At 38.8% G+C, this 72,089-nt stretch overlaps 3 protein-coding genes and 1 long non-coding RNA gene across 5 annotated transcripts; 1 reads left to right on the forward strand and 3 right to left on the reverse strand.

Moving 5' to 3' along the window:
- Positions 1–7,644: 7,644 nt before the first annotated feature.
- LOC128234288 (uncharacterized) lies at positions 7,645–28,529 on the reverse strand. Its single transcript, XR_008260921.1, has 5 exons — positions 28,480–28,529; positions 13,892–13,941; positions 12,991–13,072; positions 8,466–8,712; positions 7,645–7,686 (listed from the first exon to the last, which is right to left on the reverse strand). It is a non-coding gene; the product is annotated as an uncharacterized LOC128234288 (long non-coding RNA).
- Positions 28,530–28,669: 140 nt separating this feature from the next.
- LOC128234287 (uncharacterized) lies at positions 28,670–36,134 on the reverse strand. The gene is made up of 5 exons (XM_052948446.1): positions 35,996–36,134; positions 32,511–32,757; positions 31,560–31,720; positions 31,170–31,385; positions 28,670–29,970 (listed from the first exon to the last, which is right to left on the reverse strand). The coding sequence occupies exons 1-5, from the start codon at positions 36,084–36,086 to the stop codon at positions 29,468–29,470; spliced, it is 1,218 nt and encodes a 405-aa protein (XP_052804406.1). The 5' UTR covers positions 36,087–36,134; the 3' UTR covers positions 28,670–29,467.
- LOC128234285 (uncharacterized) lies at positions 36,114–47,661 on the forward strand. Of its 2 annotated transcripts, XM_052948444.1 has the most exons (7): positions 36,114–36,364; positions 36,775–36,911; positions 37,535–39,047; positions 40,810–40,979; positions 42,203–42,450; positions 42,883–42,962; positions 44,195–47,661. In XM_052948444.1, the coding sequence occupies exons 2-7, from the start codon at positions 36,909–36,911 to the stop codon at positions 44,398–44,400; spliced, it is 2,220 nt and encodes a 739-aa protein (XP_052804404.1). In that variant the 5' UTR covers positions 36,114–36,364; positions 36,775–36,908; the 3' UTR covers positions 44,401–47,661. The 2 variants fall into 2 exon arrangements, with proteins under 2 accessions (XP_052804404.1, XP_052804405.1); XM_052948445.1 differs by lacking the exon at positions 36,775–36,911.
- Positions 47,662–60,526: 12,865 nt separating this feature from the next.
- Positions 60,527–62,297, reverse strand: LOC128235889 (vesicular inhibitory amino acid transporter-like). Its single transcript, XM_052950675.1, has 2 exons — positions 62,256–62,297; positions 60,527–61,765 (listed from the first exon to the last, which is right to left on the reverse strand). Exon 2 carries the CDS (start codon positions 61,760–61,762, stop codon positions 60,527–60,529), a length of 1,236 nt encoding a protein of 411 aa, XP_052806635.1. The 5' UTR covers positions 61,763–61,765; positions 62,256–62,297.
- Between the last annotated feature and the right edge of the window lie 9,792 nt (positions 62,298–72,089).

Below are 72,089 nucleotides of genomic sequence, written 5' to 3' on the forward strand. Positions count from 1 at the left end.
GAGAATAATCAGCAGGAACATGCTCGAATAAAACTGTTTACCTTACAACTATGTTCTACAAACCATGTTTCACGCATTTGGACCACAAACAAAGGGACATAATCTCAAAGTCATGGACAGTAAAAGCGCGAGTTAAATCATTTCAAAAGGTCAAGTTTACGAAATTGTGGGGTCCATATTGTGAGGATCTCGTACTATTCCAGGACAGCCTTTATAGTGGTTGTAAAATGTAACTTACTTTGGCTCCATGACAACTTTTTTGTTGCGAAACATTCATCATCAGTCCGAATTACATTTGATAATTGTCTACCTCTGAGGATCACTTATTATAATTAGAACATGGAGCAAGACGATTGGGTTACTGTTCAGCCAATTTAATTCCACATGACATCACGAGTGATAAGAACAACGTCGAGGCGTTCCGTTCGGTTCAAAAGCATTAAGAGTAAGGGGATAATCACATAAACATCAGATGAAAATATAATTTAGACAGGCGCCACATCAAGCGACATCGTACCGATGTTGTGTGTTTGCTGGGAATGTACTTTAATTATTTATAATCTCATGTGCAAAGAGAACTTACGGTGAGCATTAATAAATCAATGTTGTCCGCCGTCTGTCCATTTAAACGAATGTCTCACATGCAATTTAATTATTTCCTTTAAAATTAATGCCTGAATTGTCATCTGCCAAAATAGCTTAACATATTGCAGCTAGTTGAGCACTACGGAACATTCAAGACCCAATTGTTTTGCCTTTCAGAAACATGGTCCGTCATCAGCTGGAGCTGTCAGATCCAGAGGGAGTTGAAGCCAGAAGTAGACATAAACTCATTAGAAGAATATATCGCAACAAAGGTCCAAACATATTTGTTCACTTGGACGGGTATGACAAGATAAAACGCTATGGGCTGGCAATACATGGTGCCATAGATGGGTGGGTTCTTTGAAGTAATTCATTGTTTAGTAGATCTGTTGTATAAGAACACTTGTATTTTTATCAATAATGGACATTTAAATATCTAACTACGAACCTGAAAGTAGTTGAAATATTCAGCTGCCAACTACCACCAGAAAGTAGTTGGCATGTCCAACTACCGACAACCAACTACTACTTTCTAACTTGCGAACACCCGAGAATGACCCTTATTTCGAAAGAAGTTTGTTTAACCACGAGCATTCACGAAGCAATTTCTACGACTTGATCACAGCAGGCGGAGCTCTTAGCGCATCATCACGACGGACGCAGCTCTTAGCGCTTGATCACAGCAGGCGCAGCTCTTAGCGCATCATAATGACGGGCGCAGCTCTTAGCGCATCATCACGAAGAACGCAGCTCTTGGCGCTTACTCACAACAGGAGCAGCTCTTAGCGCATTATCACGACGGAAGCAGCTCTTAGCGCTTGATCATAACAGGCGCAGCTCTTAGCGCATCATCACGCCAGGCGCAGCTCTTAGAACATTATCACGACGGACGCAGCTCATAGCGCTTGCTCACGACGGGCGCAGCTCTTAGCGCTTGCTCACAGCAGGCGGAGCTCTAAGCGCATCATCACAACGGACGCAGCTCTTAGCGCTTGTCTACGACAGGCGCAGCTCTTAGCACATCATCACGACGGACGCAGCTCTTAGCGCTTGTACACGACAGGCGCATCTCTTAGCGCATCATCACAACGGACGCAGCTCTTAGCACTTGTACACGACAGGCGCAGCTCCAGCTTTTAGAGCTTGCTCATAACAGGTGCAGCCCTTAACGCTTGATCACGTAAGGCTCAGCGATTAGCACTAGCACAGAATGTGCAGCTATTAGCGATTGATCACAACATGTGCAACTCTTAGCGCTTGGTTACAGCATATGCAGCCCTTAGCGCTTGATCACAGCAGGCAACGCTCTTAGTGCTTTATCATGCCCGATGCAGCTGTTAGCGCTTGATCACGACAGGCGGAGCTCTTACTGGTTCACCATCTCATACGCTTCTCTTAGCGCTTGATCACGTCAGGCGGAGCTCTTAGCGCTTTCTCATGTCCGACGCAGCTTTTAGCGCTTGATCACGACATGTGCAGCTGTGAGCGCTTGATCACGACAGGCGGAGCTCTTACTGCTTCATCACCTCATACGCTTCATTTAGCGCTTGATCACGACAGGCTCAGCTATTAGCGTTTGAGCCCGATAGGAGCAGCCCCAAGCGCTTGATCACAGCAGATGCAGCTGTTAGGGATTTATCATTTCAGGCGTATCTCTTAGAGCTTGATCACAGCAGGCGCAGCTTTTAGCGCTTGATCTCTACAGGCGAATCTCTTAGCGCTTGATCACACCTGGCGCAGCTCTTGGCGCTTGATCACACCAGGCGCAACTCTTAGCAGTTGATCACAACATGTACAGCTGTTAGCGCTTGATTACGACAAAGCGCAGCTCTTAGCGCTTTATCTCTATAGGCGTATGTCTTAGCGCTGGATCACAGCAAGTACAGCTCTTAGCGCTTGGTAACAGCAGACGCAGCCCTTAGTGCTCGATCACAGCAGGCGCAGCTCTTAGCACTCAATCACGCTTGATCACGAGAAAGCATAATCGTTTACGTTTGCTCACAGCAGGCGCAGGTCTTAGCGCTTCATCACTACAGGCGCAGCCCTTAGCGCGTGATGACGACAAGACGCAGCTCTTAGCGCTTATTCACAGCAGATGCAGCTGTTAGGGCTTTATCATTTCAGGCGTATCTTTTATAACTTGATAACAGCAGGCGCAGCTTTTAGCACTTGATATCTACAGGCGAATCTCTTAGCGCTTGATCACACCAGGCGCACCTATTAGCGCTTGATCACAGCAGGCGCATCTCTTAGCGCTTGATCACAGCAGGCGCAGCTCTTAGCGCTTAAACACAGCAGGCGCAGCTCTTAGCGCTTGATCTCTACAGGCGCATCTCGTAGCGCTTGATCACAGCAGGCGCAGCTGTTAGCGCTTGATCACAGCAGGCGCAGCTCCTACCGCTTGATCTCTACAGGCGCATCGCTTAGCGCTTGATCACGACAGGCGGAGCTCTTAGCGCTTGATCTCTACAGGAGCATCCCTTAGCGCTTGATCACAGCAGGCGCAGCTCTTAGCGCTTGATCTCTACATGCGCAGCTCTTAGCGCTTGATCACAGCAGGCGCAGCTCTTTATCGCTTGAACAAAGCTGGCGCACTTCTTAATGATTGATCTCTACATGCGCATCTCTTAGCGCTTGATCACAGCAGGTGCAGCTCTTAGCGCTTGATCTCTACAGGCGCAGCTCTTAGCGCTTGATCACAGCAGGCGCAGCTCTTAGCGCTTGATCTCTTCAGGCGCATCTCTTAGCGCTTGATCAGAGCAGGCGCAGCTGTTAGCGCCGGATCACGACAGGCGAAGCTCTTAGCGCTTGATCACAGCAGGCGCAGCTCTTAGCGTTTGATCACAACTGGCGCAGCACTTAGCGCTTGATCACGACAGGCGCAGCACTTAGCGCTTAATCACAGCCGGCGCAGCTCTTAGCGTTTGATCTCTACAGTCGCATCTCTTAGTGCTTGATTACAGCAGGTGCAGCTCTAAGCGCTTGATCACTAGATGCGCAGCTCTTGGCGCTTGATCACATTAGGCGCAGCTCATAACGCTTGTTCACAAGCAGATGAAGCTCTTAGCAATAGATCACGAAAGCGGAGCTTTTAGCGATTGATCACGACAGACGAAGCTCTAAGCGCTTAATCATGACAGGTGCAGCTCTTTGCGCTTGATCACAGCAGATGCAGCTCTTAGCGCTTGCCCACAGTAGGCACAACTTTTAGCGCTTGCTCACAGCAGGTGCAGCTCTTAGCGCTTGATCACGACAAAGCGCAGCTCATAGCGCTAGATCATTACTGACACAGCTGTAAACGCTTGATCGCGACAGGCGCAGCACTTAGCGCTTGATCACAGCAGGCACAGCTTTTAGTGCTTGATCACAGCAGGTGCATCTCTTAGCGCTTGATCACAGCAGTCACAGCTCTTAGCGCTTGATCAGCAGTCACAGCTCTTAGCGCTTGATCACAAGCAGATGAAGCTCTTAGCGTTAGATCACGACAAAGTGGAGCTTTTAGCGCTTGATCACGACAGACGAAGCTCTTAGCGTTTGATCACGACAAAGCGTAGATCTTAGCGCTTAATCACGACAGGTGCAGCTCTTTGCGCATGATCACAGCAGATGCAGCTCTTAGCGCTTGCCCACAGTAGGCACAGCTTTTAGCACTTGCTGATAGCAGGTGCAGCTCTAAGCGCTGGTCACGACAAAGCGCAGCTCATATCATGATCATGATCATTATAGACGCAGCTGTAAGCGATGGATCACAGTAGATGCAAATGTTTATTATTAGTGAAAGTAGACGTACTTAAGAACAACGCTATTTTTGTTAACCTTTTTTTTCTTTTTATATAGTAGATAGTGAAAATGTTCACATACCTTATTTAACATATCCAATTGTTTACTTCCACATGCACTCCACTGTATAAGTATATTTACAGCCAGAGGGTCTTTAAAGTGAACCACTAAAATTCAGTTATAGACTGTACAGTTGGTTCCGCATTTAGCATGTTGGAAACCATTGAGACCCCATTTCGGGCAAGTATGCAAATAGGACAGAACTTATAAGTAAAACATCTCGGCATACATTTTATTTAAAAATTAATACGATAAATGACATTTATATACAACGCAAAGTAAAATTTAAATACAAATATCAAACCTATCTTTAGGACTTCATGGTATTAATGCTATTAAAGGAAAATATCACGAAAGAACATTCATACACAATAGTTTCATACAATTCAATCACACAAGACAGTTCTATACAATTAAGAAATCAATTATACAGACTGACAATTGCACAATTGTACCTGCGCCATAGGCATACGTATTACCTAATGATGATTTTGTACATTGTGGAACGAGTAAAATGAAAGAGTCTTACGGATACATTTTAAGCATATGAATATACACTACTCGATCTATCACAGTTCGTTATTATCATCATGGCATTTATTTGATCGACTACAAGGATAAAATCATTTGCAAACTCATAACATAAACCTTTTTTTAAGTACGGGGTTAAGGACCGGAGACAAAAACTAAAACAACCATTTGTTCCGATGATATCGAAGTTTAAGATAACCTGCTATTTAAAAAATGGTCACTATTTTGTTTCAAAATATCAAAGTTTAGTAACCAAGGCAGTTATGAAATAAAATAAGAACGTCGAAGCAATAGTGAAAAATAACAGAAAGACGACCTGTATATTTTGATAACTACCGGGACGCGATCACGTGACAAAACTAAAACGTTTTGGGTTTTTTTCCTGTAGAATTGGTTTGCTCACTGGTCGCACGATGTACAGTAATAACCCTATGAGGGCTTTGACACACTTTTGGAAATAAAAATTAAGTTTTATTGCGTTCCTGTAGAATTGATTTGCTCACCAGTCGCATGATGTACAATGGAACTTGTATTTGGGCTTTCACGCACTTGTGCAATGAGCCATAAGAAGGCTGCAACCAGAGTACAGATAACAAAAATGAGAACGTAAGTTCGACATGAACTAGTGGTAAAAAACGCATTTAGATTCAGTCGCCACGATTGAAGCAGAGTTATCCTTGGCAAAGGCACGCCTGTGTGCTCCACTGGTTTTGGACACTGGATTTGTCGAAGTAGCTTCAAGACGGAGTTTTGGACCTTTGGAGACGGCATACGGACTGTGTCGCAATAGCTTGCCCATGGAATGCAGTTGTCGCCGACATTGTTCTTTATCCCTAGAGCAGTAGCTAGCTTGTCTTCTGTCTTGGAAATCTTGAACCGTGATGGTGGCATCTTGGTAACTTCCGTATTGATCCCTTCCTGCCTCTTTAACCAGTCATGTTTGGTAATTACCGTAAATAGGCTTGCCTTGACTAAAAAAACAAAAAAAAACACGAAGTCAATATACATGTTTCGATGTAATGTATCCCGGACGACTTTGTTCGACTGCATAAGGGTTATTTTCATTTGTAATAACTAATACAGAGATAACAAAAAATGTTTGTGTGTATCATTCATCTTTGAAAGCCCCCCCCCCCCCCAAAAAAAAAAATAAATAAAAAATAAGATTCGTATCAATCGTCTGTTGTTTTCATTTTGCATCCAAAATAGCGGCTGTCACATGTAGTAATTTGGCCTCCTTTACAACCTGTTTTCGACCATGACCTTTTTCTATACTTCACAACTTCATTTTCAGGTTGTATAACTTGTTTTAAATATTTCAAGTAACATTAAGATAAAATATTTACAAAATTGCCAAGGAGTCACTATATAGTAATGATCACCGTCCACAAGAGTGGCAAAGGAATGCATCACCCCTTCTTATGGCTTTCACGTTATAAAAAAGGATAAATGCACCCATCCTGAACCCTGGTAAAGCCTCACTCTGTATGACCTGCCTAGACTGCAATAAGTATTAAGTAATGATAACTGAGCGTCCAATTATATTTCAGTTAAGTAACCTGTAGATAAATTTCATCAACATAAGTATAAGCAAAACATTTTGACGCGTTTTTGCACTATACTAGAATGTGTAGGGCATAGGGTTTTGATCCTAGTATATATTTAAAATATGACAGACGAAATAAGCAGTGGTATATACGTGAAATCATTCTAAATCAATGGTTCAATTTGGCATTAGTAAAACATGACTAATTGTTGTTAAGTAAAACTTAAATTTTTCAACATTTGAATTTGTATTTTTCACATGAAGTTTTCTGATAGTTCTGCTGTGTTGGTAAACAATCACAGCGGGTTTTACTGGAAGGCACGCGCAATAGAAGTATTTTACATAGTTTTTCTGGGTCGGTCGAAACTGCTTGTGGTCTAATATAGGCTGTTCGGGATTAAATATTCATGCCAAGTTAAAACATATCAATGCTTGTCAATAGCTAACAAAGAAAGGCATTATAAACACTTAAAATCACCTTGGTGCATTCTTGCTTTCAAGTGCAGATTTGTAAGCGGTTTAGGCATGATAATTTACGCTTATTATGAGCATTATTGATATTTCAAATGTTCTTTGTGGACGGAATTTCGCAATGCACAAATAAACTGAATAATTAATTGAAGCTGCACACTCACATTTCGTTTGCAAACGATCGTCGTGTTCTGACAGAACGTCATGCAACATATCGAGTAGTTGTTCTGGGATTGAGTCCGCTGCCGATTGTACAAATATGATCTTTGTGACCGCCCATTCAGGATTGCATGGAGGAAGCACCACATTTAAGCAACCAACTCCTTTTTTGTTTTGCAATTCCTCCAAAGCAGCTATGCTTGTCCCTGGTGGGATGCGACCTGAAGTTGTAAATGTTTTAATGTTAAGATATTAATTAAATGAGTCCGCAATAATTATAGAGTCTATTGATTATTGCAAACATTTACAATATAAGTCCATCCTTCAACCTTGTTATGAGTATTGCTATTAGATCAATAATAATGTACAACTGTATTGCAAAACAGTACAGCACCTGTGAGCGTATGCCTCAATATCTCTTTGGCTTGTTCGTCGTTAACGTTGCCCTTCCCAGCGCAGTCAATGATGTTTGGAAGATTGCCGATGATTGCACCAATTTTTGATTGAAGGTCAAATCGATTATATTTTCCTGGAGTATCCCACAATTGACATACCTATGAAATAGAGTATATTAAGGTAAATGAAGGACATCTTTGAAATATTCATGGAAAAAATAGACTGGAGGAAGCCCCCGGTGGTATTGACCATTCCAAGGCGGTACCCCAATTTATAACATACAAGATATTCCATGTTCATGTCATTGTTATTCCGTTTGTTATTTCATTTTTATTTTATTTCATTGTTATTACATTGTTTTGTTATTGTTATTTAATTGTCATTCCGTTGTTATTTTATTGTTATTCCATTGTTATTTCATTTTTATTCCGGTGCACAACAGCTCATGCTAGCCAACATATCGTTGACGTTGCATGTGTGTATGTCATATAATAGATAAAAAATTTGTAGCTACATGCGAATAAAGTTGAGAGACGCAACTCCCATAAAGTCCCGAAATTTATATCAAGAGGTGGGGGGGGGGGTAAAGGGTATACTAAGAAGCAGATTATACGTTTTAAATAAAGGAAACAATCTCTCTATAGGTATGTTTAAACATATTTCAACATGTTTATTATGCGTTAAGTGTTCAATGGATGTAAGGGTTTATACAAATTGTAAACATGTTAAATGAACCAAAATTTTACAAGCTATACATTAGACGTAGCCATATAGCGCAAATCGGCGAGCGAGGACATTCGATTGATATAAGAATATATGTTTTAACACTGTTTTATCATATCTAGTGAGAACACGATATTTATGTTTCATTAACATCTTAACCATTTAAATCATAGTATTCAAAACCTACACAAAAGGAAGAATAAATCTTACGCACCACTTGAAGTCAAGTGTTTTAGACTGGGTGCTACCAGAGCCAGCCTGTAAAGCTGATTCAGGTATACCAGTCAATTCATTGAAGATCGTGTTAACAATAGAGGTCTTTCCCGAACCCGATAATCCAAAGAGCAAGAGTGTTTCCGGTTGCTTTCGGGTTGCAAGTCTGCTGTACCGAACCACAGTCTCAAACAACTGCACATTTTCGTCATGTAAGTTGTAATCGTCGGAATCTGTCGGTCCTCTATCTAAATTAGAGTATGATTGATAAACAAAATTAGTGTTAATTGGAAGATTATAGAGATGTTATACGCAAATATTCGTGTAGTCGTGTATGCTGTATCCGCCGGATTAAGTCCATATCACATCTTTATAGCATTAATTAACAAACTCAGCTTGGATAGGAAGATAATAGGGAAGTAGCAAACCATAACTGGTATGTCAACGTGTGGACCCTTTGAGCGTTCTATGCCATTTATGTATGTGAGGTTTGAATTTAAGCGTCACACGTGTGCAAACGTGGTTCAGTTCATCATATTTACACTCAAAGTACAACCTCCAGTCTAGAACCTCCAGTGAGCATACAGCCTACATTTACAGCCAATGAACTTGTAGATATGGCAAACATGAAGCACTAGGAAGGAATTCTAACTTTTGCGACTGTTTAAAGTTCTGCCTTCTGCCACTCATCCCATACACAGTCCCTGCGTCAGATTTTGCGTTGACGATGTGTCAGCCAATAAGATAGTACTTTAAGACAGTTAGATGGCCTAAAGTAATATTGTAATGATAAAAAGGGCTCGTTCGCTACGCTCACTCCGACTATTCGTAATCATTAAAATAAAATGTTATGCCATCTAACTGTTACTTGTAAACGATGTTACAAATAAAGGAAGTACAAAATCACGATGAATGCGTTTTAGTGAATGTCAGTCTGCACGTAAATTCATTGATTCTCATGTGATTTTAAGTCAAGCATGACTTTTACTGGTAGTTTAATACATGAACAGGGAAAAGAAGACCCTCGCGACAACTCTAATATTAACATGGTAAAACTTCTACTTTAAACGGATCATACTTCAACATGTTTAGACAAGTTAAGATTGCTGTTTAAAGGTAAAACGAGTAGATAGCTGCGCAAAATGAATCGTTTTACCTTTAAATTACTTGTTTAACTCACTTTACATCAATTATCGATACCAAATAGCATATGATTTGTGCACAGACGAAAATATTAGCCTTTCAACTTTTAGCTACGAGGCCGTTAAGATTAATATGTGTTTCATATATGTTAACATTGCAGCGTCTAATAATATAATAAATAACTAACAATTTAAGAGTAAACAACTCATTCAAACTTCTTCCAACATAGGCGTCTTCTTGTTATTATAAACATATTATTATATTATTATTATTATTATTATTATTATTATTATTATTATTATCTAGATTAAAGATAAAGCTGTTGTCTTATAATATGTTTATTTGTTTAATCATTTATTTGTTCGCTAAAGATATTTTGACTTACGAACATATTTAGCATACACATTTGATCATGGGCCTGGTTTTCTTAATCGAATATGTATGTACAAGTTATACCTTTCATAGATAAACAAAAGCAATTCATACTTGATATCTTTAGAAAACATGTTTATAGAGATATGGTTGTTACATTGTGATATGAATAAACTATTTATAATTATGCTCAGCGATACATGTATATATATATATATATATATAAGACAATGGGCGGATTGTTCAGAACTTTGTTTAAGTTAACAACGTTGTGAACGTGATCGATGTTAACTTTCAAATCAATATTCCTATGTCAGTTTCACATATACGCTTATGATCTACAGTATTCCTAGCAAGAGTAGAGAAAACTGTTTCAGCTGTGTTTATTTAAATACATGAGTACATCTTCAACAGGTGTATTAAAAGGTAACAACTATGTCGTTAATCGTGTTGTTAACTTTAACAAAGTTCTAACCCATTGTATTACATTAATTTGATCACATGTCATATGGGCCTGTTTCAAATATGTATTGTGTAGTATATTTCTTTTGAATAAACTTTCTTTCTTCTGTCGTTCTTCCTTATCTTCAACGACATGAGATATATAGTCAGCGTTTTTTGTGTTGATGCTAATTTCTTGACAAATGTCATTAATACACTTATTATAACATTTGTACCTGTTCCACAGGTAAATACCAAGGTTGTGGTCAACAGAGGATGTCCACAAAATAAGCTGTTGTAATTGTTGTAATTTTAATGGGTTATATTTAAATGCTACTTGGAGACATCCGTTTTTGCGCGCACATTTCTTTGTGCACCAGTCAATTGTTACCACGCCCTCTCCCCACCCCCTAGGTCCGGGGCTATGCCGGGGATAGCCGGGGAAATGGGCCGTGTTTTAACCTTCCAGGTGGCCCCGCAGTGCCGGGTGAATGCGGTGGTTATGTCTTCGCACCAAAAATAGCGGGGATGGGCCTTACCTAGGGTCCCTCGAGTGCGGGGGCATTTGGCGGGGAATTTACCAGCAGTTTGTCCCCGAAGGTAAGGATTTTACCCGGGTTTGGCTGGACCGAAATTCAAAGTCCCCACTATTCCCCGGAACTAGGGGGGTGGGGGATCGTGGTTACAATTGACTGGTGCATAAAGCGACAGTTAAAGCAAATATGAATTGTATTTTACAAAACATAGACAAAAAATCTTTTAAATCGCTATATATCAAATAGTCTTATATAAATGTAATATAACTCATAATAAATGTTGTGTTTGTTTTGTTCGTTGTTGTTTTTTAGGGGAGGGGGCACCATCCGCCACCTCCTTCTCTTAAAATTTCCCAAGTAAACAATCCATGTAAATATGGTCAAAAAAGTGCGCATGAATTTAACCAAAATGCACCATTTCCTCCTAATATTTTTATTTAAATTATCATAGAGGATAAATACTTTAACCCCTTTGCCAAATTTTAAAGAGCCATTAAGTACGCCTCTTTAAACTTCAATAACCGTCTAAAACCGCCTCTGTTAATAACCCACGATTATTAAAATTGCAATTATTACTTCTTAATTGTGCGCGATAGCATCAAAGGATGTACTTTCGATTTAATGCACATTGTTTTGATATTCTGATACACATACATGTGCATTTTGCAACAGAGGTGGAAATTAAATGTTCACTCTTCTTCTGTGTAAAAGTTTGTGTTCTTGTGTACTGTACCACTGTATTTCATTGTATGTTATCTTTTGTATGGCTATGATGTTGCCACAACATTAATGCTAATAAAACTTATGTTATGTTTATGTTATTTATGTATACATAAGCAATGCGATTTAAATGTTTATACGTATGTATAACAAACGTGGGGTTTACTCGATAAAGCCATATCCACACTAAGTGAATTTTAAAGACATTAAACAGATACAGCATAACAAGTTTTCCAATAAATACCTATTCATTAACCTACCTATTTCATCATTTTCTCAATGCGAAGGCAAAACATGAAAACTGAAATTTATATTTATATTTTGCTTTAGGTATATTATTTCTTAAGAGTAGAAAAATCAAAACTTCTATCAATGTAGGCGTCTTCTTGTCTTCAACGACATGTGATATATAGTAAATGTTTTGTGTTCGTGCCAATTCCCAGCCAAATGCAATTAATGCAATAGGTGTACCCATTTGTACCTATACCACAAGTCAATTACAAGGTTGCGATTATTGGATTATATTCACAAAATGTGCCGTATGATATTTGGGTTTTAATGGGTTATATTCAAATGTAACTTAAGGAATTCTTTTTTTCGCGTGCTGATTTTCTCAAGCGATAGTTTTAGCAAATATGCATTGTTCATTCCATAGCATAGACAGAAAAACTTATAAAACGCTATGTATCAAATAGTTTTATATTAATGTTTAACAAGAAGCTCATAACAAAGGAGAAAAACGGAAAACCGATTAAAATGTAGCGGGTCCAGGGGGGTTGGGGGGGGGGTGCACCCTCCGCAACCCCATTCTCTGAAAACTGCCAAAGCAAACATATCATTTCAATATGGCAAATAAATTATGCATGAATAACACTAAATTAAAACATTTTGCAATAGGGTTTCAAAATGAAAAACCTAACTCTCTTGCCACATTTAGAGCCATCAAGTGTGCCTCATGGAATGTCATTTTCTGGAACTCAGATCATTACCGTGGATTATTAAATGTCATGGAATCAATGAAAGTATTGTTTCTACTGTTGAGTCCGAGCCGAGCGGTTACAATAATTACCCCTTATTTATGCGTGATGGCTTCAAATTATGTACTTTCGTTTAAATGCAAACATATGTGTTATGTTCTTCATTTATTCAATACTCTCGTAAATATTTGTATAAGAAAGGCTATATGTATTTTTATATAATTAACGGGGTTTACTCGAGAAAACATAACCCAACTTATAAAGAAATCGTAGTTTTACAGACAACAATCAGATACAGCATTTAAAGTTTTCAAATAATCAAAATGTATTGACCTACCCATTTCATTTTCCATTTTGACCAAAATTCACAGTACAGAAAATAATCGTGCGCCGATCAATATATGTTTGTATTCGTCCGCCTGAAAACATACAACAAACGGTCAAAGGGAGATAAACACCAACAGTCTATTGCTGAATTATAGTTTTGTTAAAAATAAACATTCATAAGTAAACAAACATGAACATTTAGAGCTTAAACCAGTTTGATCACTTGGCGTAAGACCTAAGTTAGTTTCACTAAACATTTCATAAAGGCATTTATCTTTAGAACTTAAAAATAGTCCCACTTAAAACATAATTTATTGGCTGCTGTAGAACAATCACAAGAAAACATAGGGTTCACCAATTCAGTGTCAAATTATGTTAAGTTCTTTGTAAAAGGGCAACCTTTTTGCAGCTAAAGGTGATTCTAAAGTTACCACGACATTGAGCATATATCATTTTCCGGGAGTGGTCCCAGACCATATTGATATGTAATGTTCACTTTGACAATTTAGTGGGGGAATGTAAGAATTAAATCATTGATTATTTTATGGACTTTTACTAAACTAAGATTTACACACATGTATTTATACTTCACATCAGATTTACCTTCAATTTTATCGGAAATATACAAGGTGTATGCTACAAAATACAATACTTTTTTCTTTAAAGGTGGGTATATGATGACAAGAAAACATAAGCTCAACGAGCTATTTTCCGACATGAATAACAAACATACATAACATATCAAAACATAACAATGAGCATGTGACCTGAAAGTGAGAACATGTTGCTTAAAATATGTACACTCGGACAAGTAAATTCAAAAGATGTTCCTTATTACATTCATGAATACGTTTACAAAAGGTAAGATGGGTTACAGCACTGAAAACAGTGAAAACATAAACTAGTTTTACCGGCTGTTAGGACAATCCACACGCCCACGGTTCCGCTAGTTGACTCACCACTGTAAAATGGTTAGTTCTTTAAGAGTATAACTTTTTTAAATATCGTAAACATTTAAATAGCAAAAAGTTGCAATATACACATCGTGTATTGATGTGTAGTTGGTAAGCATGTTATAATTAATCTGGCTTGATAGAAACAACTTTGGAAGGTGTAACTAAAAGGGGATATTGGATCTATCATTAAATGTAAATACTGGATTTTGCTGATCTATCAGGAACAGTTACGTACAAAAGCATGGTTTCTCCCATGATTAGGTCAAAGGTAACCCCCAAACCTCTGCGCTCGGCCACTGTTCTGACAATTACAGCATCTACCACTGTGTAAGAATGTTAATACAGCCCTCCAACACAATACAGTACAAGTACAAAATTGCTGTAGGAGACAGCAAGAAAGGCCCGCTTTAAATCGACCCATAGCAATGTACAGTTATTGTTTTGTGAGGAAGAGTGAATTACACCTGTGGGAAGTATTTGTTAACAAAACTCGCAAGTTCAAATACGAAGGTTTGCAAAAGTTACAATGCTAGTATGCATTATGAGTGTTTTGCACCTGTGGAAAGTATTTGTTAGCAAAAATCGAAAGTTCAAATACAAAGGTTTGCAAAAGTTGCAATGTCAATAGTCGTAAGAAGTGACTGGCACCTGTGGGAAGTATTTCTTAGCAAATATCGAAAGTTCAAATACAATGGTTTGCAAAAGTTGCAATGTCAATAGCCGTAAGAAGTGATTTGCACCTGTGGGAAGTATTTGTAAACAAAGAGCGAAAGTTCAAATACTTTCTCAAACCGGAAGTATCTTGACTGAAATTCCTGTGATCTGATTGGCTGACGGGTTATCGTGTGAGCCTATGATATTGTTGGGTTACGAATAGTTTCTACATGATATTATTGATATTGTTATATATTATGAGTTGTCATTGACTATTCTGTTTAGTTATTAAATATCAGATTTTCTTAAATAAGAAAAAAATCCTCCGAAACGTTTTTCCTGAGCTTTGATGAAGAGGGTCATAAGGTTCGTAAATTAATGTATAAAAAACCCGTAGCCTACGAGTTTTTTTTTGACAGGTTATTATTTCACATTTGATGTGCCCAAAAAAAAATTTGTAATAACGATACACAATAAATGTGTTTTGGGTGGAACATTTTTCTTTTATAAGTATATACAATTGTTTCTTTATAAAGGTTGTTTTTTTATTAAACATATTTTATTGTGTTATTTTACAAAAATAATATTGGCTGATTTATTTTGATAACGTGACCCTCCATGGTCCAACGCGACGTCAATAATGCAATGTAAACTACTGGGATCAGTCAAACATTCAAATATAAACCATGTTTCGACTCCCAAACAATACTGAACGAGGGACACACACGTATAAACACCATAAACGGATTACACACGCATCATATTGAATAGCTTGATAAGAACGGACAATGAAACACGATTTCGTGACTCAAAACTACTAGCATGCCCTCAACTATCAACTGGCCGGAGCAACCCTTCAGTGTACGGAACAATTATTTTAAGACACACATCTAACACGGCTTCTAAATTTTGACCGAAAGACTGCTTACATATCAATTTCATCTTAATGTATGGTTTGAATAGTAAATATTGATTTAAGCTGAATACAATTGTCGTAATCATACCCAAGTTATATATAAACTGTCTACAGCTGGGAAAATTGAGATCTTCGTAAGATTGCATTGATCTATTCATGAAACTTCAACGCAGTGACAGTCACCCCTAAAACACGATTAAAAAGCTTTCTCTTTGAAACATGTATTTTATCAAACTATTTGCACAAACGCCTAAGCAAGCAGTCGGGCTTGTCTATCGCGGTTTTCATTCTAACATACGATACTTTTAAAGTATGATTGCTTGCAATAAGATTGCTAAGTCAAGCGTGATGTTAATTGCTCATACCTAGTTAAATACCGGCCGGAGCATGTATTTCTTGACGCTTCATCACGACAGGCGCACCTCTTAACGCTCCATCACGACAGGTGCACCTCTTAACGCTTCATCACGACATGTGTACCTCTTAATGATTCATCACGAGAGGTGCACCTCTTAACGCTTCATCACGACAGGCGCAGCTCTTAACGCTTTATCACGATATGTGCACCTCTTTACGCTTCATCACGACAAGTGCACCTCTTAACGCTTCAACAGGACATGTGTACCTCTTAATGATTCATCACGAGAGGTGCACCTCTTAACGCTTCATCACGACAGGCGCAGCTCTTAACGCTTTATCACGATATGTGCACCTGTTAACGCTTCATCACGACAGGTGCACCTCTTAACGCTTCATCACGACAGGTGCACCTATTAACGCTTCATCACGACAGGCGCAGCTCTTAACGCTTTATCACGATATGTGCACCTCTTTACGCTTCATCACGACAGGTGCACCTCTTAACGCTTCATCACGACATGTGTACCTCTTAATGATTCATCACGAGAGGTGCACCTCTTGAAGCTTCATCACGACAGGCGCAGCTCTTAACGCTTTATCACGACATGTGCACCTCTTAACGCTTCATCACGACAGGTGCACCTCTTAACGCTTCATCACGACAGGTGCACCTCTTAACGCTTCATCACGACAGGTGCACCTCTTAACGCTTCATCACGACAGGTGCACCTCTTAACGCTTCATCACGACAGGCGCACCTCTTAACGCTTAATCACGACAGGCGCACCTCTTAACGCTTCATCACGACAGGTGCATCTCTTGAAGCTTCATCACGACATGAGCACTTCTAAATGCTTCTTCAGGACTGGTGCACCTATTAACGCTTCTTCACGACAGCCACACCTCTTAACGCTTCTTCACGACTGGTGCACCTCTTAACGCTTATACACGACAGGCGCACCTCTTAACGCTTCATCACGACATATGCACTTCTTTACGCTTCATCATGACATGCGCAGATCTTAACGCTTCATGATGAAAGGCGCATCTCCCAATGCTTCATCATGACATGCGCAGATCTTAATGCTTCATCACCACAGGAGCAGACCTTTACGCTTCATCACGACAGTAGCATCTCCTAACGCTTCATCGCGACAGGCGCACCTCTTAACGCTTCATCACGAAAGGTGCAGCTCCAATCGCTTCATCATGACAGGCGCAGCTCTTAAAGCCTTTTTACGACAGGCGCACCTCCTAACGCTTCATCGAACATCCGCAGCTCCTAACGCTTCATCACGACAGGTGCAGCTCTGTACATTTCATCACGACAGGCGCACCTCTTTACGCTCCATCACGACAGGTGCACCTAGTTACGCCTCATCACGACAGGTGCACCTCTTTACGCTTCATCACGAGATGCGCACCTCTTTACGCTTCATTAAGACATGCGCACCTCTTAACACTTCATCACGACAGGCGCACCGCTTTACGCTTTATCACGACATGCGCACCTCTTAACGCTTCATCACGACAGGCGCACCTCTTTACGCTTTATCACGACATGCGCAGCTCTTAACGCTTCATCACGACAGGCGCACCTCTTAACGCTTCATCACGACAGGCGCACCTCTTTACGCTTTATCACGACAGGCGCAGCTCTTAACGTTTCATCAAGACATGTTCTTCTCTTTACGCTTCATCACGACAGGCGCACCTCTTACCGCTTCATCACGACATGCGCACATCTTAACTCTTAACCACGACATGCGCACATCATAACTCTTCACCACGACATGCGCAGCTCTTTACTCTTCATCACGACAGGTGCAGCTCTTAATTCTTCATCACGACGGGTGCAGCTATGTACGCTTCACCACGACATGCGCACCTCTTAACGCTTCATCACGGCAGATCTTAATGCTTTATCACGACAGTCGCAGCCCTTAACGCCCCATCACAACATGTGCAACTCCTAACGCTTCATCACGACAGGCGCACCTCTTCACGCTTCATCACGACAGGCGCACCTCTTTTCGCTTCATCAAGACAGGCGCAGCTCTTAACACTTCATCACGACATGCGCACCTCTTTACGCTTCATTACGACATGCATACCTCTAAACGCTTCATCACGACAGGCGCAGCTCTTAGCGCTTAATCACGACATACGCACCTCTCACGAAAGATAAATTCAAATCACTCTAACAGAAGTCAAAATAGTATCATTCTAGAATTCTAAATTTTCAACGACATTTTTCTGTGCATACACTTACAATCGAAAGGCTAAAATCAATTATTTCCGTCTCAAGTACGATCGCATAAACCAATCACTAAAAAGGGCTCCCTTCACGACTGGTGCACCACTTAACGCTTCATCACTACATTGGCACCTCTTAACGCTTCATCACGACAGGTCCACCCCTTTACGCTTCATCACGACAGGCGCACCTGTTAATGCTTCATCACGACAGGCATACTTCTTTTCGCTTCATCACGACATGCGCACCTCTAAATGCATTATCACGACAGGAACACCTCTAATCGCTTCATCACGACAGGCGAACCTCTTAACGCTTCATCCCGACATGTGCACCTCTTAACTCTTCATCACGACATGCACACCTCTTAATACTTCATCACGACAGGCGCAGCACTTAACGCTTCATCTCGTCATGCGCACCTCTTAACGCTTCTTCACGACATGCGTACTCTTAACTCTTCACCACGACATGCGCACCTCTTAACGCTTCATCACGACAGGCGCAGCTCTTAACGCTTCATCAGGAGAGGTGCACCTCTTAACGCTTCACCACGACATGCGCACATCTTAACGCTTCACCACGACATGCGCAGCTCTTTACGCTTCATCACGAAATGCGCAGTTCTAAACGCTTTACCACGACATGCGCAGCTCTTAACGCTTCACCACGACATGCGCACCTCTTAACGCTTTATCACGACAGGCGTAGCTCCTAACGCTTCACCACGACATGCGCAGTTCTTAACGCTTTACCACGACATGCGCATCCCTTAATCCTTCACCACGACATGCGCATCTCTTAACGCTTCATGACGACATGCGCATCTCTTAACACTCCATCACGACTGGCGCAGCTCCTAACGCTTCATCATGACAGGGGCACCTCTTAACGCATCATCCCGTCAGGCGCACATCTAACCGCTTCATCATGACATGCGCACCTCTTAACGCTTCATTACAACAGGTGCAGCTCTAAACCCTTCATCATGACATGCACATCTCTTAACTCTTCACTAAGACAGGCGCAACTCTTTACGCTTCATCACGACAGGCAGAGCTCTTAGCGCTTCATCACGACATGCGCATCTCTTAACCCTTCATCACGACTGGCGCAGCTCCTAACGCTTCATCACGACAGTAACACACCTTAATGCTTTATCCCGACAGGCGCAGATCTTAACGCTTCATCACGACACGACAGGGGCACTTCTTAATACTTCATCACGACAGGCGCAGCTCTTAACGCTTCATCATGACATGCGCACCTATTAACGCTTTTACCAACAGGTGCAGCTCTTAACCCTTCATCACGACATGCGCACCTCTTAACTCTTCAGCACGACAGGCGTAGCTCTTTACGCTTCATCACGACAGGCGCACCCTTTAACGCTTCATCACGACAGGCGCAGCTCCCAACGCTTCATCACGACATGCGCACCTCTTAACGCTTCATCACGACAGGCGCAGCTCTTTACGCTTCATCACGACAGGCGCAGCTCTTAACGCTTCATCACGACAGGCGCACCTCTTAACCCTTCATCACGACATGCGCACCTCTTAACTCTTCAGCACGACAGGCGTAGCTCTTTACGCTTCATCACCACAGGCGCACCTTTTAACGCTTCATCATGACATGCCCACCTCTTAACTCTTCACCACGACAGGCGGAGCTCTTTACACTTCATCACGACAGGCGCAGCACTTAAAGCTTCATCGAGAGATACGCACCTCTTAAAGCTTCACCACGACATGTGCAGCTCTTAACGCTTCATCACGTCATGCGCACCTCTTAACGCTTTATCACGACAGGCGCAGCTCTAAACGCTTAACAAAAACATGCGCAGCCCTTAATGCTTCACCACGATATGTGCATCTCTTAACACTTTTGATGCTTTATCACGACAGCCGCACTTCTAAACGCTTCATCAAGCGCACCTCTTAACTTTCCATCAAGACAGGCGCACCTCTTTTCGCTTGATCATGACATGCTCCCCTCTTAACGCTTCATCACGACAGGCGCACCTCTTAACGCTTCATCATGACATGCGCACCTCCTAACGCTTCAGCAAGACAGGTGGAGCTCGAAGCGCTTCATCCCGACATGCGCACCTCTAAACACTTCATCACGACAGGTGCACCTCTTAACGCTTCACCACGACAGGCGCAGCTCCTAACGCTTCATCACGACAGGCGCATCTCTTAACGCCTTCATTACGACAGGCGCACCTCTAAACGCCTCATCACGACAGGCGCACCTCTTAACGCTTCATCACGAAATGAGCACCTCTTAACCCTACACCAAGACATGTGTACCTATTAACGCTTCATCACGACATGCGCACCTCTTAACACTTTATCACGACTGTGCAGCTCCTAACGCTTCATCACGACATGCGCATCTCTTAACGCTTCAAACACGACATGCGCAAACTAAAGCTTCACTCACGACATGCGCACCTCTAAACTCTTCATCACGACATGCACACCTCTTTTCGCTTCATCATGACATGCGCGCCTCTTAACGCTTCATCACGACATGCGCACCTCTTAACGCTTCATCATGACAGGTGCACCTCTTAACGCTTCAACACAACAGGTGGAGCTCTAAGCGATTCATCCCGACATGCGCAGCTCCTAACGCTTCATCACGACATGCGCATCTCTTAACGCTTCACCACGACATGCGCAATTCTACACGCTTCATCACGACATGCGCACTTCTAAACGCTTCATCACGACATGCACACCTCTTTTCGCTTCATCATGACATGCGCACCTCTTAACGATTCATCACGACATGCGCAGCTCCTAACGCTTCATCACGACAGGCGCAGCTCTTAACGCTTCATCACGACAGGCGCAGCTCCTAACGCTTCATCACGACAGGCGCAGCTCCTAACGCTTCAACACGACATGTGCACCTCTAAATTCTTCTGCACGACATGCGTACCTCTTAACGCTTCTTCACGACATGCGCATCTCTTAACGCTTCATCACGATATGCGCACCTCTTAACGCCTCATCAAGACATGTGCACCTCTTAACGCTTCATCACGACATGCGCACCTCTTAACGCTTCATCACGACATGCGCACCTCTTTACGCTTCATCACGACATGCGCACCTCTTAACGCTTCATCACGACAGGCACAACTCTTAACGCTTCATCACGACATGCGCACCTCTTAACGCTTTGCCACAACATGCGCACCTGTTAACGCTTCATCACGACATGTGCACTTCTTAACGCTTCATCACGACATGCGCAGTTCTTAACGCTTCATCACGACAGGCGCAGCTCTTAACGCTTCATCACGACATGCGCACCTCTTAACGCTTCATCACGACATGCGCACCTCTTAACGCTTCATCACGACATGCGCACCTCTTAACGCTTCATTACAGCATGCGCACCTCTTAACTCTTCATCATAAAAGGAGCATCTCCTAACGCTTGATCATGACATGCGCAGATCTTAACGCTTCATCACGACAGGCGCAGCTCTTAACGCTTCATCATGACATGCGCACCTCTTAACTCTTCATCATAAAAGGAGCATCTCCTAACGCTTGATCATGACATGCGCAGATCTTAACGCTTCATCACGACAGGCGCAGCTCTTAACGCTTCATCATGACATGCGCACCTCTTAACTCTTCATCATAAAAGGCGTATCTCCTAACGCTTTATCATGACATGCGCAGATCTTAACGCTTCATCACCACAGGAGCAGACCTTAACACTTCATCACGACAGGAGCATCTCCTAACGCTTCATCGCGACAGGCGCACCACCAAACGTGTCATCACGAAAGGCGCAGCTCCTAGCGCTTCATCATGACAAGCGCAGCTCTTCAAGCTTTACCACGACAGGCGCACCTCTTAACGCCTTTTCACGACAGGCGCACCTCTTAGCGCTTCATCGAACAGCCGCAGATCTTAACGCTTCATCACGACAGGTGCAGCTCTTAACTCTTCATCACGACAGGCGCACCTCTTTACCCTTCATCACAACAGGTGCACCTCTTTACGCTTCATCACGACAGGTGCACCTCTTTACGCTTCATCACGATATGCGCACCTCTTTACGCTTCATTAAGACATGCGCACCTATTAACGCCTCATCACGACAGGCGCACCTCTTTACGCTTCATCACGACAGGTGCAGCTCTTAACGCTTCATCACGACATGTTCACCTCTTTACGCTTCTCCACGACAGGCGCAGCTCTTAACGCTTCATCACGACATTGGCACCTCTTTACGCTTCATCACGACATGCGCACCTCTTCACGCTTCATTCCGAGAGGTGTACCTCTTTACGCTTCATCACGACAGGCGCAGCTCTTAACGCTTCATCACGACATGCGCACCTCTTTACGCTTTTTCACGACAGGCGCGCCTCTTAACGCTTCATCACGACAGGCGCACCTCTAAACGATTCATCATGACATGCGCACCTCTTTACGATTCATCACGAAAGGCGCACCTCTTAACTCTTCACCACGACATGCGCATCTCTTACCGCTTTATCACGACATGCGCACCTCTTAACTCTTCAGCACGACAAGCGCAACTCTTAACGCTTCACCACGACATGCGCACCTCGTAACTCTTCACCAAGACAGGCGCAGCACTTTACGCTTCATCACGACAGGCGCAGCTCTTAGCGCTTCATCACGACATACGCACCTCTTAGCGCTTCATCACGACAGGCACACCTCTTAACGTTTCATCACGACAGGCGCACCTCTTAACGCTTCATCACGACAGGCGCAACTATTAGCGCTTCATAACGAGAGCTTTTAGAACTTAGTTACGACAAGCGAAGCTCTTAGAACTTGGTTACGATATGCGGAGCTCTTAGAACTTAGTTACGACAGGCGGAGCCTTTAGAACTTTGTCACGACAGGCGGGGCTCTTAGAACTTAGTCACGACAGGCTGAGTTCTTAAAGCTTAGTCATGACAGGCGGAGCTCTTAGAGCTTTGTCACGACAGGCGGAGCTCTTAGAACTAAGTCACGACAGGCGAAGCTCTCAGAACTTAGTCACGACAGGCGGAGCTCTTAGAACTTAGTTACGAAAAGCGGAGCTCTTAGAACTTAGTTATGACATGCGGAGCTTTTAGAACTAAGTTACGACAGGCGGAGCTCTTAGAACTTAGTCACGACAGGCGGAGCTCTTAGAACTTAGTCACGACAGGCGGAGCTCTTAGAACTTAGTTACGAAAAGCGGAGCTCTTAGAAATTAGTCACGACAGGCGGAGCTCTTAGAACTTAGTCACTACAGGCGGAGTTCTTAGAGCTTAGTCACGACAGGCGGAGTTCTTAGAGCTTATTCACGACAGGCGGAGCTCTTAGAGCTTTGTCACGACAGGCGGAGCTCTTAGAACTTAGTCACGACAGGCGGAGCTCTTAGAACTTAGTTACGAAAAGCAGAGCTCTTAGAACTTAGTTATGACATGCGGAGCTTTTAGAACTTAGTTACGACAGTAGGAGCTCTTAGAACTTAGTCACGACAGGCGCTCGTAAAAATAACATATATATAAAAACAAGTGAACTCATGAAGTTTATGCTTTTTCCGAATGACCAATACAAATTTCAAATGATCTCGTCTTAGAATAGTAAAACAAGTAACCATAACTAAGAACACTAGGAACTACAGTTTCCTTTGCTGATTGTAATACGTCATGTATTTTGAATTATCTTCTATAAACCCTTTCGATGTTATCAGCTTTTGAACTTAATGCATGTTCGATAATGCCCCCCTTTGGGGAGGGGCGGGGGGAGGGGTGTAGCTGGTGGGCTCTTTGCACCAGTGCTGAACAGTTGAAGTCCCCTGTTTGTTGGTGGCGGTTGTTTTTACTCTACATATTACAGCAGAGAATAATCAGCAGGAACATGCTCGAATAAAACTGTTTACCTTACAACTATGTTCTACAAACCATGTTTCACGCATTTGGACCACAAACAAAGGGACATAATCTCAAAGTCATGGACAGTAAAAGCGCGAGTTAAATCATTTCAAAAGGTCAAGTTTACGAAATTGTGGGGTCCATATTGTGAGGATCTCGTACTATTCCAGGACAGCCTTTATAGTGGTTGTAAAATGTAACTTACTTTGGCTCCATGACAACTTTTTTGTTGCGAAACATTCATCATCAGTCCGAATTACATTTGATAATTGTCTACCTCTGAGGATCACTTATTATAATTAGAACATGGAGCAAGACGATTGGGTTACTGTTCAGCCAATTTAATTCCACATGACATCACGAGTGATAAGAACAACGTCGAGGCGTTCCGTTCGGTTCAAAAGCATTAAGAGTAAGGGGATAATCACATAAACATCAGATGAAAATATAATTTAGACAGGCGCCACATCAAGCGACATCGTACCGATGTTGTGTGTTTGCTGGGAATGTACTTTAATTATTTATAATCTCATGTGCAAAGAGAACTTACGGTGAGCATTAATAAATCAATGTTGTCCGCCGTCTGTCCATTTAAACGAATGTCTCACATGCAATTTAATTATTTCCTTTAAAATTAATGCCTGAATTGTCATCTGCCAAAATAGCTTAACATATTGCAGCTAGTTGAGCACTACGGAACATTCAAGACCCAATTGATTTGCCTTTCAGAAACATGGTCCGTCATCAGCTGGAGCTGTCAGATCCAGAGGGAGTTGAAGCCAGAAGTAGACATAAACTCATTAGAAGAATATATCGCAACAAAGGTCCAAACATATTTGTTCACTTGGACGGGTATGACAAGATAAAACGCTATGGGCTGGCAATACATGGTGCCATAGATGGGTGGGTTCTTTGAAGTAATTCATTGTTTAGTAGATCTGTTGTATAAGAACACTTGTATTTTTATCAATAATGGACATTTAAATATCTAACTACGAACCTGAAAGTAGTTGAAATATTCAGCTGCCAACTACCACCAGAAAGTAGTTGGCATGTCCAACTACCGACAACCAACTACTACTTTCTAACTTGCGAACACCCGAGAATGACCCTTATTTCGAAAGAAGTTTGTTTAACCACGAGCATTCACGAAGCAATTTCTACGACTTGATCACAGCAGGCGGAGCTCTTAGCGCATCATCACGACGGACGCAGCTCTTAGCGCTTGATCACAGCAGGCGCAGCTCTTAGCGCATCATAATGACGGGCGCAGCTCTTAGCGCATCATCACGAAGAACGCAGCTCTTGGCGCTTACTCACAACAGGAGCAGCTCTTAGCGCATTATCACGACGGAAGCAGCTCTTAGCGCTTGATCATAACAGGCGCAGCTCTTAGCGCATCATCACGCCAGGCGCAGCTCTTAGAACATTATCACGACGGACGCAGCTCATAGCGCTTGCTCACGACGGGCGCAGCTCTTAGCGCTTGCTCACAGCAGGCGGAGCTCTAAGCGCATCATCACAACGGACGCAGCTCTTAGCGCTTGTCTACGACAGGCGCAGCTCTTAGCACATCATCACGACGGACGCAGCTCTTAGCGCTTGTACACGACAGGCGCATCTCTTAGCGCATCATCACAACGGACGCAGCTCTTAGCACTTGTACACGACAGGCGCAGCTCCAGCTTTTAGAGCTTGCTCATAACAGGTGCAGCCCTTAACGCTTGATCACGTAAGGCTCAGCGATTAGCACTAGCACAGAATGTGCAGCTATTAGCGATTGATCACAACATGTGCAACTCTTAGCGCTTGGTTACAGCATATGCAGCCCTTAGCGCTTGATCACAGCAGGCAACGCTCTTAGTGCTTTATCATGCCCGATGCAGCTCTTAGCGCTTGATCACGACATGCGCAGCTGTTAGCGCTTGATCACGACAGGCGGAGCTCTTACTGGTTCACCATCTCATACGCTTCTCTTAGCGCTTGATCACGTCAGGCGGAGCTCTTAGCGCTTTCTCATGTCCGACGCAGCTTTTAGCGCTTGATCACGACATGTGCAGCTGTGAGCGCTTGATCACGACAGGCGGAGCTCTTACTGCTTCATCACCTCATACGCTTCATTTAGCGCTTGATCACGACAGGCTCAGCTATTAGCGTTTGAGCCCGATAGGAGCAGCCCCAAGCGCTTGATCACAGCAGATGCAGCTGTTAGGGATTTATCATTTCAGGCGTATCTCTTAGAGCTTGATCACAGCAGGCGCAGCTTTTAGCGCTTGATCTCTACAGGCGAATCTCTTAGCGCTTGATCACACCTGGCGCAGCTCTTGGCGCTTGATCACACCAGGCGCAACTCTTAGCAGTTGATCACAACATGTACAGCTGTTAGCGCTTGATTACGACAAAGCGCAGCTCTTAGCGCTTTATCTCTATAGGCGTATGTCTTAGCGCTGGATCACAGCAAGTACAGCTCTTAGCGCTTGGTAACAGCAGACGCAGCCCTTAGTGCTCGATCACAGCAGGCGCAGCTCTTAGCACTCAATCACGCTTGATCACGAGAAAGCATAATCGTTTACGTTTGCTCACAGCAGGCGCAGGTCTTAGCGCTTCATCACTACAGGCGCAGCCCTTAGCGCGTGATGACGACAAGACGCAGCTCTTAGCGCTTATTCACAGCAGATGCAGCTGTTAGGGCTTTATCATTTCAGGCGTATCTTTTATAACTTGATAACAGCAGGCGCAGCTTTTAGCACTTGATATCTACAGGCGAATCTCTTAGCGCTTGATCACACCAGGCGCACCTATTAGCGCTTGATCACAGCAGGCGCATCTCTTAGCGCTTGATCACAGCAGGCGCAGCTCTTAGCGCTTAAACACAGCAGGCGCAGCTCTTAGCGCTTGATCTCTACAGGCGCATCTCGTAGCGCTTGATCACAGCAGGCGCAGCTGTTAGCGCTTGATCACAGCAGGCGCAGCTCCTACCGCTTGATCTCTACAGGCGCATCGCTTAGCGCTTGATCACGACAGGCGGAGCTCTTAGCGCTTGATCTCTACAGGAGCATCCCTTAGCGCTTGATCACAGCAGGCGCAGCTCTTAGCGCTTGATCTCTACATGCGCAGCTCTTAGCGCTTGATCACAGCAGGCGCAGCTCTTATCGCTTGAACAAAGCTGGCGCACTTCTTAATGATTGATCTCTACATGCACATCTCTTAGCGCTTGATCACAGCAGGTGCAGCTCTTAGCGCTTGATCTCTACAGGCGCAGCTCTTAGCGCTTGATCACAGCAGGCGCAGCTCTTAGCGCTTGATCTCTACATGCGCATCTCTTAGCGCTTGATCAGAGCAGGCGCAGCTGTTAGCGCCGGATCACGACAGGCGAAGCTCTTAGCGCTTGATCACAGCAGGCGCAGCTCTTAGCGTTTGATCACAACTGGCGCAGCACTTAGCGCTTGATCACGACAGGCGCAGCACTTAGCGCTTAATCACAGCCGGCGCAGCTCTTAGCGTTTGATCTCTACAGTCGCATCTCTTAGTGCTTGATTACAGCAGGTGCAGCTCTAAGCGCTTGATCACTAGATGCGCAGCTCTTGGCGCTTGATCACATTAGGCGCAGCTCATAACGCTTGTTCACAAGCAGATGAAGCTCTTAGCAATAGATCACGAAAGCGGAGCTTTTAGCGATTGATCACGACAGACGAAGCTCTAAGCGCTTAATCATGACAGGTGCAGCTCTTTGCGCTTGATCACAGCAGATGCAGCTCTTAGCGCTTGCCCACAGTAGGCACAACTTTTAGCGCTTGCTCACAGCAGGTGCAGCTCTTAGCGCTTGATCACGACAAAGCGCAGCTCATAGCGCTAGATCATTACTGACACAGCTGTAAACGCTTGATCGCGACAGGCGCAGCACTTAGCGCTTGATCACAGCAGGCACAGCTTTTAGTGCTTGATCACAGCAGGTGCATCTCTTAGCGCTTGATCACAGCAGTCACAGCTCTTAGCGCTTGATCACAGCAGTCACAGCTCTTAGCGCTTGATCACAAGCAGATGAAGCTCTTAGCGTTAGATCACGACAAAGTGGAGCTTTTAGCGCTTGATCACGACAGACGAAGCTCTTAGCGTTTGATCACGACAAAGCGTAGATCTTAGCGCTTAATCACGACAGGTGCAGCTCTTTGCGCATGATCACAGCAGATGCAGCTCTTAGCGCTTGCCCACAGTAGGCACAGCTTTTAGCACTTGCTGATAGCAGGTGCAGCTCTAAGCGCTGGTCACGACAAAGCGCAGCTCATATCATGATCATGATCATTATAGACGCAGCTGTAAGCGATGGATCACAGTAGATGCAAATGTTTATTATTAGTGAAAGTAGACGTACTTAAGAACAACGCTATTTTTGTTAACCTTTTTTTTCTTTTTATATAGTAGATAGTGAAAATGTTCACATACCTTATTTAACATATCCAATTGTTTACTTCCACATGCACTCCACTGTATAAGTATATTTACAGCCAGAGGGTCTTTAAAGTGAACCACTAAAATTCAGTTATAGACTGTACAGTTGGTTCCGCATTTAGCATGTTGGAAACCATTGAGACCCCATTTCGGGCAAGTATGCAAATAGGACAGAACTTATAAGTAAAACATCTCGGCATACATTTTATTTAAAAATTAATACGATAAATGACATTTATATACAACGCAAAGTAAAATTTAAATACAAATATCAAACCTATCTTTAGGACTTCATGGTATTAATGCTATTAAAGGAAAATATCACGAAAGAACATTCATACACAATAGTTTCATACAATTCAATCACACAAGACAGTTCTATACAATTAAGAAATCAATTATACAGACTGACAATTGCACAATTGTACCTGCGCCATAGGCATACGTATTACCTAATGATGAAGGTACATTTGTACATTGTGGAACGAGTAAAATGAAAGAGTCTTACGGATACATTTTAAGCATATGAATATACACTACTCGATCTATCACAGTTCGTTATTATCATCATGGCATTTATTTGATCGACTACAAGGATAAAATCATTTGCAAACTCATAACATAAACCTTTTTTTAAGTACGGGGTTAAGGACCGGGAGACAAAAACTAAAACAACCATTTGTTCCGATGATATCGAAGTTTAAGATAACCTCCTATTTAAAAAATGGTCACTATTTTGTTTCAAAATATCAAAGTTTAGTAACCAAGGCAGTTATGAAATAAAATAAGAACGTCGAAGCAATCGTGAAAAAACAACAGAAAGACAACCTGTATATTTTGATAACTACCGGGACGCGATCACGTGACAAAACTAAAACGTTTTGTTTTTTTTCCTGTAGAATTGGTTTGCTCACTGGTCGCACGATGTACAGTAATAACCCTATGAGGGCTTTGACACACTTTTGGAAATAAAAATTAAGTTTTATTGCGTTCCTGTAGAATTGATTTGCTCACCAGTCGCATGATTTACAATAGAACTTGTATTTGGGCTTTCATGCACTTTTGCAATGAGCCATAAGAAGGCTGCAACCAGAGTACAGATAACAAAAATGAGAACGTAAGTTCGACATGAACTAGTGGTAAAAAACGCATTTAGATTCAGTCGCCACGATTGAAGCAGAGTTATCCTTGGCAAAGGCACGCCTGTGTGCTCCACTGGTTTTGGACACTGGATTTGTCGAAGTAGCTTCAAGACGGAGTTTTGGACCTTTGGAGACGGCATACGGACTGTGTCGCTATAGCTTGCCCATGGAATGCAGTTGTCGCCGACATTGTTCTTTATCCCTAGAGCAGTAGCTAGCTTGTCTTTCTTGTCTTGGAAATCTTCAGCCGTGATGGTGGCATCTTGATCACTTCCGTATAGATCCCTTCCTGCCTCTTTAACCAGGTCGTGTTTGGTAATTACCGTAAATAGGCTTGCCTTGACTAAAAAAAACAAAAAAAACACGAAGTCAATATACATGTTTCGATGTAATGTATCCCGGAACGACTTCTGTTCGACTGCATAAGGGTTATTTTCATTTGCATAATAACTAATACAGAGATAACAAAAAATGTTTGTGTGTATCATTCATCTTTGAAAGCCCCCCAAAAATAAGATCCGTATCAATCGTCTGTTGTTTTCATTTTGCATCCAAAATAGCGGCTGTCACATGTAGTAATTTGGCCTCCTTTACAACCTGTTTTCGACCATGACCTTTTTCTATACTTCACAACTTCATTTTCAGGTTGTATAACTTGTTTTAAATATTTCAAGTAACATTAAGATAACAATATTTACAAAATTGCCAAGGAGTCACTATATAGTAACTGATCACCGTCCACAAGAGTGGCAAAGGAATGCATCACCCCTTCTTATGGCTTTCACGTTATAAAAAAGGATAAATGCACCCATCCTGAACCCTGGTAACCCAAGCCTCACTCTGTATGACCTGCCTAGACTGCAATAAGTATTAAGTAATGATAACTGAGCGTCCAATTATATTTCAGTTAAGTAACCTGTAGATAAATTTCATCAACATAAGTATAAGCAAAACATTTTGACGCGTTTTTGCACTATACTAAGAATGTTGTAGGGCATAGGGTTTTGATCCTAGTATATATTTAAAATATGATAGACGAAATAAGTCAGTGGTATATACGTGAAATCATTCTAAATCAATGGTTCAATTTGGCATTAGTAAAACATGACTAATTGTTTTAAGTAAAACTTAAATTTTTATCAACATTTGAATTTGTATTTTTTCACATGAAGTTTTCTGATAGTTCTGCTGTTTTGGTAAACAATCACAGCGGGTTTTACTGGAAGGCACGCGCAATAGAAGTATTTTACATAGTTTTTCTGGGTCGGTCGAAACTGCTTGTGGTCTAATATAGGCTGTTCGGGATTAAATATTCATGCCAAGTTAAAACATATCAATGCTTGTCAATAGCTAACAAAGAAAGGCATTATAAACACTTAAAATCACCTTGGTGCATTCTTGCTTTCAAGTGCAGATTTGTAAGCGGTTTAGTCATGATAATTTACGCTTATTATGAGCATTATTGATATTCAAATGTTCTTTGTGGACGGAATTTCGCAATGCACAAATAAACTGAATAATTAATTGAAGCTGCACACTCACATTTCGTTTGCAAACGATCGTCGTGTTCTGACAGAACGTCATGCAACATATCGAGTAGTTGTTCTGGGATTGAGTCCGCTGCCGATTGTACAAATATGATCTTTGTGACCGCCCATTCAGGATTGCATGGCGGAAGCACCACATTTAAGCAACCAACTCCTTTTTTGTTTTGCAATTCCTCCAAAGCAGCTATGCTTGTCCCTGGTGGGATGCGACCTGAAGTTGTAAATGTTTTTAATGTTAAGATATTAATTAAATGAGTCCGCAATAATTATAGAGTCTATTGATTATTGCAAACATTTACAATATAAGTCCACCCTTCAACCTTGTTATGAGTATTGCTATTAGATCAATAATAATGTACAACTGTATTGCAAAACAGTACAGCACCTGTGAGCGTATGCCTCAATATCTCTTTGGTTTGTTCGTCGTTAACGTTGCCCTTCCCAGCGCAGTCAATGATGTTTGGAAGATTGCCGATGATTGCACCAATTTTTGATTGAAGGTCAGAATCGATTATATTTTCCTGGAGTATCCCACAATTGACATACCTATGAAATAGAGTATATTAAGGTAAATGAAGGACATCTTTGAAAATATTCATGGAAAAAATAGACTGGAGGAAGCCCCCGGTGGTATTGACCATTCCAAGGCGGTACCCCAATTTATAACATACAAGATATTCCATGTTCATGTCATTGTTATTCCGTTTGTTATTTCATTTTTATTTTATTTTATTGTTATTACATTGTTTTGTTATTGATATTTAATTGTCATTCCGTTGTTATTTTATTGTTATTCCATTGTTATTTCATTTTTATTCCGGTGCACAACAGCTCATGCTAGCCAACATATCTTTGACGTTGCATGTGTGTATGTCATATAATAGATAAAAAATTTGTAGCTACATGCGAATAAAGTTGAGAGACGCAACTCCCACAAAGTCCCGAAATTTATATCAAGAGGTGGAGGGGGGGGGGGGGGGGGTAAAGGGTATACTAAGAAGCAGATTATACGTTTTAAATAAAGGAAACAATCTCTCTATAGGTCTGTTTAAACATATTTCAACATGTTTATTATGCGTTAAGTGTTCAATGGATGTAAGGGTTTATACAAATTGTAAACATGTTAAATGAACCAAAATTTTACAAGCTATACATTAGACGTAGCCATATAGCGCAAATCGGCGAGCGAGGACATTCGATTGATATAAGAATATATGTTTTAACACTGTTTTATCATATCTAGTGAGAACACGATATTTATGTTTCATTAACATCTTAACCATTTAAATCATAGTATATCAAAACCTACACAAAAGGAAGAATAAATCTTACGCACCACTTGAAGTCAAGTGTTTTAGACTGGGTGCTACCAGAGCCAGCCTGTAAAGCTGATTCAGGTATACCAGTCAATTCATTGAAGATCGTGTTAACAATAGAGGTCTTTCCCGAACCAGATAATCCAAAGAGCAAGAGTGTTTCCGGTTTCTTTCGGGTTGCAAGGCTGCTGTACCGAACCACAGTTTCAAGCAACTGCTCATTTTCGTCATGTAAGTTGTAATCGTCGGAATCTGTCGGTCCTCTATCTAAATTAGAGTATGATTGATAAACAAAATTAGTGTTAATTGGAAGATTATAGAGATGTTATACGCAAATATTCGTGTAGTCGTGTATGCTGTATCCGCCGGATTAAGTCCATATCACATCTTTATAGCATTAATTAACAAACTCAGCTTGGATAGGAAGATAATAGGGAAGAAGCAAACCATAACTGGTATATCAACGTGTGGACCCTTTGAGCGTTCTATGCCATTTATGTATGTGAGGTTTGAACGTTTAAAGCGTCACACGTGTGCAAACGTGGTTCAATTCATCATATTTACACTCAAAGTACAACCTCCAGTCTAGAACCTCCAGTGAGCATACAGCCTACATTTACAGCTAATGAACTTGTAGATAGGCAAACATGAAGCACTAGGAAGGAATTCTAACTTTTGCGACTGTTTAAAGTTCTGCCTTCTGCCACTCATCCCATACACAGTCCCTGCGTCAGATTTTGCGTTGACGATGTGTCAGCCAATAAGATAGTACTTTAAGACAGTTAGATGGCCTAAAGTAATATTGTAATGATAAAAAGGGCTCGTTCGCTACGCTCACTCCGACTATTCGTAACCATTAAAATAAAATGTTATGCCATCTAACTGTTACTTGTAAACGATGTTACAAATAAAGGAAGTACAAAATCACGATGAATGCGTTTTAGTGAATGTCAGTCTGCACGTAAATTCATTGATTCTCATGTGATTTTAAGTCAAGCATGACTTTTACTGGTAGTTTAATACATGAACAGGGAAAAGAAGACCCTCGCGACAACTCTAATATTAACATGGTAAAACTTCTACTTTAAACGGATCATACTTCAACATGTTTAGACAAGTTAAGATTGCTGTTTAAAGGTAAAACGAGTAGATAGCTGCGCAAAATGAATCGTTTTACCTTTAAATTACTTGTTTAACTCACTTTACATCAATTATCGATACCAAATAGCATATGATTTGTGCACAGACGAAAATATTAGCCTTTCAACTTTCAGCTACGAGGCCGTTAAGATTAATATGTGTTTCATATATGTTAACATTGCAGCGTCTAATAATATAATAAATAACTAACAATTTAAGAGTAAAGAACTCATTCAAACTTCTTCCAACATAGGCGTCTTCTTGTTATTATAAACATATTATTATTATTATTATTATTATTATTATTATTATTATTATTATTATTATTATTATTATCTAGATTAAAGATAAAGCTGTTGTCTTATAATATGTTTATTTGTTTAATCATTTATTTGTTCGCTAAAGATATTTTGACTTACGAACATATTTAGCATACACATTTGATCATGGGCCTGGTTTTCTTAATCGAATATGTATGTACAAGTTATACCTTTCATAGATAAACAAAAGCAATTCATACTTGATATCTTTAGAAAACATGTTTATAGAGATATGGTTGTTACATTGTGATATGAATAAAACTATTTATAATTATGCTCAGCGATACATGTATATATATATATATATAAGACAATGGGCGGATTGTTCAGAACTTTGTTTAAGTTAACAACGTTGTGAACGTGATCGTTGTTAACTTTCAAATCAATATTCCTATGTCAGTTTCACATATACGCTTATGATCTACAGTATTCCTAGCAAGAGTAGAGAAAACTGTTTCAGCTGTGTTTATTTAAATACATGAGTACATCTTCAACAGGTGTATTAAAAGGTAACAACTATGTCGTTAATCGTGTTGTTAACTTTAACAAAGTTCTAACCCATTGTATTACATTAATTTGATCACATGTCATATGGGCCTGTTTCAAATATGTATTGTGTAGTATATTTCTTTTGAATAAACTTTCTTTCTTTCTGTCGTTCTTCCTTATCTTCAACGACATGAGATATATAGTCAGCGTTTTTTGTGTTGATGCTAATTTCTTGACAAATGTCATTAATACACTTATTATAACATTTGTACCTGTTCCACAGGTAAATACCAAGGTTGTGGTCAACAGAGGATGTCCACAAAATAAGCTGTTGTAATTGTTGTAATTTTAATGGGTTATATTTAAATGCTACTTGGAGACATCCGTTTTTGCGCGCACATTTCTTTGTGCACCAGTCAATTGTTACCACGCCCTCTCCCCCACCCCCTAGGTCCGGGGCTATGCCGGGGATAGCCGGGGAAATGGGCCGTGTTTTAACCTTCCAGGTGGCCCCGCAGTGCCGGGTGAATGCGGTGGTTATGTCTTCGCACCAAAAATAGCGGGGGATGGGCCTTACCTAGGGTCCCTCGAGTGCGGGGGCATTTGGCGGGGAATTTACCAGCAGTTTGTCCCCGAAGGTAAGGATTTTACCCGGGTTTGGCTGGACCGAAATTCAAAGTCCCCACTATTCCCCGGAACTAGGGGGGTGGGGGATCGTGGTTACAATTGACTGGTGCATAAAGCGACAGTTAAAGCAAATATGAATTGTATTTTACAAAACATAGACAAAAAATCTTTTAAATCGCTATATATCAAATAGTCTTATATAAATGTAATATAACTCATAATAAATGTTGTGTTTGTTTTGTTCGTTGTTGTTTTTTAGGGGGAGGGGGCACCATCCGCCACCTCCTTCTCTTAAAATTTCCCAAGTAAACAATCCATGTAAATATGGTCAAAAAAGTGCGCATGAATTTAACCAAAATGCACCATTTCCTCCTAATATTTTTATTTAAATTATCATAGAGGATAAATACTTTAACCCCTTTGCCAAATTTTAAAGAGCCATTAAGTACGCCTCTTTAAACTTCAATAACCGTCTAAAACCGCCTCTGTTAATAACCCACGATTATTAAAATTGCAATTATTACTTCTTAATTGTGCGCGATAGCATCAAAGGATGTACTTTCGATTTAATGCACATTGTTTTGATATTCTGATACACATACATGTGCATTTTGCAACAGAGGTGGAAATTAAATGTTCACTCTTCTTCTGTGTAAAAGTTTGTGTTCTTGTGTACTGTACCACTGTATTTCATTGTATGTTATCTTTTGTATGGCTATGATGTTGCCACAACATTAATGCTAATAAAACTTATGTTATGTTTATGTTATGTTATGTATACATAAGCAATGCGATTTAAATGTTTATACGTATGTATAACAAACGTGGGGTTTACTCGATAAAGCCATATCCACACTAAGTGAATTTTAAAGACATTAAACAGATACAGCATAACAAGTTTTCCAATAAATACCTATTCATTAACCTACCTATTTCATTTGCCATTTTGACCAAAATACACAGTACAAAAATAACCATGCGCCGATCAATATATGTTTGTCTCCATCCGCATGAAAACATACAACAAACGGTCAAAGGGAGATAAACACGAAATGTTTACTGCTGAATTGTATGCTGTGTTTAAGAATCCAATTCTCAAATCATTTTAATAGTTAACAAACATGAACAGTGCGAGCTTAAAACAGTTTGGTAGCTTTTAACCATTTAACCACGAGTACATTGTGGGATATAACGAGTTGGTAAACCGAAATGTGTGGATTTCTTTTAAACTTGTTTAACGCTCATGCTTTGTATAGGGAAATCGAAAGTAAAGCGCCCAGAGCCACGTCAACAATCTGGTATGTTATTTTTAGATCCAAATCAAATCATGCTCCGTTAGTTTCTTTTCTTTAGTTTGAGTGTACTCGTTTTGCGTATTATGTAAACATACACTGTGTGACAGTAATATATATGCATAGTGTTCGAACCTTCCACAGACACAGTACATGTGCAGTTGTAACCGAAACCTCTACATGCATTACATGAACTTACATGTACAAAACTGAATCGTAGACCATAATTATTTCATACAATATGAATCGAATTTTAATAGTGTTGAAAGGGTAACTTAACATGATAAATGTTGGATTTTAAGATATATATATATATATATGCCTATCCGAGCCACTTCTATATTGATTATGTAAGTATGCAGGCGCATAGCTGACTACGCAAATACGCAGTTGCGTATTCAATGAAATTTTTACAGGTCCAAGTTTTTGTCATACCAAAACCCCCGTATTTTAAATAAAAACCGAAGGGGGTATGGGGTGAAAGGGATTATATGCCGTCTGCCATCGACCAGCGTAATCGGCCCAACTTGGCCCTAGCTACGCGCCTGTTATGGTATGTTTGTTTACATTCTCATGTTTCATGAGCTATAATTATCTGTTTTGTGTTTCGCCTTCAATACTCAAACTTTCCCTTACGCTGCACAACCAGTCGTGAGCTAGATATAAATCGAATGTCACTTCACATAGAGATTTTTATTAACCCAATGATTTCAGGATTTGACACTTTTATTCAAAATAAATACAAACACATGTATGATAAACATCAATTTTGACTGATAAACCTTAAACTTCTTACAAAATAATTCATTTATGGAAAATATTAAGTTCTGATCACAAGATTGCAACCGTGTATTTTATAGCTGAAAAAACAGTAAATGATTGGTGAATGGTAAACGATATACTGTGGTCTACTATAGTCTCACTATGTAGAAATACCGTGTTTTATGCTCACTCTTTCAAATTTAACTGGGTATCCTTTATAAGAACCATTATTTTCGACATTTATTCATCCTTTTTGCAATAATAAAACAATTTTACTATTTGTGGTAAATCTTATTTGGGAGTAAAAGTGCATCTTTAAATCATTAGTGATATATTTCAACGTTGACGTGATGTAAATTCACTGAAAACTAAATGGGTAAAGACGTAAAATATTTTCAGTATTCTATCTTTCAGATCAAAACGAAAACAATGGAATTTAAGAACATTATAATACTAATTAGCACAATTTTGATGGCACTCTTGTTGCAAATCAGTACGTCAGAACATTTCGCAGAGGACTGTACGGAGAGCCAAGTACTGTGCAAGAAAGGAATGTATGCGGAGAACGCTTGTTATTCATTTAAACAAGCAGCATGTCTTCTAAAAGACATTCTTAATTTTACAAATATATTCACAACAACAACTAATTTGGAGAAACATGTCGACGACAGAATTGCTGGGTTCAATGAGACAATGTTTAGACAAATTTCTGTCGAATTGGAGTCAGTCAATGAACGTTTGAATAAAAGTATTCAGGAAAAGGTTGAAGTCATTTCTAATAATTTTAATAAAGCAGAAGGTGATATTAAAAAGTTATATGATACTTTGGACGAACAAAGCAATTCTACTGACCATGTCAAGCAGGAGGTTTCTAAAATGAATAGTTCGATAAGAGGTGATATTAATATTTCAATATCAGAACTCAGAACTAATTTAGAGAATCAAACACGAGAAATAAAAACCACGCTTGAACAACTAGATGAACAAACAAAAGCTAGTCTGAATAGTAATATAAAACAGTTGAATGGTCACTTTGACGACCTAAGCAATTCTACTGACCATATCAGGCAAGAGGTTTCTAAAATGAATAGTTCGATAAGAGGTGATATTGAAATATCACTATTAGAACTCAGAACTAATTTAGAGAATCAGAAACAAGATATGAGTACCGAGCTTAAAAAAAGAGATGCAGAAACAAAAACATACCTGGAACGCAATTCAGAAACTTTGAAATCAGATTTAAAAGATTTAAACCTCACCTTTGTCGAAACGAACAGCTCACTTAGTAAAAGGATAGCTGATATGGAAGACCAGTTGTGGATTAATGAAGAGGATGAAGGAGGTGAAACACAAAGAATCAGTGTTAAAGAGGAAGTGGTCAATACTCAGAAACATTTCGATGCCAATAACACGCGACTACAACATAACATTGACGATCTTCAAAAGGAATGTCAATCACAGTTTAAAACTCTGATTGATCAGGTAAAAATAGTCAAAGACAGCTATACCCAACATGTCAGCGAAACGACCAATCAGTTAAAAAGTTTGCAAGAAAAGACAACTAGCATTGAAGAAAACTTGGCTACGTTCAGAAAGGAAAATAAAGACGACATTTTGCTCGTGCAGGAAGAGATAAAAAAAGAAAAGGATAATGTTTCGGAGATGAAGGAAAGGGTTGAAAAAAACATTAAAGCAACGGAAGATTCTTTGAAAATTTTTGTTGAAACAACACGGACCAGTCTTCAAAACGAGTTTGACGAGAAGCTAGATAAGTTTAAAGCAAACATCAGCGAAACGTTAGATAGCGTTCGAGTTGAAATTGAAAAAATTAAAGTAAAGTTGGAAAATCAGTTAGCTAATGTCACGAGCAATGTGAGCTACCATAAAGCGATTATCGATGTAATATTGCCCAACACCTTCAACAAAGGTAAGATACAAACGTTAAACTTTGCTGCTGCGAATGTTCGTCTGGAAACGCTTGTGCTTACCTCACTCTCAGCTCATTTATCTGTAATGTATCAGAACTGTTTTTCTGCAATAGGGGATTGGTGCCAAGGCCCTTTAAAAGGGTTATGCATCGGGGTTTTTTTTACAGTTTAAACAGTTTAATGTAAATTGATGTAATATACATGTATCAAAATACAGTACATAATGTAGTGCCAATAATAAATGATTTTTATTCAGATTTGACCTGCAATTATGTTGTTCAAAAACTAGATTATGGAGGGTAATTATAACCATAATTTGGGGGGAAAGGTGTATTCCTTGACTTGGGAAAAGAGGCCTCATATCGGACCCAAAAACCTTCGAAAGAAAGCTCTGTGAATAGAAATATATTAAACATACGTTAAGCTTTTTAATATTCGGCTGCAAACGCTTCTGTCGATAAAGGGCTCGACGTTAATCGGTATCGAATACAAAAGTATGTTACAAACGGTATGCTTCCCTGCTGTGAATGTTCGGCTGCAAACGCTTCTGTCGATCACGTGATTGACGTTAATCGGTATCGAATACAAAAGTATGTTGCAAACTTTATGCTTCCCTGCTGTGAATATTCGGCTGCAAACGCTTCTGTCAATCACGTGATTGACGTTAATATGTATCGATTACAAAAGTGTGTTGCAAACTTTATGCTTCCCTGCTGTGAATGTTCGGCTGCAAACGCTTCTGTCGATAAAGGGCTCGACGTTAATCGGTATCGAATACAAAAGTATGTTACAAATGGTATGCTTCCCTGCTGTGAATATTCGGCTCCAACGCTTCTGTCGATCACGTGATTGACGTTCATCTGTATCGATTACAAAAGTATGTTGCAAACTTTATGCTTCCCTGCGGTGAATGTTCGGCTGCAAACGCTTCTGTCGATCACGTGATCGCCGTTTATTTGTTATGAATACAAAAATATGATACAAACGTTATGCTTAGAATTTACGTTTAAATATGCTTCTATTGGTCACTTGCTCGACACTAACCTGTAACGAATACAAAGGTATTATACATACTGTATGTTTCTCTGCTGTGAATGTTCGGCTGCAAACGCTTCTGTCGATCCCGTGATTGACGTTAATTAGTTATGGATACAAAAGTTTGATACAAACGTTATGCTTTAAATTTACGTTTTAAAACGCTTTTGTCTGTCACGTGCTCGACGTTAACCATGTTACTAATACAAAAGTATGCTTACAAATGTTCTGAATCTCTGCTGTCAATGTTCGTCTGCTAACGCTTTTTTCGTACTCAATACCTTTATCTGTTTATTACAAACGTATCGTATGTCTATCTCGTACTTAATATGTATAAAGGAAAGGTATGATTAGTGTTTTCAGCAAATTATATGTTATGAATGAATGTGTTCTTCGCTGCTCTTATTGTATCGTTTGGCCAAGATAAGATCAAGTGTTGGTTGTTTAGGTTAGATAATAAATACACATTATCTTACAATAAAACATTACAGTGAATTTAAGTCGATGTAGTGTTAAAGTAAGGCTTTCATCTATTCGATATAGAATCTGCAATTCAATGGAACACGCCCAATCCCTCTAGTTATGATTTTCATTTTTAACACTTTTGTCATTTTCAGACAAGGGGTTTTAGCATTTTAAAACGTTCACAGCTACTGTATTCTATTTTTAAACGTCCACAGCTATGCTTTCATACTGATATGTATTTCCGTTATCCCCTATTTCAAGACTTTTTCATGCTGGCCTTCATGCTGCTTTGCCTGATGGTGATCGTCAATTTCGTCGTCTTGCTCTGTTGTGTCACCAAATCACGGTCAACCAGTGCAATGACCGGACAATGGGCCACGGGGACGGGGGAAATGACCGGAAATCACCGTGCATCAAGATCGCCTTTTCAGGTATCCCAATATATAATATATTTTTTTGAGTTTTAATAATTTGTTTTATTATTTAATTGTGTTATTCCATTTCAATGTTATGCCTTGGATAAAATAAAACTAAATTTGAACTAAAATTACCTTAGTGGAGACCGTCAAGCTGTTTTGAAAATAAAATATTATAGCGTTTAGAACACTTTCAATTTCATCAAGAAATATATCTGGCTCACTCAAGAATCAACTGACGCTGACCATTCATATCCTTGGCTAGGCCATTCGGAACTCCTCGCCCATTTTTCTCGAAAACAGCTTCGGATGTATATATGGACGATTAACATACTCAGAAATCGGTATGTTTAAGTCCGCTGCAAGTAGATCGCGTAGTTATTTAATATAGCAGTTAAACGTAATGACTTAACTCTTGGGATTCTTAAACACTTCATTGGCAATCAATTTGAACTTCGATCAATAAATACAAGTTAAAAGATTGCATTTAATTAATGATATAAATAAATTTGATAAAATACGAACTTTTTCTACTGATGTACCGCCATACATCCGATGTTGTTTTCGAGGAAAATAGCCGAGGAGTTCCGAATGTGGCTAGTGCGGTATGTCCTGGGCAGATAATCAACACATGTCCCTCATCTTGAAACCCTAATGAGTATATATATATATAGTATGAGATGTAAATTGTGGCATAAATATGATACCAAATATTGGATCTTTTTCATGCACTTTTCGCAGCAAAAATGGATTAAAATAACCGGTATGTGGTGTTGATATAATTATGGTAAAAATGCAAAATATCCGGTGAATATCCCACTTAGGTTTTCCCGCTCTCTAACAGATAACGTGAAAGCATACTTATTTTTAAAAGAAAATTTATAAAAACTGCAGTTAATGTATTTGTGGTCTGTTATATGCGATCTGTCGCGAGTCCCCTGATAAAACACGATTGTATTCAACGAGAGTGTAAGGTATTTGTAAGCAAGCCTTTGACACGGTTAACTAACACATTCCAAGAACGAGTTTAATAAAATTGAGTATTATATGACAAAGACTTCACATGTTGCCTCCCTATGAACCAGTTGAAAGAAACACAAACTCTGTGATCCATAGGCCTGCAAAGGAACTCCCTTGATGTTGGGGATGTTGATGTTCTTAGAAAAAGTAGGCATGTTACTTTTGCTCTGTACAGAAATTTCTGCAAACCTAAAACTCCACTTCTTCTTTTATTCCAGGTGATGGATAAACTCGACTTTTCTCGATCCTTAAGACAACGCAGGGGGCTTGAAGCAGAGATCAGCTTAGTATATTTCAATGGTGACGTAGCGCCTGTGATAACCAAAGTAATGCTTCAGATTTCCGAGCACCTGCCAGATCATTTACGTCAGCAGCAGATTCCCCAATATCGCATTCGTCATCATGACGATATTCCTGGAATTCCACACTCGAAGCTATGTTTCATGTTTGCAGAATTTCATGAAAGGTACACGAACCAAGACTTGTTTGATATATTCACATTTCATAAATATATATTTCAAACAATACATGTTACTCATATAGTCACTTACCATAATTAAATAAATTAATTTGTAACTTCTATTAGTTGCATATTTTCGATACATGATTTACCGGTTAAATTAGTTGTATTGACTATCTCTACAAAATGATTGTACAAGAGGTATATGCGTCGAATCATTGTGTATGGTGCTAAGTATCGTTTATATTTTGAATATAATATAATTTATGTATATCACAAGCGAGCGTTTAACCATGTCAAAGCTTCTAGGCTTTTTATGAGGAATAGTTTCCAAATTTCAAATGCAATACAGAGATTTAATATGCGAACAAAGATGGGCTAGCTGTAATAATAATATGTTTTGTTTAATGTACTTTCTTATAAATATTACTCTTGTAGACACGTGATCATAGAAGAACCAGGTCTAGGCCTCGGGGATTTAAAACGAAGCACTGTAACAGCTATTGAAAAGTTGGGAGGTAAGCTTAGGATTTAGATTTAGTAATATAAATACACGTAATACCCGTTAATATTAATCAACTATTACGTATTTGACGAGATACAGAGACAATTGCGGTACCAATATCAGGCAATTGAAGACAATATATGCCAGAACTCGCTCAATATCAACCAACCTCAGCCAATATCAACCAAACTCGGCTTATATGAGTTTCCTCCGTTTTGATTGGCTACAAAATTCGCCTAATATAGGATTTGAGAAATGGGCCAATTTCATTGGCTGTCGAAACTCGCTTAGTATGAGAAATATGCTAGTTTTCTTTAAAGGTAGCCATTTTTTTCCGTTTTCCGAATGTCTTGAAAGATTTGTGCTTCGTATAAACCTACTTGGAATACTTGAACCTATTGAATGATTGAACCACTTTGTACGGTTTGATATTACAGTTGTATTTCACCCATTGGTTGCTTTTACGACTATTATGATTTCGTACACTGACAAAATGGACGACAAAGGTGAAACATTTTACGTTTTGGCAAACGATTTACGAAATTAAGACGAAAAGACATGCTTCCTTACAATGTACAGTGCTTTAATTCATAGGTATGTGCAATGTCACTTTAAGGATGCATGTCAAAATCAGCAAAGTCAAGTCACACCATAAATTTATAAGGGATGAATACGGCTTCAATGTGAACTAATGGTCAGTTACAAGAATGTTTTAAACCAAAATGGTATTAGTTAATTAATAAAATACTTATTAATTAGGTGACTTCATATTGGCCCAGTTATTTGTCCTCGGTCAGCAGTATTTGCCTTTCGGGCTCAGGCAAATAAAGCTGACCTCGGACAAATAACTGGGCCAATATGAAATCACCTAATTAATAACATTATAATATCAGTATAACCTAAATGTTTCATATGATACGAAACAAAAAAAAACTTAAAATAATGACATATACGAATACTTGTGTTTACCAACTAAATATAACTATAAATGCTTCTGATAAGAGGCTGTGAACATATTACCAAATTCGGTCATGCTTTTCATACAATATGTTCGTTCCAATAGTAGATGCATAAGCTACTCTCGTATATGAATGTTGGTTTATACACAACTTTACATTCTGCTTTCATGAACATACATGCAAATGTTCGCAAATTCTCTAGTATTGAAAAAACTTGCATCCAATGAAAAAATAGTTCTCAAATAATGTATCGACAAATAGTTTGAATATTTTTAAAACATTTCAGCAAACCTCGTGATCTTATACGTCCTGCATCCAGACTCCCGTCGTCTTCGCGAGAACGAGTTGTTTCACGACGCCATCTACTGCACGCGCAAGCAATCGGAAGTGAAAAAGTTCGCCGATGATGAGCGTTTCCTTAGTCTATATGACAAGTGCACAGACTTTCAAACTCAAAACCTGGTGAAAATTATTAAGGAAACACTTTTCTGATAACAGTACACAAATGAAAAATACGAAATCCGTCGACATGATACAAAATAGTACAAGTAACCGTAATAAAAATGTAACCATTCAGTATGTTGTAAACATGCTCTCTGACCATGAGCAATGCTTTTAAAAAACAACATTTACAGAACCTGAGTTAAATTACATCAATGAGTTTAAACAATCGAAGGTGTAAGTATCGTCTGTGTGAGATGTCCTGTAAGCAGATGACACTGAATACCTTCTCACTGCCTCCTGCTGCCCCCTACTGATATCAATGTGTGTTGAACAATATGTTTTTACGAATATCTATGTTTTTGTTTTGACAGACATAAGGGAGAAGTTGTTTTGATAGATTTTCACAATTTAGAGTATTTGTTTGTATTTTATATTACAATTTTCTGTTTTATGAAATGTGTATAAAGATCCTTTATTAACTTTATGTTTAATTTTCACTAATCACCATTGAAGGGCCACCATTTTATCAACAAACGTATCGTACAAAAACTTTCTCGAAACGAGTTTTGTAAGGAGCACTTCAACTTAAAAAGCTGGGGAAAAATCTATTGGCCAGTGTCTTGGTTTATTTCATTACGGCAGTTAAATTGTGTGTTTAGTTTGTGGCATTGACTTAGTAATTCATGGGGAACAATAATATGACGAAATATTCGTGGGCATACCTTCGTTGATAAATTGGGTCCATACAGTCTATAGAATGATGACAATAATATTAACTTGTGTTTTCCAAAGGTTGTTTTATATATCTTAGCTTGAATTGCAATGTGTGCGTTATTGTTATGTTCACTTTGTGCATCTGATTTGAGTGATGAATGTACCACTGTGTGAATCTGTTAGTTATGATACTTAAAAGGTTGAAACATCCATATGTAGTTATGTGTAGTCATGTGTAGTTATGTGTAGTCATGTGTAGTTATGTGTAGCCATGTGTAGTTATGTAAAGGCATGTGTAGTTATGTGTAGTCATGTGTAGTCATGTCTTTCTTTTGCTTTAAAATCCATTCGTCTTGGCATTTTCGCTCATAATCACTTAGCTAATTTGCATACCGTCACTCATGTTAAATAAAAGAAATCCTATTGTTATAACACGGTTGCAGTAGGTTGGTTTTTGGTATGAAATAATGAGTAGAAGTTTGACAGCCAGTTTAAGCCAGCGTAGGTCACAAGAACTACATAGTCATGTGTATAAATATGTTTAAAACAAATCTGAAAAAGTGTCACTATTTGTATATGATTATCTGAATGACTAATTTAATATGCTATTGTTTTCTTCAATTTTAAGTTCCTATATAGGCAGATGAATCATGTTCACATATATTTCACCTATGCTACATCCAAGTGTATGTTTTGCTCGTGGTGTATTCTATAATTTATGCTGACAGCCGTCCATTGCCTGTGTATATGTTGTCTGCTACGTGTTATATAATCATATTAATTTGTATCATACTATCCGATGATCCTTTTATTTAATAGTGCCATTTAACGTGTAGCTTTGTGTGTATGGTGGGTGTTGGGATAAATAATAAAGATATTACAAAGCATATCAAATCTAAGACTAGATAAACTTATTCGGCGTAGCCCGTATAAAGAGGCGACTTAAGTTAGCAAAAATAATTTCATAATCATATTTTTTTTTAATCAAACAATGCTCACATTTTGATAAAGTTTTATGTTTTACTATACTGTTGACCTGCTCAAGTCATCCAGTGTACAATAGATGGATTGTCAGTAGAAAACGTGAAATGTCAAAAGGTCCTCGGGGTGCATGTTGATCAGACATTGTCATGGCATACACATGTTAAGACTGTAGTGAATAAGCTTAATTCAAAATTGGCACTTTTAAGAAGAATAGCATATTATTTAACAGACGAGATAAAATCATTGTATTATAATGCATATATCATGTCAAACATGGAGTACTGTTGTAGTGTCTGGGGACTTACACATTCCTCAGATACCACAAAAATCACTAACATTCAGAAAAGAGCGATTAAGCTAATAATGAAGTCGGGAACTAGCCACTGTGGAAACATGTTCAAACAGTCTGGGTTGCTATCTTTTGAAGACAGGTGCTATTATCATCTCTCATTACTTGTTTTCAAAAGCATGAATTGTTTGACTCCTTCGTACTTCACAGAATTGTTAACATTTGCCAAAAATGAGCACTATAACTTGCGTTCTTCAGAAAACAAGGATCTTTTTGTTGTAAAACCTAGAACAAACTACTAGTATATCAAAAATACATTTGCCTATAAAGCAATGAAAATTTGGAATAATCTTCCTACATACATAAAATGTCAAGATAAGCTACCAGCCTTTAAACATGCATTAAAAGGCTACTTATTGGCAAAATAATTTTATCACATGAACAAAAAATCTTGACACTTTATTTAAATCACATTATAATAAATAGTTCATTGTTTACATGAATTGTGTTAATGTACGTATATGACATTCTTGCAACAACTTGTAATGGATACTACCAAATATGTAAATATATTGATTGAATGTGGTTTTACTGAATATATCTACATTATTTACAGTATGAAATTATTGTAATTTATAATCATCATATTAAACTGAGTTGTGTTTGTCGAAGAAATGTATGATAGTGATAGTGTGATTGTATGTTTTGTATGTTGCTTAATATGTATAGTACATGTGTTTTTGTAATACTCTTTGTGTGAAGGCCATGCTGGAAATAAGTAGTATGTCTGTAATGATTGTACACTTAGTATGTAACCTTCGTTAAATAAAGTTGTTATTATTATTATTATTATTATCACTTATTGCATACAGTGCCTACAACAATCATAGTTTAATATTGTATGAATTCATAAATGATACAGGTTAAACTTGTCTCCTCTTGTTTACAATGTTTCATAGTTATTTTACATGATACAAACTATTTGTTTAGTTTTTTACGATTTGTATATGTATATGAATTTATTAGATGTTAATTTGATATTTGGTTTATGAGAGACCTATCGAATACGATATAGATTCGCACATGTGAATTAACACCATAGCACCTATACGAATACTAAAGACATGTTATAGACATATAGTTAACCTAACTGCTCAAATGCTATTCTATATTCATTCAGTTGTCTTTCTATCTATAAGTCACATCCTATGACCTATCGCCTTGTATATATGCATACAATACAATTTATCAATGATCAAGAATTTTCTTTTTACTTATTTCATTTTTAGAACTGTTTCAACGAAATAAATTTTATTCTGTTCTGTTCTTGTTTGTTATCCTACACATGTTACATGTGTTATTATACTCCAGATAATCATTGCTGTTGTCGTTGTTTCCGTGAGACCTTATTCCATCTGTCCATATCTTAAACCTTACATCCAGCAACTGTACACTGGATGAACGCGATAATAAGACATGCTATGGTATAGTTTCAATTTCAGCAAATACATGCTTTGGGCCAAAATGACATCAAATATCACAAAGATAGCCGCAAAAAAAGAAAGAAGAAAAAGAGAAACACATGAACATATAAGTATTTTATAACTATAACTTGAAGCTACACAACGTTATCACACACATGTTTACATTCACGCATACGAGTTTATATAATCGTGATATATACGGTCCAAATGCTACGTGGCGGATCCGTGGTCTAGTGGTAACACACTTGATTGTCAATCCAGGGGTCGCAGGTTCGATTCCCCGTCGCATCGCTAAAAATACTAATCGGGGCGTTAAAATGGGGTCCCGTGTGACAGTGCTATACGCTGGTGCACGTTAAAGAACCAGGGTAGCTCTAACCCAGGGTTGCATTCTGTCTGTGCACTAAGCTTCAAAAACCTAAAATGACTAACACTCTTAACGGAGCACTCGCCGAATGTGGAAGGCCCGAGTGCGAGTATAAATAAGCTTACACACCACCACCTCCAAATGCTACAGAATGTAACATTTTAATGTATCAGACAGTGCCGGAAAGTTTATTAGTACACACAGCGCATACGCATGGTGTGTGGTATACTAATACAATAGATAAAGTGTTTTGCCATAAACGTATCCCTTATAGGTTTGTATGGGGCGATTTCAAACACTGTGCGAAAAATCTTTGTATTGCATGTGTATATGTGTGTGTGTGTGTGTGTGTGTGTGTGCGCGCGCGCGCGTGTGTGTGTGTGTGTGTGCGTGTGTGCGCGTGTGCGCGCGTGTGTGCGTGTGCGTGCGTGCGTGCGTGCGTGCGTGCGTGCGTGCATATTTGTGGGTTTTAAAAGATGGAGGTGTGCTGGTTCAAGAAATGTGTCAATAACGGTTGACACCGTGATGGTCCTGGGTGGCCCGGGTCATTTCGTGACGGTCCGTGGCGCTGCCGTTTTGTACCACGGTAATCCGTTTTGGCTCTGTGTTCATCCATTGTGGTGCCGTGAAGGGTCTGGACCGTCGACTCAATTTTACCCCGGCCGAACCCGGACTGTTCCGTATTAATCCGGGTTGGACCGTGTTGGCTCTGGGCGTGTCCGATGTTTGGCGACTGTCGGGGGACTTAGTTGTGACTGCAACTTAAATTACACTTAAATAACAGTTCAGTTTATTCCTATAGCTGATAGAATTATGCATGGTCATAACAAATCTACAGTTTTGTAATTCAGTTCTAGCTGATTTTGTTTTAACTGGTGTGATAAACAAATTGGCACTGCCGAAATGTCTAAAACCAAAGCTAATTCTCTTTAAATCGTTTCACACAGGACCTTCAATTGCCTTGTTCATTTCTTATCACATTAAAGCCAGTTTGTTTTAAAAGTAGAATAAACAATTCAACACTATTAATCCTATTGTGATATTTGTTTACTATATTGTCTTACATGAACGCGTCATTAAAAGCAAATACCAGGGATTACAGCTGATAACTTATGTGGTCAGTATTGATGACAAATATGCATGGGTTGAATTTCTGCCCTGAACGGGTGAATTACTAGCATCAGAATGCGAGTGAGACGTGCATGTTAAAAAAAGTATTATAAAGAGGAAAACATAGTGCACGAAATGGAGTTACGTTTAAATCTATCGAAAAACTTTGTTCATTAAATTATGAAAATGTCTAGGCTATGTAACTAGTTTGTGCCAGTAGAATTAGTGATGCCTGCTTCTTGTCTGCTAATCTACCTTTAAAACCATGTTATGTTAGTCATGTATTTGTCAAAGCATGCTACATTGTTGCGTAAAACAAACTTTAACACTGAATTAACAGAAATATTAAAGTCAATCACTCAATTTCTACAGTGCGAATTAAACTACGTCAGACTGACAAAACGTGCAACAAACAAATGCGATTAATTACAATTACCATTTCATCAACAATTATAATTAATCTAAGTTATGACAACATTGATAAGTGAATAATTGAGGTGTGAAAACTTGCTGACATGAGTCGGGCTTCTCACTATCAATGGCCGGTGGATGATTTATGAAAATCTATATAATAAAATAATAATTCCAAACAATCGTTAGAATATTGTGAAAGTCAGTGGGATAACATATACATTATATCGATATATCAAAACTTGTGTTGAAGTTCCTAGTCTCATTACAGCCCTTCTATGAGAAATATATGATATTATCACCAAGGCGAATTTATATGTTTCGGATTTCGGTGTACTAGAATATGAGAAGTGTTATTTGGTGAGTATACATATATATTGGTGGTTTTTTTTCATTATTTTAAATCAGTTGAAGAGGTTTTGAATCGATGGCATGACATATGAACTATAGATGTTACACTTGTACTGAAATGTCTTTTTTAATAAAACACATGATTTCGTTGTAATTATTTTTTTCTTGAAAATAAACGCTTTTCATTTATTAAAGGTTATTCTACAAATATACTATTAAATATATAGGCTGGTGATGATGAATATGCTTGATTGGCTAACTGACTGATTCATTAGGATACTAATTGATTAATTTAGTAAGTAATGGATTGATAGATTGATTGATTGATCGATTCATCAATTGAAAGACTGAATATTCGTATGAATGCATGACCATAAACGAGTGTCGATTGATTGATTCATTTAGTATCTGATTGATTTATCAAACAGGAAAGAAGTTTTTGATGATATTCATTTTGTATTATCTTTATTTTTGCAGATTATACAAAAAATAATGGAAACGTGTCACGTGGTCGTGTTGCTATTCTGTATAGCAGCAGCAACAGGAAGTGAAGTAGCTTTAGGAATTCTGGGAACACCTGCATTTATAGAATGCCAACTTCCGGTTTCCACTACCCTTATCTGGGAGATTGAAGATGGTGCCATTATTGCGATTAATGGCAAACTACTGGACGATAATTCAACAAAGTATTCCATCCAGAAGCAATCCGGATTCCGAGAAAGTTTAGTGATTTATGACGTCACATTAGCAGACGACAAAAAGTATCAGTGTCGTGACGTCAGAAATAGATCAGCTGTAGATAACACAAAGTTGAACGTTTTAGGTAAAGCAAATGTCTTGATATATCGTTAACGTACTGTTAACTATGTGAAATGCAACATACATGTATGCAGTTTGACGACATTTTGATTTTTCGACTGCTATAAAACAACCAATTTTCACCCAAAAAAGATATTCATTAAGTGTGATTAGATCTAAAACGTTTCATAAAATATCATTAAATCCATTCTATGAGGTCGAATTTCGTATTTAAAGCTTGTTATACAACCCATTTCAATAATTTTCCACGTTTCAGTTCGGCCATGGATAATGGACGTCGAGCGACCGGAACATTCGGTAATAGAGGGAATGATGACCACCCTGTCGTGTATGGCCGACGGCGCCAAACCGCTCCCGGAAATACGCTGGTATCATAAAGGTAAAACCTCGATATTGTTATAGTAACGATACATACAATACGCAACTGTTTGGACAATCAATATTATACATTAAATGTTTAACTTCTTTTATATCGATGGCCAAAACAAATGTCAAAGTCGAATGGATTACTTTTCCCTTCGATACAGTTTAGGGTCGATTTCTGCTTGATCTGTAGATAAATACATGCGACATGATCCATGTTCCTTTTTGTAGATTATTCACAATAGTTACACAATTTTTCCTTTATATTATTTTAGACATTGACGGCAATCTGACAGAAGTGCTCGGAAATGTGAGTGACGTCATTTATCCCAACACGACCGGACGTCGCGTCAACACCCTACACGTCAACGTCACACGAGACCTTTACATGACGTCATTCGTGTGCAACGCATCTGTCTCCGTATTCTACGAGCAAATGTTCATAGTCGATATGGAAGTTTCCCGTAAGTAAAAATTCACAATTACACCCCGATTGGTTTACATCATGACTGTTGGAGTAATTTCACTTGTTGCAGTTGTGTCGTTGTACAACAGTCGTATTTTTACTTCAACCAGACTGGTTTGCAAAAGTTTAGTATTTCAGGTATTAAAAACTTCTTTGAATTTCAGTTGCGCCTCAGAAACCGACGGTCGTCGGGTACGACGGTAGCTTTGATCCTGATGTCCCACAGATGTTTGAGTGTGTCAGTAACGGAAGCCGACCCACCGCTGCCATCCAGTGGTACCTCGACGGCCATCGGCTTGGAGACTTCGGGTTTGTCGTCATACCGCGAGAAAACGGAACTTTTGACGTCAAATCCACTCTGTCGCAAACACTGTCACGTGGCTTTGACGGTTCCGTTCTGACATGCGCGGTGACAAATAAAGTCCTCGAGGCGAGAAATTTGCCGGCATTGAAAACGCACATTACATTGCGATCCTCATGTAAGTCTTACATTACCCTCTTGATTCAAACGTTTTCGAAATGTTCTAGTATAAATTTAAGATCTTCGAAATATATGATAAACTTATAGAATCAAGATTACATTAATTTGCATGTACTATAGCTGTATTCAATTCTCCATAATAGTCAAATTCAAAATTTCCATGAAAAGAAATAAGTTAATATATATTAAACTTTGAAACATAAGCTTACATTCAATGTTATTTAAAAATATATTATTATTTTTTCAGATAAGCCAAAGGTGTCAGTAGAGACGTCATCTATTACGTCACGGGAAGGTGACAACGTCACACTGCGTTGTGACATTGACGCCGTTCCAACTGTGACTTCAGCGTACTGGCTTTTCAAGGGTGCAGTCATCGACAGACATTATTCCAACATGGCCAACGACTCGACAACACTGTATCTGGTACATGTGAACATCAGCAGGTAAGTGACGTTGATTCTTTGTTACAGAATAATTATCATATGTCAGAAAAGTGTATAAGAATGTACAAATGTGTGGCTAGCTTTCCGTATACATGGTATTGTTATATGTGTGATCAATGATTTATCAGACACGTACATTGATTTAAATTGAGATTGTTTAAGATTGTATAATCGCATTTACATGTTAACTGACCTTTGGCTAAGCAAATATTCTTTGATACGTGTATTTCAGGGCGGACGCCGGCGATTACACATGCCACGTGCAAAACAGAATAGGGGCTGCAACGAGCTCGCCTGTCGCTGTCACCGTGGAGTGTAAGTATTCGAAAACATGGCGTTCACATCATCATTGTGATTAAAAATGGTTTGAATGCGGTTTGTACTAAAACAATCATCTATGTTCTCTATCGTTCATTTTTAAACTTAGAATAGCAATGTTTGTATCATTTAAATCTTAGTCAGTTTTAGTCTTTCTTTGTTGCGTTTTATATTATCAGGTCAGCTTCCCAACTTTACAATGCCTTGCCTCACAAAGCTTAATATTTAAACAAAATAAGCTTTGTTCGAACTTAATTCAAAACCTCTTTATTGAATGTCCACAGATGCTCCAGTATGTTCATCCGGAAGACGCTACGCAGTCAGTCTAGGATCACGTGTCAGTATAGCCTGTCACATGACCGGGTCACCAAGCAACGTGACGTTAACATGGCGGCTGGCGGGACGCAACGTTATATCTGAGACATCATCCGCTGAAAATAATCGCGCATTTGGAGTATTGGAGTTTATACCAAGGTACATATCATTGCTTGAATTGCTAGTACTTAACTATGTCCATGACTTAGATTATTCTAGAAGACAGTATTATGTAATCAAAAATAACCTGAAAAGCAATTAAAAGATGAAAAATATAAATTAGCGTGCACTTGAAATTGAAAATCTCATGAAATTGTTCGTGAAAACGTTTGGGCAATGCCTTAAAATATGTTAAATACATGTATCATTATTCATTACATGGAACTATATTGGCTTTATTTGTTTGCAAATGTTATTGGTGGTTTCATTTGCAGGTCACCACGTGATTACGGCGTGCTCGAGTGTTACGGTGAAAACAGTGTAGGTGTGTCCTCCTCGCCATGTCTGTTTGACATTGTTCCACCTGGTAAGTAATCTTCCTCTTTCTTCCACTCGTCAGAGTTGTTCCTAATCCGCTGCAGTCAATTTAATCTTATTATCAATGTATTGTTACGAGAACAGTAATGTACATGTATACATATAACATTGGTCATCTTTCTTTGGAATAAGGATGGTAAGGAAATGTTTTTATTTATCATTTCAAATTTACTATTTCAGGACCCCCACAAGTCCCAGAAAATTGTTCAACAATAACGAACGGAAATGACGTCAGTATACACTGCGAGCCTGGCTTTAATGGCGGATCATCACAGCATTTCCTGCTGAAGATACTGAAAATTAACAACTACGAGACGGTTTTTAGAAACGACATAGCAGCATTTAACATACAAGCGTATGAAAACATGACTGTACGAATATGTGCCGAAAACATAGATTACCCAAGACTTGAAGTGTGTGCCTCGCCAATGGAAATACTTGTCTTTAATGACGGTAAGTCTTTTACAAGGTTAAATCGTATTTCAATTATCAACTGTTTGGACCCATATTTCATTAAAGCATGACGTGACGATATAATCAACTATGTAATTAAAACTAATTACATAGTTGATTATATCGTCACGTCATGCTTTAATCGGACTGTTTAAAACAAGCCAGTTTACTCAAATTAAATAGTTACTTGTGATAACCAAATAAAAGCAACAGTTACTGTTTTCGATTTTCATTGTTTATGTTGAAATCAAGGGTTTCACAATAGTTTTATGGGAAACGTTAACAATTAAGCCTAAACATTTTTCTTCCGCAGACCAAGGAACGAGCGCACCTGTGCTGTCCAGTCACTCGAGCAAGGCTTCACGGATTGCAGGGGGCGTAACCGCCGCCATAGGAGTCGTTGTCATTGTCATCCTGATTGTCGCCCTTCTATGGAGATATCGCAAGGTTTGTTTCAAACCAAAGCATGTTCGCTTCCCCTTCAATACCTCACTAACTCAAAACCCAGATTTCACTAACCACGGTTGCACTATTTCTGCGATACATTCAAAGGATTGGAAATGCTTTAAGCCGGAGGAAAATGTCCGTGTAGCAGCAAATCCTGATTCTGAAGTAAAAAATGAAGACTCAGGTCATGAGACCAGAACCATTAATTTCTATGACATAAACAATGCGTCGCGTAGTGAGCTTGTACAACAATTAAGGAATTCTCGATGTGGTTCCCTAACAAGGCAGTTTTTGACGGACGGTTACGAACGAGCGTTGAAGTTCAACTATACGGTCACCCTGGACGGCCTTGAACCAGACGGGAGCACGTGTAGAGGCTCGATTGAAGATGATGATGATGTATTCATTGTGTGAAAGTGCAGATATCAAAAAGTAGATCCATGCACTTATCATTATCTTTGAAAATAAACTGTTCTAACATGATCTAACAGGGAAAGTGCCAACCAAAAAAATCATCGATGTGCATGTTGTAATATTTTCCTTCAAACTTCATAGGTCAAGCAATTAATGAATGGATATTATGAATATTATTTGCTCAAAACAGTACAGATGCGTTCTATCTAAGAATATATTGATGTTCGTGCGACACACGTAAAAGGACTTATTCCATTTAAAACTTATTTATCGAATTTGATACAACTTTATAATTTGTCAAACAAGAGTTCTAATTCTTTGTTTTATAATGTATTTGTTTTGTTTGATCTATTTCGCATGCTATGTACGACTAACAATACCTATTATATGCATGTATTATTGTTATCTACATTATATGATGCTTTGTTCCTGTTGCTTAAATGAACAGTATATGCATGTGTCGAGTTTTCTATCAATATCAATAAACATTTACTTTTAATTTGCATGTTCTCCATTCACCGCCTAACACTTCATTAAAAATATAACTTTCTACATTGCTCATATTGTTCAACTATCAATTCGTCTTTCATTTTCGTCTTCCGAGCATTCGTTTTCGAGATTCATTTTTACATAGTCATTATGTCGTATTTTTTATACTTTTAAATGGCAGCCATCACTATAATATTTTGTAAGGAATACTATTCCATTACTATATGTCGTTGTAACGATAACCCTCCACACACCACATGTAATTAGATTGAATACCGTCCGTTCGACTTATCAGCTTTTTTGACATATCATTTATATTGAGGTTTGTAAGGCTCACAGTTCCTTTTCTAAATGGGTTGATAAGGTTCATTTTGCTATATATTTATGTTCCTGCAATTTCATTCCAGGATGCAAGTCATGGACAGTTTACAGCTAAAGACATTGAAGACATTGAAGACAACACAGACACCGGCGGCGAGCCAAGAAATCGTGAGTTATCTATTCATATAGCTTGACATTTATTCTTTCTAAAACATATTAAACAACATTGAATAACGAGTAAAATGTACGAACTACTCAATATAAATATACCTGTATATAACCTAACACACATAATTGTACGTTATATGCCCAGCGAATCACATATTAATCACACATGCCATTTATTACATTCTTGTTCTTGGAAGCGTAGCAGTTATATGTTTATACAGAACGTTGAAATACTAAAACAACAATGAGGATATTTACAACAACCACAACACACTTGTTTGATTATTACAATGTGTAATTCCATTTCAGGTCGATTCATTTCTTGGCTAAATTCAAAGATCAAGAGCAGATTCATCTATTCAAGAAACGATCCTGTCGAAAACACAAGGTCTAGTCCGACCGAAAGAGATGCCATCTCCATAGCAACAATAGAGGATTGTCCAGTGTATTCGAAAGTTGTGCGTCTCTCCAGCACACCACATCAAGCATCTAAACACAAGATCCAGCGTGATGTTTATTTAGATATGGAAGAATTACAGATCGAAATTCCAAGTCATTATGTTGACAGTATTGACATCGTAGAAAATACCCCACCAATACCAGATGTTATGTATGAAAGAACCGGAGTTGCTATGTCCCCGATTTCATGCCAACTGCCATCAGAGATGTGGGACTTTACAGATTGTGACGAATGTGTTGAAACAAGAAGAGTTCAGATGGTTAATGAGACGACAGACGCGGGTTTGAGTAATTTCTATAACACTGCCGATATTATTGAAGGCCTTTCAGAATGTGATCACACCAATAATGTAAGGTGTAGTCATTTAAGTGCTTCGCCTCTGAAGGACAGTTTGGCAATTCCGAACACGTTCCGTTCTGTTAGAAATTATTCTACAGCGACTCTAGAACAACTTTTCCGAGAAAGCTCTGAGATAAAAAGACATTTAAGTGAAGAAATAGCCATTGAATCGTCGTTTATTGATGTGGAAACCGACGACATTTGTCCTCAACAAGATGGAAACCCTACACAACTGCAAAAGTACATAGAACAAATATCAGTTTTTCAACAAGACGAATCCAATGAAACTTATCGTGCTGTACCTACGATGACAGGACATCGAAGTCTTATTGACTTTGTCGGCCAAGAAACTCCCGAGAAAATGAGAAAATCCTACAGCTTGCCTTACAGAAAACGCTTAATTAACTCTGAAGAACATTCAACGGAAGAGAACATTCACTTTTCTTTACCAACCGCAAATCGACAGAACATTCATTTTAACAAACCCACAGTTGTTTCACCAGATAAGAGTGTACGTCGTGGACAAAGTGTGTCTCGTATTCTGCAGGATGGCTATGAGGAATTTGGTCTGACAAATTGCACCATAACTGAAGCGCACAAATCTAAAAATGATAGGCAAATTACATCTCACACCGACAGCGATGCAGTAAGTGATATGTGTGACATTGATAACTGTACGCTTGTTACAAGTGAGGGATCGGAGAAGAACGATGATGACGAAGTCAATGGTATCACGCTTTATGGTCTAGGTGATTTGGACAAGATTTCTGAGCTACACTGGGATTTGTCTGAAAACTCTCCAATCATAATTGAATGTGAGCCAAACAGGGAGAATGATGATACTTCTAGAGTTGTGTGGGAGTCTGACATAACAAACAACGATTGCTCCACAGTTAAACGATCTCTACGTAGTGACAGTTTCTTAGAAGCAGTGACCGGTGATGTTTCTGATGAAAAAGTGAAGTCATTTACCGACGAGACACGCGGTGACGTCATGATGGCATTGCCTGAACCAAATGCAGATTCGGCGTACTCAAACTGTGGATATGTACTAGATGAAGATGATATTTCTGAGGGAATTAACATAACAGAAACTGATTCAAAAAGTGTTTTCTCCCCAAATGTAGATTTAACTGCTTTCTTCTAGGTTAAGTATGATTCTGAACACTTTGGTCATAGAACAGTTAAACAATGATCAATCATTTATCATTACATCCGTAAAAAATAATGCAAATTTGCGTGACGTGCTATGTATATACACATTATATTTTTGTAAACTGTGCTATAATTCGTTATTTTCATTTAGTAGTATTGCTAATAATTATTCATGCAATTATGTACATATAATTTCCCATATTCCGTGAATGCATAATTTGCTGAACTTGTTATTGTAATTTTCCTGTTTTGAAAATTATTTCAATAAAAATATTTAGTTCTTGCAACATGTATTGTCTGTTTGGCCATCGAACTTGCGTCTTAAAATAAGTTTTCTCGGTGTTTTTATCTATTTTTCAACGATTGTCAAGAAATTTACATAAGCCTATGCTAAAACGCGACATTGGGCGAGAGTGTGGTCTTTTGTTGTTTGGGAAACCGGACAACGCGGAAAAATCCCACTTGTCCAGATTAGGCGACAACCAACTCAAATCACATGCGCCAAAAGCTGCTCGACTATATCCTCTAGTTCAAGCATGATGTTATAACCTTATAGATATCGGGGCAATTTCATCAACGAGCGGACGGCGAAATTCGTAAGATCAAGAATTTTAATGACATATTTAGCAAGTGTCACAAATCAAATTAAAATTTGAACATTCAAACTAAAATTAACTGTAGCCACCTAAGAGAAGCGTATAACGAGTCAATTACCGAACTTCTAATACATATACATAACGAGTCGTTGACGTATCACAAATGCATGCGCATATCGAACTAGTTACTTATAACCTTATACATGCGCATAACGGACTAGTTACTTATAACCTAAAACATGCGAATATCGAACTAGTTACTTATAACCTAATACATGCGCATATCGAACTAGTTACTTATAACATAAAACATGCGCATATCGAACTAGTTACTTATAACCTTATACATGCGCATAACGGACTAGTGACTTATCACTTATGCATGCACATATCGAACTAGTTACTTATAACCTATTACATGCGCATAACGTACTAGTGACTTATCACTTATGCATGCGCATATCGAACTAGTTACTTATAACCTAATACATGCGCATAATGAACTAGTGACAGATCACTTATGCATGCGCATAACGAACTAGTGACATATCACTTATGTATGCGCATAATGAACTAGTGACATATCACTTATGCATGCGCTTAACGAACTAGTGACATATCACTTATGCATGCGCATAACGAACTAGTGACATATCACTTATGCATGCGCATAACGAACTAGTGACATATCACTTATGCATGCGCATAATGAACTAGTGACATATCACTTATGCATGCGCATAACGAACTAGAGACATATCACTTATGTATGCGCATAATGAACTAGTGACATATCACTTATGCATGCGCTTAACGAACTAGTGACATATCACTTATGCATGCGCATAACGAACTAGTGACATATCACTTATGCATGCGCATAACGGACTAGTGACATATCACTTATGCATGCGCATAATGAACTAGTGACATATCACTTATGCATGCGCATAACGAACTAGAGACATATCACTTATGTATGCGCATAATGAACTAGTGACATATCACTTATGCATGCGCTTAACGAACTAGTGACATATCACTTATGCATGCGCATAACGAACTAGTGACATATCACTTATGCATGCGCATAACGAACTAGTGACATATCACTTATGCATGCGCATAATGAACTAGTGACATATCACTTATGCATGCGCATAACGAACTAGTGACATATCACTTATGCATGCGCATAACGAACTAGTGACATATCACTTATGCATGCGCATAACGGACTAGTGACATATCACTTATGCATGCGCATAACGAACTAGTGACATATCACTTATGCATGCGCATAACGAACTAGTGACATATCACTTATGCATGCGCATAACGGACTAGTGACATATCACTTATGCATGCGCTTAACGAACTAGTGACATATCACTTATGCATGCGCATATCGAACAAGTGACATATCACTTATGCATGCGCATAACGGACTAGTGACTTATCACAAAGTACATACGCATAACGAACTACATTTACTGCCAATGACATTGCAGATAGGCAATCATTAAGTTCTAGGCTTAATCATAAAGAATTTCAACTTTCACTGCCACTCGCTGCGTCAGATTTTGCGTTGACAATGAGGTTGTATTCTTATTGAGTTAGATGACCTGAATAAAAATCTTAATGACTAAGAAGGGCTCCAACGCTTCGCTTACTCTGCCAATTCTTAATCAAAACGATTTTAATTCAGGTAATCTAAGTATTGTAAAAGCTGTGAGTTCTAAATACACGTTATAACAACAAATATTAATTTAAAAAAAACACGATCGCACGATAAGAGCGTCAATAAGATAATTCCATTATCCGTATTCTTATAATACAACTTTGTATTGTATGCGATTTGGTTGGAAGTCTTAACCTTAATCATCAGTCTTTGCAACATCCAACTTAGGAGCAACTGGAATATGAATCTTCGTCTGCGGATCAACCGGAAGTCCTCGCACAACACGTGATAGCGCATGCGCAGAATAATATATCCCAATCCCGCCAAATATGCAACCAAGAAGTATGATGATGACGTCAACGAGTTTCTCGTACCATTTAAGCCTGTACCACTTTATCTTCAGATGGAAGAAACACGGCCAGACAAAGGATAGCATACACCCGGTGAAACTTCCGATTAAAGACATGAGAATAGCAAAATACGGAATCCCGATAGCTAGAAACATTGTGAAAAGAACCAGGCCAAATCGAAGAAGGATTGCCCAAATTTTTAGCTCCTTATCTTTGTTTAGACATTCTGGAAATATAGTGGTAGGCCGTCCTTTAAACAGAGCGGTCTCAATCAGTTCAACGGCGGCGAAGTATGGGAGAGGATATGACAAAAGTGCTTTCGCAACTAAGATCATGTTCACAATGACCTTGAATGTTTGTGTCGGCAGGTTGTTGGTTATCACTTCCTGTGTAACGACCCCAAATGTCACAAATCCTATGTAAGAAAACACGGCCTTGAACACAGCTGCAGCCACGTGCGTCGCGTGCATCATACAGTGAAACTTCTTGCGATCAACTAGATTTTCTTCAAGTGTAGGTAGAAATATTTGCGATGTGTAGCTGAACACGATTATTCCTAAAGAAATTGGAAATGTCCATATATCAATTTTAACCGCAACTTCGGAAAAGTGCCATTCCGTTACTCGAGTGAAGCAATATATGATGATTATGGCGTTTATGGCCATGTGCGCGACCGTACACCAGAAGCTTAGCCACGAGACACTTCGGAGCGTCTGCAAGAAAGCGCAGGGCAATAAGAAGAATGTGCTCAAGACAATCCAAGAGGACAGGTCAAGAAGTCCCGGGAAGCTTCCGTCCAGAAGATCTCCACATAATAGGACGTACAGAATACACGTCATCAGTAACTCAACGATCTGCGCGCAGTTGACGACGCGACCGCCGATGGCGCGGCCCATGACCTCCTCAGCGACTTCAACGTAGCTATCACGTATTCGCACCTGTGAACCGTCTTCCGCTTCCGTGTAGAGACAGCGGACGAGGATCTTCCCCGTGTAGCAGCAGATGTACGCAACAAGGACCATGGCGAAGATGGCCCAGTAGCCGCCTTGTTGCACTGCGTACGGGAAGCTTACGATAAACATACCCTGAAAATGATGAAACATATGCATAAACATACCCTGAAAATGATGATACATATACAATACTTACAAAAGTATTGATTTTTTATTATGTTCAACAAAAGTAATATAAAACAAAATATTTTAATTTGTTTGATGTTATAAACACAAATGCAATAGCTATGATATATAATTCAAGTTATCCCTTTAATGATAGCTTTCGTTATTGGTATCTTGGTAATACATCTAAGTAATAGTGCTCTACAACCATATCGCCAGCAATTACATGACGTAACTTAGTACACTGTTCTGATTGGCCGCAGTGCGCGCCCCCTACAAAGCACATGGTTATTCAGGCCTCTTTTGCTCTGACTATCGTAAGAGAAAGGTCAGTCTGTGGCAGCTCTTATATTAAATTCTGATTTATTTTTATGATGATTCTTTGTATTGTGGCTTTGAAACAGTTAAAAAAGCAGAAAAAAGGTAAAACTGTTTTGCTAATGGAGTCAATGATAACCTGTATAGCATTTGTGACGTTCCATCCGGCCTGCCACTCGGTAATTTTATTGCGCCCTTCCACTTCTTGTCCACTTCCGCTCTCGCCTTTCTCACCATCAGGGCCAGTTGTTAACTCGTCAAGCTCCATCCCTTTGTCGCCATCGTCCACAGAATCTTCTCTAAACCGCGCATAGCGTACAAAGGCGACCTTTTCCTCTGAAGTCGTAAGCAGACAGGGGCAGCACCGCTCAACTACTCGATGCATTGCTGCACGTACCTCCATTTTCGCTCAGCTGCTGCGCTCAATTTATATTAAACTCATATATCGTGGAATTATAATAATGTTGAATGTAATCCGTTTCACATTTTCCGAAAAAAGTTTGTTATGTCACCATGAACTGATTTTTTATTTTATTTTAAAGGTAATACACGCCTCTACGACGGTTTTGGGGTAAAGATGTGTTCTCTTCTATTCAGTTCATAAAGAAAAGTACTGCACGACAGTCCGCTGCGCGTGCCCAACCGTTCGTCAAAGTGTTGGGTAACTCTTCTTTACAAACATTCTTAGTGTGCATGTTTTACGTTTTTCCGAGTGCGTATAAAAGCATCCTTATCAAGCAGAGCTGTCTGATTTTTCTTTTATAATATAAAAGAATTATCCAAGAAAACGCAGAAACATAACTTTCCAGTAATTGCATGGAATATTTAAGATATTTTAAATTGAAATTTCACGAACACATATTTTTCAATTTTAAGTCAAAAAAGTTAGCCTTTTCAAAACCTGCTGACACGTTGTTTATGAACGAACAGTGAACATTGAAGCTGCACAAGATTTGAAGTTGTGATGCTTCCTCGCCAAAAGTGTTCGCACATTGTTGTTTGTTTTCAGACCAGTACGCGACAAATTGGAAGTCTAAAATGATTAACTGTCGAAACAGCGCTTAAATCAAGAGCTCTTGGACAAAATTGGGCCCGTTTCTTAATAACGTGTCAATTAATTCTTTCTTTATTCAGCCGACAAAGTATTAAGGCAAAGAGCAGAAAATTTGACTGGAGCAATATGGTTTTCTTCTGGAAAAGCATCATTATAGAAATACAACCTCGGTCTATAGCAGTATATTGCTTGGAACGTACGAAATCCTAATAAACAACCCGAAATTTAATATTCGACTTATTAATATTATTATTTTACGTGAAAACTAGTAAATGAGTTTGGTTGTTGGTCACCAAGCCAGAAAAGTTGGTTTTCGCCGGGCAAAAAAAACCACACACATTGATACACACGCACACACGCACGCACACACGCACACACGCACACACGCACACACACACACACAAGACCACCCTCTCGTGAGGCATCGTGCAAATGAGAGTAACCCGGCATAACTTATAACTTTCTTCACAATCCTTCAAATTAAATAAATAACTTTTGACTGAAATTAGAGAGGTCATTTTGCTAGATTCGTCAAGGCAACATCCTTGCACAGTTTACTTAGAAAGTCGTATTTAACATTGTATTGTTTTAATTTTATCTATAAAATACAAAAAAAAATATCATAGCAACTTTACTTTAAGGTATAACTACAAGTTAAGGTTACCAACAAAGCACTTAAAAGCAAAACATGGTGTATAAGTCGTCGTAGGGATTTAAAATTGAGTGTTTTAAATATAAAACAACCGTATCACAGTCCTCGTGCCCCAATTTCTCTAAACAGCGTATGTGTCTTAAAGCTGCACTCTCACAGATTTACCGTTTTGACAACTTTTAATGTTTTCTTTGGATTGAACCCGTTTTTGCGTAAATATCTGAAAACAAGTGATTAAAGACTGATGACAAAAATTCATATCACAGATTTTCATATTTCCGTTCAAAAACTAATGTTTTATGGTTAAAAGCGCTGCTAACGCTTTAAGAAGAATGCATAAAACATCAATTTATGAACAAAAAATATGAAAGCCTGTATTCTGATTTTATTCAACAGTCCTATATCACTGGTTTCCATTTATTTTCGCAAAAAATGGCTCGTTTCAAAAAACAACAAATACAAAAGTTGTCAAAACTTTCAATCTGTGAAAAGGCAGCTTATAAAAACAAAATCAAGCTGACTCAGTATTTTTGTTGTGGTTTAATTTATATACTTTTCTCATTTTAAGGGTTTGAGACTATTAAAGTAAAAACAATCTTTTTTTATCATGATAAACTATGTTTAAAATCGAATTGATGTAAAAAAAAAATGGCTTATTGAAAAAAATAATCTTAAGCTTCTTACGCTTTAGGTTAATTCGAGAAATTGAGGTAATGTTTCCAATAGGAACAGTCAAACGCTCTGTAAAAGCCTCCGTATTGTCACCGGTCGTTCGAAAGCAGTAAACGCTTTTGGCAAATACACCCTGTAGCAGTAATTCATGCCATACTAAACTGGTACTCTAATTTACTTAGGTAAAAAATATTTTGGAGGAAAGAGAATGAGGGTACCAGTCTATACCATACAGTGGCCCTCCTGAAAATGTATTACATATATAATTCAAATTTGCAACACGAACTATAGTTGTTTGTTGGTTTATGAAACGATCGTTTGTAAAAACGTTTTGAAAGAGAGACGTTTCTGAAGCAAAAGATACATAAGACTGATACCCTACGTTACTTTTTGGTAAATTGGAAGAAAACAAGGCTACCAGTCTAAAAATATATCGTAAATGAAACAGCGCTTTGATAGAAGTGTCAAGCCGTGCGATACAAATAAGGCATACCAAATCCGTTGATCGTCTTGCACTTGAGCATTCTATTAAAGGTTGCTGTACAAGTTTGCATTAAGCAGGTAATTTACCAGCATCTTTTGAAATTGCTATATACTCATTTTTTATGTCAATTAAGAAAATAATAAATCCGAAATAGGTACAATTAACGGCTTAATTACCTTGTGTGTGTGGTCCCAGATTTTAGTGATTTTACTATCATTGCGCATTTAAGCTCGGTGAAAACCTGATGTTCATTGATAATGGTAACACGTGCACATGCTGGACTATATGATTCTTTGACTCAGTATTTAAATCAATATTACTTATATTTTCCATATTTACGGACCCAATGAACGTTTTGGAAACTATATCAAAGTTTCCAGAAAACTGGCACATTCATTTTAAAAAAGTGGAACACATCGGAGAGAACAATCTTCGTATGTTAAAGTAGACTAATCATAGTGTTTTCTGGATTAAAATAAGTAGTCACGCTAAACGTGGTCTTCGATGTTGTTGTCTTTTTTAATTCTTGCAATTTTCTGATTTGCAATTTGTCACATATCTTCGAGTACTTATCGGGCGTACCAAATTATAAGTTCGCATCATTAAACAGCTTATATTGGCATTCATTTACCAAGAAAGGGATTTTTCAAACATGGCATTATAAGGATTAAACAGCTATATTAAGCAAATTGATATTGAAGGCACAAACTCGTGATAGACTTAAACTTTTGTTGGCGATATATATCGTTGACTGCTTTCGACCTATGTATATCGTAACATAGTTTAGGCACCCGAACGTTGGACAGTGTCTCACCCCTCATAATAATTTGCACAAAGTATACATTGAATTAAAAAAACCCATCCTATTTCTGTCATTCAAACCAAATTTATTTTATTTTCTCTTTTTTTAAAACAAATATTACTTACCAGTGTAACATATATACCGCGACCCCTTTCTTCCACCAGCCCCATATTGTTGACAAGTTCTTTAGTACTCTAGTTAGTATCGTAGTAAAATGACTTTTGTGTCCCTTCCCCCGCAAAGAAGAAAACAAAATGAACTGTTAGGAGCCATTAAGCTTTCGTAAAAGACATATATAATGGGGCCAGTACGTTTATTTAACGACGCTCTTGGCGGCCTATGTATGGGCGTTAGCCCGAGGGAGAGTATCTCTTGTGTGAGGTTTGGGGGCACATATCATCCCTGGTAGAGCACAGTAACATATGACTCCGTCTAAAGACGATTATCACTTTTAGTGGCGAGTCGGGGGATCGAACCTGCGATCCCTGGGTTGGCAGTCAAGTGTCCTGTGTCTAGACCACGGATCCGCCACTAGAGGGACCTATATTTGCATTCAACTCATTATATATATACGAATTTTTTTTTAATTTTCGCAAGGTCCCACAACAATTAAGTTTCGATGTAAATGTTTTTTGTCTTTTAAATACTTCTATGTAGCATAGCCATAAGTCAAATACATGTAATATAAACCGGTGTTAGCCTGATAGTGTTCCATCGAAAACCTCTATCGGAATAGATTATAAGCACCACTTTAATTCGTCCCAAGAAGGGCACCTCATTTCCAGGGAATCATTTAGAAAACTATTTACAAATTAACCCCGGGATGTTGTTTCAGTAAACGGGCAGCAATCCTGTAAGCGGGCTTCACTAAATAGACGTCTGACTACAGAATGTCAATCAATATGGCGGGACTGTCAAGTGGATCATTTTGAGGAGCAGAGTGGTATACTGCCGGTAAAAAGTTCGCCAGATCAAGCCACTGCTCGGTCGATTACTATGTATACTTTTTTATTTTACTCTCGTCTGTGAAATGAAGATGAACGTTGAGCTATTGTTTAAGCCCTTTTTGTCGTTGGCGTTTTTGTCGTATTAAAATTTGTTCAAGATATAGTAATAAAACATGTAACACATGCTTCTAAAGAAAATGCTCACTTAAATATAAAGCCCATTACCGTGGATTCCCCAACCATTGTTTGGCTTAACTAGAGAGAACACATCATCTTTGGCGTTCGCTCGTCGGCGCTCTTGATTGGTATTTCAGAACAATTTCTGTCCATACGAATGTTCATATGCACTGATCTTTCTCACAAACTTCAAGATGGTTTACCTTAACAAAAAATAGTTCTAGTCTTCTAATAGACTAGGACCCTGTACGTTTTGGTTTTATTAAAAACAAATTTGTCCAAAGCAGTACGCCAGTTCTTCAACCACCAAAAACATGTAAAGTATAAGATATATCAATGAGGGTTATCGATATTGCTCTACACAAATGCATCCATATAGCATGGCATTGTTTGAATACAACATGTGCTTTGATCGTTTGTTATCGAGACTACGGCTTTCATATCTTATATTCAATCTGTTCATATTGTCCAGTAAAGGATTAGAGGACGTCACTGTTCAAGCAATATCAAATTAATAATTACGTTTTATACTTGAATTATCAGTATCTTAATAGTGTTAATAATCTGTGATATCATATTATCATGCTCTTCTCATGTATATCAATAAAATGTAACCGCCAGAAGTAAAGGCTATGACCTTGAATGTTTGTGCTAATAAACTATTGAATTGAATTGAACTTACCAACATTCTCCACACGTTTGGTGAGCAGTGTATATGCAATTTAGAAAGTTTTCCGAGGGTTTTATCCTTAATTGGATGAATAGTGAGCCTGAATGAATTACGAAAATTAGGAAGCGATTGCTGGAATGAACGTAGAGTAATTGAGAAGACAATTGGCGGATTTGTCAAATCACCGGGTCTTGATTATATGATGTTTTAACGCGCCTGCGATAATTTAGTGCTAGGATTCCGCGATAATATTGAAGCGCAATCCAATTTAGAGCGATGTACCTCATATAAACGAATTGCCTTGTCTTAATGAAGCTGTTGTTAATGTGAAATTGGCGGTCTCCGATGTATACGGCAAATTGTTAACTGTAATTTAAAGTAACCTTCTGTCCGTCATAAAACAAAATAGCAATTGATAATTAAAATAATTCGGACCACCACCGAGGCCTACGTTTAAAGGTTTGCTAAACAGTAATTAGTTAATGTCGTTAGGTGTTTAGTTATTTGTCAAATCCTAACGTCAGGTAGGAGCAGAAGGCCATGTTAATTATTGTTCGAACGCGTTTGAACGCGTTATCATTCGGGTGCACAAATCATCTTTCTAAACACACGAAAGAAAAAATTTCATTAGAAATTTCAAATACTTGCGATTTAGGAATAATCCGAATTTGACACGTGAGCTGTCATGTGTTGGACTTTTTCACTTAAATCTCGTTAGAGTGTACTTTTCGTCAATTTCCAAATTTAATGACTTGAAGGACAGAACAAATATCTAGATTATTTAATCTCCGAACCAACGATCGCCATGGAATAAGACGCTGTTCTAAACATTAAATGTGACGCACAACGTACAAACGCGCCAAGAGAGCTTTCGATGAAATAAACAGGCGTGTATATACTAGTGGAATAAAATAGACTGTTTTAAAATGACCCCAGAATAACATTTTTAAGGATTACTTAATCCTAAAAATTGGCACATGCTTTGAAGAAGTACCTCCCAGTTAGTAGATCATGTACTTTTTTCTGTGCCAAACACTTTAGGTAAGCAGCATGTAATCATCGAAAGATCGTGTGTTTTTTACTAAATGTTCGTATTAGGCGCAGTTTCTTTTTTCTACTTGAATAGGTCATAGAGCATCTCAGTGGAAACACAAGCAAAACTTATAAAGTTACAAGAGCTCCAGCTATTTCAGCTTATCCAATGCTATGTCGAGTGACCAGTACTGGTAATCTGCAGAACCGACGTCGTCAACACACTTTGCCCACTCGGACACTGTTGTAAAAACCACATTCCAGTATACGTTATTTAAGTGCGACAAGGTTGAGCTTCCAAGATTTTGGTTGAACAGTTATTTATTACTATCAATTACGTATCTACAATAGTTGTCGGTGCGTCGAACACAGAATCATGATGAAAATTTAATACCTTTTAAGTTGTCCCAAATAAGTTACATGTGGTTCTGGTCAGCGTGATATTGCAGAAGTCCAATAGCCTAATGTCCGTAGCAAACCAGAACCTTGTGAACAACATACACTGGTTGTCGTGTGTGTATTTTACAGAGGTGTGTAATAGTTTTGATTTCAACAAGGTTTTGTCGAAATTGATGTTGTTGCACCGAGCCACGCCTCCTTTTCGCTTTTCCGTGTAGTAGATTTTAGACACTGGACGACCAAGACATTTGGTTAGGCAGCATTTTCAAGTACGCCGGGTTTGCGGATAGGTTAGATGGAGCACTTGATTAAGTTTGTGGGTGCTTATTATTAGCTGCACACTCGGTGTTCAAACCAATGTCAGCTTACCGGATTGATTCCCAGTTTATTCCTATCAGACATTGATGTAGTACAATTGTCAGCTTTCCTGAAGAAAAACAGTTATACAATATCAATAATTATTATAATAAAATTAACGCTACATTAAGACAACAATCAACATTGGGTACTACAAGGATGAGACCAGGAGCCTGAACAATTAACGAACTATCTTTGTAAACCTACTATTGCATGTGTGTAGTCCGATTGTAGCCATAAAACTATGCAAATGTTTCTGCCAGTCTAACTTTATTTACCTTTAAATGTCTTTTAGTATTGTCAATTAATGTTGGTGTATATATTTATGGTGTTTATAGTCCGACAAATCAAAGATATGGGGTCTACGAGCATATCTATTATCGAAGCGTTCTGTGTATCAGCTTCCTGTGACCCGATAGCTCGCGAGCCTCTTCAACGAAAAGACGCTGGCACCTGTGCAAGTTCTCTCTCGCTGCCTCTTTCAGCACCAAATAGTTAAAGTCTAAATGATCGTTAAACATTGTATGCTTATTAAGGATAATTATAAAACGTTAACAGGTGAACGATTCGAGTCTGGTGAAAGGCACTTAGATGACATTTACCTTGTAAAATAAAGTCAAAATGGTACTTTTGAAATGCACTAGTTTTGAATACTAAAGAAATGTGTCCAGTGTCCATTACGGACGTCTAAGGGAGAGTATTACATAATGAGGAGAAGAAACCAATTATTAACTTGTAAATATTAGCGATGTCTTTGAAATGCTTGTCTATCATGCATTTTGGGATTTATATGTCAAGGAAATCACGATGCTGTTGTAATAATCAAATCAGCTTTTAAATTGTTTTATGACTTATAGGATGACAATGACATTAAACAGAATTAATCATCAATTAATCATATGCACCATATTTATTTTACTCATTAACTTCCGCCCAGACGCAAGATGGCGTCTCATTACACAATCACGTGACCGCCATGTCGCCATCGGACCAGCTAAATGTATGATTGGGCAATTAAGCAGGCAGTATTTGACTCCATGTGGATTCATTTTCCACTTGAATTCATTTCTGAGTTTTTCCTTTCAATGGCTGGAAAGGAACCCAGTTGCTTCATTGAGTCAGCCATTTAATAGTAAAATAAGGCGACTGTATCACAAGTCGGCCCCGTACGCCCGTGAAATATTGCAATCATTTCCATACTGAGAGAGCGTTTTGATCTTTAGTTATAATAAAACCTCATTTAATATTTCTTCAATTGAGCTATTTGAAATAATTTCCTTTTTATCACATTGTGTGAAGTGTTTAATAGACATTCATAAATTCTGAATTAAATCAAGCAGAAAATAAGTTAAGCATGTATAGCATTTCTCAATATTTGCCAGTATCATTATGATTTGCTACGGGATTATTACTTTAATATATTTGGAAATATTAGGATAAATCAGACGAAGTTCAAACAAGAAATGTATCAATTTGGTCACCAAGATATATTTAACATTTGGGGTGTCAAAATAAAGATGGAAAATAAATACATATTTTGCCGTATTTATCTATACAAGGAGGGTATTTGTCATTCATGTTTCCTTACTCCCTGATATAGCAAGCACTTATTTAAATTCTTTATGCTCCTTTTATTTATGTTTTGAATTTTCTGAAGAAGATTACATTCAGTCGTTATAATATATCAGTATATGCTTTCCAGTGGTTTATAGAGAGTTATCTTTGAAATACAGCTCTGCGACCTTCCAAAGATCATACCATCACCCTGGTCATCTCCGATCTGAAAAAAAAGTTATCCAGCCGGGCATATCGCCATCCAAATCTATGAATTTGTTAAACTGAACACTGCATCATGACTGTCTGTACTGCATTTCGTTTACGTCAAAAGCGCTGCTAACTTGCTACCACAAAGGTTACACCCAGACCTATGTCGACCAGGCGGTCGTTTCAACTGCGTTGCCGCTATGATGTACAGTACCATTCTACCTTGTTACAACGACATAGAAAACTGTACAACCATGTCGCTACACCGTTGCTGATTTTACACGTTTAATACGCTTCTAGTTCGATATGGGGCGATGTCTGTATAAATCGGGGTTCAAGCACTTCAGTTTTTTCCAAATTTTGAAGATGAACGGATCTGATGCACATTCGATTAAACTGGCTATGCACCAACAAGAGTTGCTGGTTGAAACTGAGAGGTAATACAGAGTAGGAGGAGGAGGAGAACGAGGAGCGAGATGTTCGATGAGCTGCTCCAAGAGTTGGTCCAAGGATCCAGAAGAAATACACAAATTGGAGAAAGGCTCTTCAACCAGTCATGAAGCAGTCCGTCATCATCAGACATCTTGCATCAGGACACAAATACCCCAGCCTCATTTATAAGTCTAGAGTGACCAAGTGTGTTCAATACCATACTCATACCTGTGGTTTACCAGGCCTTTATTGAGGAGTATAAAGATAAGGCGATTAAGTGTCATACTACTCCAGATGAGTGGAGCCGTATAGCAGAGGAATTCAAGAACATTTGTTGGTATGAGCCACGTGATTTCCTCTGAACATTGACTCCTGGTACCATAACTACGAGGGCTTTTTCTCTGTGGTCCTGCTAGGTCTGGCTGGTGCTGATTACAAGTTCCCTTGGTTGACTGTACTGTGGTGGCCTTGGTTCCATGTCTTACGCTCATATATTCATCGAGTGTTTAAGGCATATTTAAGACGGCTCGA

The sequence above is a fragment of the Mya arenaria genome, chromosome 5 (assembly GCF_026914265.1).
Source record: "Mya arenaria isolate MELC-2E11 chromosome 5, ASM2691426v1".
Lineage (NCBI taxonomy): Eukaryota > Metazoa > Mollusca > Bivalvia > Myida > Myidae > Mya > Mya arenaria.

Bases quoted from the DNA above. Each gene is read 5' to 3' on its own strand.
- LOC128234287 (XM_052948446.1), bottom strand. From the start codon at position 36,086: ATGTTTTCATGCGGATGGAGACAAACATATATTGATCGGCGCATGGTT. The intron at 31,721-32,510 runs GTGCGTAAGATT...TCTATTTCATAG, and splicing joins AAAACACTTGACTTCAAGTG to GTATGTCAATTGTGGGATAC. The intron at 31,386-31,559 runs GTGCTGTACTGT...TTACAACTTCAG, and splicing joins ATTGAGGCATACGCTCACAG to GTCGCATCCCACCAGGGACA.
- LOC128235889 (XM_052950675.1), bottom strand. From the start codon at position 61,762: ATGTTTATCGTAAGCTTCCCGTACGCAGTGCAACAAGGCGGCTACTGG.
- LOC128234285 (XM_052948444.1), top strand. The intron at 40,980-42,202 runs GTATCCCAATAT...CTTTTATTCCAG, and splicing joins CATCAAGATCGCCTTTTCAG to GTGATGGATAAACTCGACTT. The intron at 42,451-42,882 runs GTACACGAACCA...TTACTCTTGTAG, and splicing joins TTTGCAGAATTTCATGAAAG to ACACGTGATCATAGAAGAAC.